The sequence below is a fragment of the Pinus tabuliformis genome, chromosome X (assembly GCF_031772625.1).
Source record: "Pinus tabuliformis cultivar Carrire ecotype Pingquan chromosome X, CPIR1, whole genome shotgun sequence".
NCBI lineage: Eukaryota > Viridiplantae > Streptophyta > Pinopsida > Pinales > Pinaceae > Pinus > Pinus tabuliformis.
Genome location: NC_142308.1, coordinates 464,753,953 through 464,826,041, shown reverse-complemented (window position 1 = coordinate 464,826,041; position 72,089 = coordinate 464,753,953). Strand labels below are relative to the sequence as shown.

Below are 72,089 nucleotides of genomic sequence, written 5' to 3'. Positions count from 1 at the left end.
CACACCCCTTCTCGTAGTAGTGTTTGTAGATATATGAAACTCAATATTTCATTCAATTTTTATGAGCCAAACCATGAGTAAAATACCTACATCTATGGTAAAAAAAATATTACTATTGGGGTTAATACACCTGTGTTTCATGGCTTGGAAAATCCGAACAATTAATCGGTTATTTGGAAAGTTCAAAGCACCCCAGATCTAAACTAGGAGCATGATATAGATAACACCACTAGCATAGAGCTTCAAAATAATACATAATATTCTACTAGTAGGGAGCTTCAAGGTGATACACAAGTTTCTTTAAGGCAAGATGAAGGAGTTGAAAGAGGAGAACCAAATTCAATAACAAAATGTATCCAAAGGGGCAAGTCCAACAGAATGTGTATGAGCATGTAAAGTTTAGAAAAGGAGTAATATCGTCACAAAACAAAGGATGAGTAAGTATCTTATGGAATGCACAAATACAGGGCAAAGGCAGGATCACAACCAGATCTAACACCATATTATAGGGCCTCACAAATTTTGAAGACTACGATATTGACAAAAAAAAACAATTACTTGCATAAATATGAAACTAAGAACTTCATTCAATTTCAATAATCTAAACCACGAAAAAAAGGCCTATATAGGATACAAAGATTAATATTGAATTCAATGCTCCAACAGGATTTTTGCATTTTTCTACCCTCTGTTGTATTCCATTGTCTTCTAATAAACTTCTATCTTCCACATCACTCTTATAATTCTTCCAAATATATCTATTTTAATATGAATTTAACAATTTCTATGGTATTTTAAATAATTAGTCATCAAAAGAAAGTCAATCTTTTCTCTCAATGGGAATAAGTAACTAAAAAAAAATGAGCTTTTTAATCATGTTTTACATTTGGTCCCATACCTTTCAAACTTGAGAAATATATCTAGTTTAAAGATATGAAAACTTCTACACTACTCTACTAAGAATGAGAAAGAGTATATATCAGGACTATTGTAAACAAAAGTAGTACCAAAATGTTTCTTTTGATGTCACTAATTTCTAAACATGCCAAATTGATACAGTGAAAAGACAAGAAACTACCTCAATCAATATTTCCAGAGTTTACTAAAAGGTATTCCTCACAAATATAGATCAAAAGACCTAAATTCACTACCCATTGATATACCAAGATCGTTAATTAGATCTTTATAGTCCAATGATGGCGTCAACTTGTAATTCAAACAACAGTAAAATGATAAATATTAACATAGAATAGATTTTTCCAAAGAATCTAGAGCTAAGAGAATATAGGAGCTTAGTCGTTTATTTTAGGAGAGACAACATAAAAAAACATGGTCTTGTCCTGCATAGAAATTTTTTAGCTGATCACTAGTTGGTGGCCCTATTTGATGCCTATGTTAAACATTCAAAACGAGGAAAACTATAAAGATTTAGTTTTTTTTAATTGAAAATGATGCTTCAATTAATAGGGTATACTAGTATTTTATAGATATATAGTCTAGTTTTCTGAATGTGCATATGTTAAAAATTCAACATTGGAATTGATATTTTAGCTTTGTGAGCATATAGAGGGGATTAATGTGGGATATTTTGGATTGCGGTAGAGAGCCTCTATAAAAAATCTCTGAATTCTCTCAGGACACCATATTTTGTGAGCTCCCACAAAATCTCGTGTCCTGAATAAAATGTTTTGAATCCACCAATTCATTGGCATGTATTGACTCAGAGAATAATAGCTTATTCTTAACATAAAGAAGAAATTCTACAATATATTTTCCATTCTCTAGAATTTTAAATTTAACATGCAAGAAACATGGGAACCAGAATTCCAAATTTGACTGAGATTGTCCAAAGTACCTATGGTGTTTAAATATTTGTCTTCTAATGACAATAATGAGATGGAAAAAATAAATTCTTAAACATAACTCCATAATTATTATATATCCACAATGTCACCATGGTTTTGGATTTTAGTTACTTTTGGGAGTTCCTTTACTTCAGTCTCCCAATATAGTATCACCGTTATGGAAAGAAACTTCTAGAGCATGGCCTCATGTTTAATTCCATTTCAAAGGTAACTTGAAATGATGTTGCTTCACTTGGAAGAAACTAATCTCAGAGTAAACATTCTTCAATAGTAATTCTGATATTTACGGAAGCTATGGAAATATATGAATTTCTGAAGGATTTAGCTGAGCCTTTTAATTAAAAAGATAAACTTTCAAAATGCACTACAATATTAAAATTTGATAACTGATTGGCCTTGCTTGATGAAATATTCCTCTTTAACATAGTAGGGGCTGAAGAAACTGGAAGCATTTTTCTCAACATGAAGCCCATCATTGATTAGACAAAGGGAATTCAAAAGATCAATCACTTGACTAAGATTGTCTAAAGTATGTATGGTGTTTAAATATTTGTCCCCTAATGACAATAATGAGCTGGAAAAATATAGTTCTTAAACATAACTCCATACTTATTAGATATCCACATGGTCACCATGGTTTGGAATTTTCTTTACTTTTGGGAGTTCTTTTATTTCAATCTCCCATACTAGTATCATTGTTATGGCAAGAAACTTGTAGAGTAAGGCTTCCCATTTAATTCCATTCTCATGATGAATCCCATCACTGATTAAACACATGGAAATCAAAATATTAATCACTATAATTATAATCGATATAGAGGCAAATACTCTCATCTTGATCGTAGACATGAGAAAAGCATGGCAGAGCAATTATTTTATCGCTAAATGAAGACTAAGAATTTGAATTGTATAACTTTATCCCAACACTTTCGAGAGACATGGGAAACTAATATGCAGAGAGTTATGTAAAATTTGAGCCTTTCCATTGCGAAATAAATATAATAAGAGGGCAGTGGAAGAATGAAAAAAATCGTAAAAGTGAGATTTGGCTCTATCTCTAAGCAATAGCTACATAAAATCCCCAAATGGTATGAAATGGGAACAATATGCAATCATCTAGAAGCTTAATATGAAGCACTTTATTGGTTTTATAATTAGTATTCCTTATAAGGCACCCATTGACCTCATCCTCATATTCTCACAAAAAACATTCAAGCCTTTAGTGATTATTTACCCAACATTTTTTAAGATGGACTAATGTTTCATACCTAGTCGGAATGTTGGGGTTTGATACAACACCCTGAGACCAGAGGTTTGATCTAGTAGAAAAAATCCTTGGAGTAGCACCTGTATTTTCACAAACAGCAACAAAGCCCATACCCCGCTTAGGTATGGCCTTAACACAGAGCTCCAAGAGGAAAACTCGGGGTAGGAAGTCCAACCTATCAAAAGCTTACGTGAAATCAAAGTTTGATGTGGCAGATGGTAAACAAATGTCTATCCCTAGGGTTATTAGAGTTGTGATACCCTATGAGGAGGTTATAAAATGATTTTTCTTTCATGGAACTGTAGGGGTTTAGCCAGTAAACCCAAAAAAATGGCTCTTAAGGAGATGGTTCGGCGTTTTAACCTTGATGTCCTCATGTTGCAAGAGACATTAGGTAGGAGTCAGGAAGTCTCATCAGCTCTAAGCTCTATTCTCCTAGGCTGGCATTTCCAAGCTTTGGATTCCATAGGACACTCGGGAGTTCTTGCCATGGGCTTCAGTGAAGGAAGATTGAAATTAGTAAACCTGTGGGGGGTGGATCATGCGTTAGGTATGGAAGTTCAATCCCCTGATTTTGGATTTCCTCTGATGATTTTAAACATATATGGGCCTTGCCAAGGGAGAGTCTCCTTTTGGAATGACCTCCTCTCCAAATCGGTGATGGGGAGCCAAAATCTTGTGATAGGCAGAGATCTAAATTTTTCTATTGGAAATGTCGAGACTTGGGGGCCTTCAGCCATAGAAGGCCCACTATCAAATTGTTTTATGAATACACTCATCTCTCATAATCTGATAGATGTAAACCTACTAAAATTAAGACCCACCTGGAGAAACCATCGAATAGGTGAAGCTAGAATCGCTAAAAGATTGGATAATTTTCTCCTCTTTGAAGATTTAGCTTCCAGAATTCCAGTTTTCGGTAAATGGGTGGGAGGGGGAGGAAACTCGAATCACTTTCCTATTCTTCTTGAGCTCTACAAGCCTCCTCTAAAGCCACCATCTCCTTTCAAATTCAACCCCACTTGGTTGCAGGAGGAATCTTTCAATAAGCTCTTTAGAGAAATTTGGAGAACTCCAAGTAGGATCTCCATGGAGGATAAGAGCTTCCTCTTCATGGAAAATCTGAAAAGACCGAAAAAAGCAACAATGGAATGGGCGAAGGTTAGGAAGCAAAAGCATAACGAGGATCTAAATCAAATCGACATAGAACTCCGGATTTTGGAAAGCCCTGAGTCTAATGGCTATGAATCTCAGGAGACAAAGGACAAAATTCTGATGTTGGAAAGACATTGAAGTCAAATCCTACTAGCAAGAGAGGAGGAATGGATGTTGAAAAGTAGGGTGATTTGGCTGAAGGCTGGATATGAAAACACAAAGTTCTTTCACAATTATGCCAAAGGGAGAAAGAACTCAAATACCATCTGGAAGCTAAAGGATGAAGAAGGCAGAGAGGCTAATACCTTTGAATCTCTCTCGCTCATGGGGAGGCGCCATTTTCAGATGCTATTAACAGACCAAGGGGAGGTAACATTAGTAGAGGTTATTAGAATAGCCCAATGCTTTCCTCAGTATGTGGAGGAGGAAGAAGCAGAGGATCTGATGGGAGAGATCATAAAGGAGGAAGTCGAAAGAATTATAAAATCTATAGCCAAAGACACGAGGCCAGGGTTGGATGGATGGACAATAGAACACGTCCAACATTTCTTAGAACAGATTGGATCAGAATTAACGGAGGTGGTCAAAGAATCCAGGAGGAAAGGTGCTATCTACCCTCCTTTAAATTCAACTTTTATAGCTCTTATTCCTAAAAAAGAAGACCCGAGGTCTTTTGAAGACTTTAGGCCCATATCACTCTGCAATTGCATTTATAAAATTATTGCAAAAGTGATAGCAGTCCGAATAAAACCGATTCTGTCAAGGTGCATTTAAAATGAACAATTTGGGTTTTTGGATGGCCGCCAGATCCATGAAGCCATTGGGGTGGCTCAAGAGATAATCCACAACATTAAACAGATGAAAAGGAAAGGCGCAGTGGTGAAAATCGATCTTTCAAAAGCCTATGATAGAATCAGCTGGACCTATATCAGGCTGTTGCTAACTCACCTGGGTTTCAAAATTGACTTTATCAATTGGATTATGGGGTGCATCTCTAGTGTCAGTTTTGAGGTTCAGATTAATGGAGCAGCCTCTTCTTTTTTCAAAGGGCAAAGAGGGCTAAGACAAGGATGCCCTTTGTCACCCTTGCTCTTTCTCCTGGTTGCACAAGGACTGAGCCAATTAGTTTTGAAGGCCAAAAGGGAAGGAACTGTGAGAGGTTTGGAAGTAGTGGTTAATATGTTCATTTCACACTTACTCTTTGTAGATGACATCTTACTATTAAACAATGGGAATATATTTGAAATAAAGGAACTCAAGAGGATTCTTGAGCTTTTCATGAAAGCTACAGGGATGCAAGTGAATTATAGGAAATCACAACTAATTCTGGAAGGTTTCAACAGGCAGGAGAAAAGCCAGATTACATCAGTCCTACCTTTTTATGTGTATGAACTTGAGGATCCTTTTAAGTATCTGGGGTTCTGGCTGAAACCAAATGCTTATAGGAAACAGGACTGGAACTGGTTGCCAGCTAAAATAGAAGCCAGAATAACTCATTGGAGCTTCAAGTGGCTTTCCAGAGCAGGTAGGTTGACCTTAATCAAATTAGTTCTCTTAGCAATTCCGGTTTACTGGGCAGCTTTGACATGGGTACCTAAAGGAATTTTGGAGAAGATAAGAAGGATTTGTAGCAAATTTCTCTGGGCAGGACCAAAGGAGGATTCAGTGCTTCCTTGGGTCGCATGGGAAAAAGTGGCAAGACCTAAAGATTAGGGAGGGTGGGGAATTAAAGACCTCACTGCTTTCGGCCCTTCACTGGCAGCTAAATCAGGGTGGAGAATTATTAAAATGGAAAATCTCTGGATGAAAGTGGTGAAAAGGAAATACATAGACCCTGTCCCTCTAGAAGATTGGATAAGAGATCCCAATAAGAAAGGAGGGAATGTTTCTGTGGTTTCGAAGGCCACCATAGAGGCATTCAAACTTATCAAGCAAGGTCTATCTTGGCAGATTGGGAACGGGGAAAATCTTTGAATAGGGAAAGACCCCTGGGTGGGTTGTAATGAAAATTTTGCTCTATCCCCGGGCTTTATCAGACATCTAGAATCCAAAGGAATTCTTTTCCTTAGCTAGGTAGAGAAACATGGTCACTCAACAATCTGGGGACAAGCATGGCAATTAGGAGAGGAGCTGGATCTCCTACCCCATTGGTGGAACGATTGGAAGGTCTATACCCAAGAACTCTCCAAATCAAATACGAGACTGAAAGACAGATCAGATCAATCGGTGTGGTCCCATGCAGAATCTAGATCCTATTCTCGAAAATTCGGGTATAAATTCCTTATGTCGAAGAAAGGTTCGGGGGATCCCGAATGGTAGGCCAAGCTTTTATGGAAGTTAAAATGCCCTGCAAAAGCCAGACTTTTCTTCTGGTGCATTCTCAAGAAAAAAGTCCCCACATGGGACATCCTTCAATCCAGATATAAGTCAGAACCAGGGAGATGTCCATTATGCAAAAATGAATCTGAAACAATAAGGCATCTCTTTATAGATTTTCCTTTTGTTAAAAAATTATGGTTGGAGGTTGGGAAGCTCATCCAGAAGAATGTAGGCTGGGAAGGGGAAAATTTCTTCGATGTTTGGTATAAATGGTGGCACCTAGATCCAGAGGGGAATTTTCAAAATTTACCTCACATTATTACATGGGGCATCTGGATAGCCAGGAACAGGAGCATCTTCTTGGATAATGAAACCCCTCTCGAGACTGTTACTATTCAATGTACCTCTATTTACACAAACATCCCCGAACCAGAAGAGGAGAGGACTTCTAGGCATGTCAGGGAGGAACAAATCAAGGAAGGTGTTCCTTGGGCATACTTTGACGGGGCTTCCCAGAACAATAAAGCAGGAGCACGGATGGTCATTCATCTAAATGAAAACCAGATTCTAAAAGCATCCGTGGGATTAGGCACTGGCTCAAATAATTTTGTGGAATTGTCTGTTCTAAAGTTGCTTTTATGTTGGCTTATCCACATGAACATCTTCACAGTCCAGATTTTTAGGGATTCTTTGAATGCTATAAAATGGTCCAATGGTCAAGTAGATGTGAAAATTATATCTTGAAACCTTTATTAGAAGAGATTCAGCAGTTAAAGCTTTCATTTAATGTTTTCTCTCTATGTCACATATATAGGGAACATAATGATTCAGCAGACAGGCTTTCTAAAGAGGGTTTGCAACAAGATTTGGGCCGTTGGAGAATAGTGGAGGAGAACCATGGAGAGATCCGTGTTTTGGATCAGCCTCCTTACTCGTAGTCTGTTAACTTTTTGGGACTTCTCAGGCTTCACAAAGCCGTTTCCTTGGTTTTTGTTTACAGCTGTTATGGTGTTTTTATCAAACTGTTTTCAGTTTTGCATGACATTGGTATCTATTTTCTGTTTGGGTTGTTTTCCTCGGTGAGGAGACCCAAGAAATAGATGCACCGTTTTGATCTTTCTATGGAGACTCTTAGTATATGGAAAATGTAAATTTGCTATAACTGATCTTGAGACGAGAGCTGTTTTCCTCAATATGAGGAGGCTCACGGTCTCAGGGGTTCCTATTTCTCTTAGTTTTGGACAGGAAGGGCATTCTCTTCTTGTAGAGCTCTATGATTTTCAAATCATACAGCGAACAGAATGCTTCGGCATATACTATGTAACTTTTTATTCTGATTATAAAAAGTTCCATTTTTTTCTCTGGAAAAAAAAAGTAGATATTTCATGTCAGTGTAACATGAAATGACTTAAAATATAACATTTGTAATTAATTTGCAAAGTGATTTTCTAATTAATATGTAAATTCAAGAGCCTTTAAATATTTATATAATAAAATGATTATTAAAATAATTTATTTATAATCTTCATTAATTTAATACATTTAATATATTTTTTAATTTTTTTTATAAGTTTGGGAGGACTAAATCTTCATCATATCTAATATATCACCCCAATCAAGACAGAGAATTGAATTGTAAACATAATTTTCCAATCTAAAATAATAAATTAAAGTATTAAGTGTATTATATTTTTCAATTAACATTATTATTGTTTAATTTTGTAATATAAGAATAATTAGAATTATTTAAATAACTCATGGAAAAAATTATTTTAATATTTTAAATCTCGGTTGAATCATTATTTGTTCTAAAGCTTATTCCCAATATTAAATTTATATCATTATAATTATATTAAACAATTTTAATAATAAAATTATTAATAAATTAATTATATTTTTTTTGTACACCGTTTTCCGTACTAGTGCGTTAGAACGAGAATTTAGTGAACAAATTTGACTTTCATTCACATAAAATGTGGTGTCCCACGGAAGAGATCCAATTTTGAAAAACATGTGTTGTCATCGTTTTTTATAATTTGCATGAAATAATAAATTTTGGCAAACAAAATTAATTTTCATTTCACATAAACACATGGTATATAAGGAAGGCTATCCAATTTTGGAATGCGTGTGATTTTGGAAACATTGAAAAATTATTCGATTGTTTTCCACAACAATTTATGGAAAAAAGTTATAGTAGGTTGAACCCTTGGCGACTTTTATGTTAATATTAGTGGATGGTGCCATCTTTGGAAAAACAAGATGTCATCTACGTTGAATCTACCTCAATACAACAAACAAACACGATGCAATATAGGTTGAATCTACCTCATCGTCCTAACACTACTGCCCTGACCAAAATATAAAGTAGCTGACACTCGAACAACGCCATGTGCCCTGTCCTCTACAAATTACAAAACATTGTTCATTTTTTTCCTCTCGGTTCCTTTCTCCTAGCCTGAAATTCAACGATGGAATCCCCAATCTCTGCTGAGCTTTTGACTTTCTAGCACTCAGGATTATTACTTCACGCAGTTCATTTGACAACACCAAACGAATAAAACGGTCTATTCTCGAATTATATTGTCCTTTTTCATTCCTATGTACAGACGTTTATACTTTGAATCGTGAGAATAGATTCACATTTTCTTTGCTTCTCACTTCAAGATATCTTGGCTAACTTTACGACTGCTTAGTAACAATTCCCATTCCAACGTAGTATCTTACAAATATGTATCTCCATTCTCTAATTCTGTGCCATTGACCTCACTGACTGATACACCTTCAGTTGCCAGTCATATGGACTGCAAATTTGGAACGGAAATGGTGCTGCTGCATGTTCCCTGATACTATGACACTATTTACACACGTATATATGGTGGTTTGCACATATGTTTATTCTTTCATTTTCTCTCGATTGATTACGATTTGGTCTGCCAGTGCTTCTTCTAATATTTTTTTAGTGGCCCTCGGTTTTAATTTCACAACGTGATTATTCTCATTGTCCAGAAGTTATAAGCTACACAGCACTCTGAACAAATCACCTAACCCTAAAAGTAAACCAAAAAAAATAGAAATAAAATTATGATCGTGTAACATTTTTCTTAATTTTTTAAACACAATATAAAAATAATGATGATCATCTAAATTTTTTTTAAAGGAACAAAACTATGGTGTAATATTTCCTTTAATACTTTTCTAATTGGAAAAAAAATTAAGTATTTATTTTAGTGTTTATATATTTTAATTTAAAATAAAGTTATTATTAAGTAGTGTTATAAATTATTTTATTTTATGTAAAATAATGTACTATGTTCATTCTCTCTTTTTTTTTTTCATCTTCTCAGTGAAATTATAGAATTTAAGATTTATATTATAATAAATATAAAATATATTTAAAAAAAATCATTTAAGTATATTTTTTAATTTGATAATTTTTACTAATTTTTTTATTATTATAAAAATTTAACTAATTAACCAAATTTATAATTATTATTTAAATTATATAAAAATAATATTTTAAATATACTTTGATTATTGTTTAAATATAAATCCATAAAAAACCAACATAACCTAAGTAGTGTTTTTTAAGCTCTATCCAACACAAACTCCATAGTACGGAAATTAAATACAAAATTTGAGGAGAGCATTTAACAAAATACTAGAACCTAACCAATATTCTTTTAAGATTTGCTCTCCCCTTTGGACAAATATATGTTAAAAATTAATAGCCACATGAATATTGTTAAAAATCATTAATATTATTAATAATTATTTAATTAAGTAAAATTTAATTAGATATACATTTAAAAAATAGAGTAAACAAAATATTTTTTATTTTTTAATAATATCAATATTTTTTTTAAAAACGTAAATAAAAAAATATTAAAATAGTATTATATGTAGCACTATTAAATATTAAAAAAAATTATAAAAATAAATCTTAAAAATTATAATATTAAAATATATGTGAAAATTTTAAAAACTGTTTAAAGTATCATTACAAAATAATGATTTCAATGTTTAACTTTTGGATTTTTTTTAACACAAACAAAATATATGTTGTCAGTCACTTACCAAAACCAAACAAAAAAATTCATTTTTTTAAAAAGTATTTTATATTACAAAAATTTAAATAAATAATATTTTAATCTATAAAAAAATTAATTATATAAATAAATTTATGTATTAAAAAATATATTTTAAATGACAAAAAATCACAATCTTTCTTAAAATTGTGTCCTCTAATTCTAGTGAAAAAAATTATTTTATTTATAAATTAGACTAAACCTTAATTTATATAACTCCACTTGTTTTAAAAGATATTTTGAAACAATATTTAATTACTATTATTTTTTAATTTCAAGTAAATAATATATTCATTAAGATTTGATTTAATTTTAAAAATATAATTTTTCCTAAAATATTAACACGCTCACCATTGAAAACTTTTTATTATAATTTTTAATCATTCCTGCAAGTTCGAACTCTCAAAATAATTAGGACGTAAAACTTGACAATTTATTTGGCATTATGTAAAGGAGAACTTGACTATTTATTTAAGTATGATATAAAAGGCATTCATATTATTTTTTGTATTTAATAAAGATTGTTGTTTAGTGGCACTGTTTTGAAAGTGAAAGCATTAGGTTAAGTATTTAACTTTCTATTAAACTTTCACTGTAATGCAGAGAATTTTAATCATAAAATTTTATACTTAAAAGTTTAGATCTATTTTGAAATAACTTACCATCTGTAATAACTCGCCACTCGAGATGTTTTGAAAGTTAAAGCATTAGGTAAAGTATTTAACTTTCCATTAAACTTTCATGGTAATGCATAGAATTTTAATCATAAAATTTTATACTTAATAATTTAGATCTATTTTGAAATAACTTATCATCGGTAATAACTCGCCACTCAAGATAAAACCAAACCACTGGCCAATGTGGTATACATTCAATTGAACATATCGATGAGACCGGATCGGACAGGAAAGGACAGGCCCTTGAAATTCATCGCATATATTGTGCAAGCTTGCGTGGCTACCACAAAATCTAATCTATTCTCATAATTGCGCGAGGTTTGGAAGGGTTCTAAAAATCTTCTCTAATTCACTGGACTCTATATCCAAAGATTGGGACTGAGTTTCCTCTGATTGGCAATTAGTAACAGATACCTCGACGCTATTTTCCGACTTAGAACTCTCTATCCCACTTATTCCAATTTCAACCTTGACCTCAATTTATGGAGCTCGTTCACTGTTGAAACAACACTGATGAGTTCGTTCCCTATTTCCCTGCCTGCCATTTAAGAAGTCGTGCATCTCATCTCACTATCCTCGAAGAAATACTTGGAAAATAAACACTTGCCATTTTGATCTATCCAAGCAATTGATCGTTGAGTTCCTGTTGCCAGATCGATCTGAACCATCTGTAGAAAGTCAAGAAGATTCAAAGAAATGTCCATTGACACCTTTGTCATTGATTTTCTAGAATGAAATACATTCCTCACAGAGGCAACTATATTTTCAACAAAATCATTCCACTCTCCCTGCCATAAATACATGACCCGGGACAACAATGCACTCTTGCTAAAATTGGCATAATTGTGAAAAACAACTTTTCTAGTACAACAATATTTTAAATCATCTCCATATCATTCCAAGGCCTGTGTCTTATGGCTCTTATTTGATGGCGTTGGGTTCGTTACAACACCTTTCGTAGAAGAAGTGAATGCAGTCAAATATGTTGCACATTAAATTGCTCCATGTGGTATATCATGCATTAAAAATTTGCATACTTCCAGGTACAGGGATCTACCCCGACAAGCGTGACGACTTCTAGGTACAGGGATTGATCCTGGCAAGCGCAATGACTTCTAAGTACCAAGATCAATCCCGAAAAGTGCGACGCATACCAAGAATTGGAAAGATGTCAAGGTTATATGGTCGACAGATGTCACGCTTAAATAGAAAAGGTAGAAAAACCCCAAGGTCTATTGATTCATAAGAAAGTCATATCAACCTAAATATATAACAACTGGATGCTTTGCTATGGTGAGGTAGACCATGCTCTCTATGGCTCTTTATAGATAGCTCCCTTTGAATGAACTAATTGATAGATCTATCTTACAGCAAGTGATGTGTAGGAGTAAATCCATTAAAATTCGAACACATGATGTCTTTAAGAATATTTCTTACAACAATTTCTTTGTTAAGACTTGTTAAATATTTACTTATTGTTTTTTAAAAGTTTAATGATCTAGATTTAAAAAAGAACACAACAAATTATAGATATAACCATAAATACAAAGATGTGGTAGAAATAAAACTTCATTTCATTAATATCAAATAATGAAATATGCTTGCAAACAGAATGGGAATAAGACTAGATCGGACAATGGTAGCTTATCTCTGAGAAGAGAAGTGGCAGCTACATGCCTCTGAACTATGCTCCAATGAGGCTTAAAGGCCTATTTATTATTGAGAAATAATGGAAAACCCTAAACATCAAAAACCTAACACTAGGAGATCAAGCGCCAAAACTATGGGCCCCGTTTGGGTAAAATGGTACATCAACTTCTCGGGGTCGTAACTTTGAAACACACAATACCTCATTAGAAATATATATTCGAGGACTACAACTTTCGAATGACCAACATCGGTCAATGACCCATTTTGGTCTCGGTTTTCCCAAAAAATGTCATTTAGGGCCTCAAAACGACTCCGGAAGTTCAGGACCCAAAAAACTGCCAAAAATAGTAAATTGTCATATAAATTAGGAATCTGAAAAGCTATAAGAAACAATAGTGGGGGTTTTAGTGGAATAGGCATGTGGCCACCAATATCCACCTAGATCATTCCCCCCCGCTGAGGAAGCAATGGTCCCCATTACGTTGAGTTCCTCCATGAGATGAGGAAACTTCTACTAAACTTCGTCCCTAGTGAGCCACCTGCCCTGGTGAAGGCATTGGCTTGGTTTGACAACTTGATATAGTTGGATCCTTTGTTGTTGGGTGTTCTTGATCTGTGTGTCCATAATTTGATCAGATGTGGCTTGTTCCATGCAATCTGGATTTAACATTATAGGTGTGAGCTATTTTGCAATGTTTGGTGTGTCTAGCAATGGTGGGAAGTATGGTTGAACGCGGTCCACATTGAACATTGGGTGCAGGCCAAGGAATGGGGAAATGTTGAGCTCAAATGCATTATCTCCCACAACCTTGGTAATGGTGTAAGTACCATATCGGAGTGATCTAAGTTTTGATAGGTTTGGGTAAGGCATTTATTCTGCAAATGCAACCAAACTTTGTCTCCCACTTGAAACTTGTGTGACACTCGATGTTGATCATGTCAATGCTTATACAAGGGCGTTTGATTTCTCCAGAATGTAGTGTACCTGCTCGCGGATATGTAGGATGTGCTCAATGAATTTATTTGCATTATCAGCTTTAGACTGGACATGAGCCGAATTTGGCTGAGCAGTTGCAAATGATATGGCAACATAAATGGGACATAGTGGCCAAAATCCCAAGCCCACCTAAAAAGGGCTATGGCGAGTCGAGCTGTGGAGAGCCCAGTTATATCTGTGTAGGACAAAGGGGAGGCTCTCATCCCATGTGCATGGATGCTTTGAGTTGTACATGCATAAAATGTGTACGATCACCTTGTTGACGACCTTGTTGACTACCATCTTGATTTTTCATTATATTCCTTTCAATGTTATAATACATATTTATACATGTCGAAGCATCCAATACCATGGACCGAAAACCATCACGTCCAATACCATGGATCGAAAACCATCGCGTCCAATACCATGGACGAAAAACCATCGCGTCCAAAAAACATGTGCGAAATTCATGCACAAAACCATAGGTGGGTCCGCCCAACCTAACATAGGGTCCAAAACCAAAATTTTCCGGGGCGCTGCCACGGACCCCATAAAGTGGGGTTACAGGTGCCGCTCAAACCCCCTGTTAACTACGTGGAAAGAATATAACACAACCCAACAGCCTTGCGCTGTCTCTGGACTCCTATACTATAGCTTTTTGTCGCTCCATCTGCATCCATCTGTACTCAACTTAGCCAATCCTATTACTCTTCTTCGAGGTTACTGTAGCGAGGTATAATCCAAGAGGCTGTGTACCTCGAGGATCCTGCCCCTCATCGCCTATAGTTCACCTGACTACAGCTCGATGTCTCCCCACTTTTGCTCAAGTGTGTGTGTCCACTCATGGCACAATCATCGTTTGTCAAAACTTCCTTCTCTGCCCATGTTGGCGCTGCCTTAGTCTCGGAAGACTCTCCCTTACTCTTCTTCCTTGGACATTGGGTTGCATAATGACCCAGCTCCCCACAGTGGAAGCACTTGATCTCGGAGAGATCCTTCTTCTTCCTCTTTTCCTGCTTTCCCTCAGATGTTAGGGCAACATCTTCCTCCTCATATTTGACTTTGATCCCCTTGTTGCTGCTACCCGTCTTTGACTGTCGTCTGATCTCTTCCTAGCGAAGAGCTGCCCACATCACATCCCAAGGTGGGAGAGTCCCTCTGCCCAGTATACTCTGGACAAATACCTCCCAGTCTTCTGAGACAACATTCATGTCCTCACCATAAATTCCTGATCCGGCGTGGCTTCTATAGCAGTCAACTGATCTTGGATCTCATTCACTCCTCTGAGGAAGGTGTCAATTGGTTCTCCCTTCTTCATCTGATACGACCTCAACTGATTCTCAAGTATCATTCTTCTCTGCACAGAAGTATGCTGGTACAATTTCTTGAGAGCCTCCCACATCTCATATGCCATTTCCTTCTCGGCAATATGTGGTACTACATGATCCTTGACCCCATCAAGGATGATGCTCTTGGCCCTCGCCATTGCCTCCTCATACTTGTCATTATCATTGGGGTCGAATAGGATAGCTATTACCTTCAAGGAAAATTTCTTGACATGATTTCTATCAAGTACGAATAAGATTCTGGCCTTCCAGACTGCAAAGTTCGATGCTCCATTTAGTCTATCTTGGTCTCTTACTTTGTGTAGTGCCATGATGCTCCTCTACTTCATTCGTAAAATTTCTCTCTTATATTCCTCTGAGTCTCTACTTCCCGTTTGGAAGTTCTCTTCTGGACTCCCTCTGAGTCCCGATTTCCCTCCTAGAAATCCTTCTATCGCTGTCAAGATGCCCCCTACTCTAATCATCCTCTATAACCGCACCACTGGTCTAGGTTCCTTAGTTAGAAACCTTCGGTAAAAAATCCTCTTGGCCTTGCTCTATTAGGTACTATTCTGACTATAGTACCTCACCAGCTCCACTCTGCAATATTCCCACAACCTTCTAAATCCCAACAACCTGAAGGTGAGAGCTCCTAGGCTCTACGCCATCCCAGCACCAGCAATCCACCCTCCTCAGCCAACTGCATCAGCCCTCCCAGCTTCTGCATGGCTTTCCGTGAGGCTCCCTTTGCCTCCCTTAGCCTCTGCACTGCCTCTTCCCAGCTCACCCTTGATGACGTAGGCACTGCATCACCCTTCCCTTGTTGTTGCTCTACGAGAAACAACTTCTGTCACCTCGAGACAACTATTTCTATTGTTATTTCTTCGCTTGGCTGATGTCCTTAGTCCTCCTATTATCTGCAATCATGCTTTGATACCATGTTGAAGTTTCTAAGTTTACTTAGTTAGAAACCCTCCATGCACGTTATCTGATTTATTCCTACCTACTCATTATTTTACTTAACAAGTTATTTACAATGTAAATACTAAAAATAAACACTAGTGCATGCTCAACATATTACAGGTCAACAACTAAATTAAATAGAAACAATCACACCATATGACATCATTATTTTTGGACCAATGTCCCTGGAAAAATCCAATGTGGGAAAACTGGTGCAACTATCTTAGGGTTTTCTTATTAAGCAATATCAACGTATAATCTGGGTGCCGAAACTAGCCTACCTAATAGAGAATTTCCTTGGCTATAATACCTCTTAGGTTTTGACAAATCTCCTGGCTAAGACCCTGGATTATCCTTCCAGTAGCTCCTCAGCACCAATCTACCCCAGAAACCCCAGCGTCAGCCTCTCTCTAGACTATGTCAGCCCCTCTCTACCCAGCACTGGCCTTGTGTCACCCCGGATGGGTCTGTGTTAGCCTTAGGAGGCCCTGCGTAAACCCTCTATCCCTCTGCATCAGCAACGCTGACCTCTCTGAGGCTCTGCGTAGCTCCCGACTGCCTCTGCATGGCCCTGCGTGAGCCTTGGCTAGCTCTGTGTCACTCTCCCTGGCTACCACACTACTCTCTCAGCACTATCTCTGCCTCTCTATCTCTTTGTACTCAATGCCCCTTAGCTGCAACTACCGATCACTAATTCTATCTCTCTTAGCAAAACCCCACTCTAGAGAATAGAATGACTGACCACTCTGGTGTGTTCTCCAAGTGACCCTCAAGCCTCCTCTTATACTTTTCCTATTGACATATCAACGGCCGAGATTAAGTCCCTAATCAATGGCTAAGATTAGATCTGGCTTGATCCATGTCTTTTGGACCATTCTAACATAGTTTCATATTAATTCCCTTTAATATTTTATTTTCCCCAAGTTTAGACTTAGGACTCCATTAAAAATATTAATTATTTTAATATCTCCTGAACTGTTTAGAATCTTCCCAAACCCTTTCTGGGTATTGGAGATCTTATTTGCCCCAACCTCTCCACCAATTTTCGTGGCTATATCACATCCGACTACCCCAAATCAACAGAAAAGAGGTTTGTGACCTTGCATCAAATCTTTATTGATCCTCAAGAAATATATGACAATATTCAAGCATGTTAGAATCTCTTAGAGAAGGTTTTCACTGAAGATTCAAGTGAAAATGAAAAAGAGAATGAATGTGTTCAAGAGAGACTTGATGTGAATCCTGATCCATTTCATTATGATCAGAAGATTGATAATATCATGCATTTTGTTGAAAATATCAATGATAATTTTTTTGCTAAGAGTAAATATAAGCTTGTTGAAGAGCGAGTCGTTGTATCAAATTTTATTGCTAATGATTTTGAAGAGGTTTTGTATTTACCTATGTATAATGATGAATTTCATGAACAACCAACTATATTTCCTTGATCAAGAAATGTTCATTTTCAATAGTCTAATCGAAACACTCAACCTATATATCACAGTTACAACATTGAATCTAAAGAGAGTGATTAGTTAGGTGAAGATGATTCTTTGCCTATGTGCTTTTCTTCATTCAAGTTTTTGAAAGAGAAATTTGAAATCGTAGATGAAGAAAAGGAAGTTTGGCTGATGCAAATTCATGTGGGCTTTTAGGAACTAAATGACAACACTATATATCAACAAGAATATTTTTATGTTTTTCATGATCTTGTGGCTTTGTATTGGGAAATTTTTGTCAGTTCAGATTTGCAGCCATTGATTTATGAGGATTTTCAAATTGGTGATTGTAAGGACGCAGATTTTCAAAAGAAACTAGATATATTTTCTTTGTCATAAAGTATTCCGTTGCATCGATTTTATGAAAAAATTTAGCCTCTTTATGACAACCATCAGGTTGAGGTGCATGTGAGTGTTATGAAACCAGCTCACAAAAAGATAGAAAAGATAGATCAACTCCTTAGAATTCAGCCTCTTCGAGGGGGCAACCTCCTTTACATTACACAAATGAATGATTCTTTGATGATACAAATGAAAAGACCTCCTTCTATATATAGGAGTCTAAGGGGTCATAATATAATCAAAGCCGACATAACAATAATAATGTAAGGGCACAATAATAACAATATTGGGCTTCTATGGGGCACAATAGTAACAATATGGGCACTACATGGGTACATCAATATAATAAGGGGGTTGTACTAATAACAATAAAGGGTTACACTAGTAGTATAGGGGCCTAACATGCCCCTCTCCTTCAAAAAGTGTTGTCCTCAACGCTTGAGTAGTTCTTGATGCTTCTGTATAAAATTCTTGTCATCCCATGCGGAGTCTTCAGTGGGTAAGTTCTTCCACTTGATGAGATACTATGAAATTGATCGATTATGTAGCTGTCAGGTTCTTGTTTCTGTGATTGCTCTAGGTTCCAATATGATTTTTCCTTCCTCTTCAATTTCTGGCAATATTGTTTGAATTGGGATCTTTTGCAACTTTTGAATAAGTGGCCATACTTCTTTCTTCTATTCATCCCTTGCTTTTTTATCGAATTTGGTTGGATAATAGAAATAGCACCAAACAATGATTCCACATCCTCATCCTTTCTTGAGAGTGCATCTGCAACAAAATTTTGCTTCCATTTTCTATAGATGATGTCAAAGTCATAACCCAACATATTTGTGACACATTTTTTCTGTTCTTCTAAAGATAATAGTTGTTCTAAAAAGTATTTAAGACTATCATGATCCATTTTTACCTTGAAGTGTCTTCCCATTTGGTAAGGTCGCCATTTTTTAAGTGCATGTAGTATTGCCAACATTTCCTTCTCATAAATAGCTTGCTTGAGATGTAGCAGTAAAAATACCCAATCACCTACATCAAAACATTTTTCACTACGATGTTGATATACTTGTTGTTTCATTTGATTTTGCACAAAAGTGGCGTTATCCTTTAAAAGTTGGAGAACTTGTTGTTGATGCTCGATGTGATCTTTCACTGCTTGAACCTTTTTCTTCTTGATATGTCCTTCTATATTTAGAGTTTGAGGAGTGGTAATTTCTTCCAATCCTTTACAAGATATGGTCGGATTCATTTCTTGATGCTCGATGTGATCTTTCACTTCTTGAACATTTTTCTTCTTGACATGTCCTTCTATCTTGATAGTTTGAGGAGTGGTAATTCCGACCAATGAATTACAAGTTATGGTTGGATTCATTTCTTCTTTCTCGATGTGATCTTTCACTTCTTGCAACTTTTTCTTCTTGATATGTCCTTCTATCTTGAGAGTTTGAGGAGAGGTAATTCTTGCCAATGCTTTACAAGATATGGTCTCATTCATTTCTTCTTTCTATGGGGTTGGGTCCTGGCATATATCCTCTTCCTTTGATGTTTCTTGATCCTTTTCTTCCTCCTCTTCATACTCTATGTAAAATAATTTCTTCTCAGCACTCTTATGACCTTTAGTGCATTTGCTATCACAATTGTAACAAAGCCCTTTTTCTCTTTTTTCTTCCAATTGTTGTGGTGTAACGCTTTTAGGTTGTGGAAGGCTGGGAGAAACAACACTTCCATCTTTATAGTTGTGAGGAGTAGAATTCCTTGTTGCCATAATTTTACTTTCCACTATGTCACAAAGCCCTTTTACTCTTTCCAATTGTTGTGGTGTTGCTCTAAAGAAGGTGTTGCTCTTTGTATCCTCATAATGTGCTATCATTTCTTCCATGAGAATTGACCATGTAACAAGTTGTTTACGAGAACAAAGCCCTTTATAGCATAAAAATTGATCTGGTTCTAAATATGAAGATGCAATACATACCTTTTGTAACAGTGGTACACCATGTAGATCAAAATATTGCTCCATCTGAAGTATCCAATTTACCAGATCCTTGCCATCAAACTTCCTCATATCACCTTTTCTTGATTTTAGGATCTCGATCTTGAAATGACTATAACTCTATAATTTCGGTTCTTCCAGTTCTGAAATTGTGACCTGCAGTAGCCTCTGTGTCCTCTTTCCAATGCCACCAGTTTGATCCAAATTGTATTCTCCAAGGAAGAGTTATGCACAATCTCCCAAGATGACCTGATTATAGAACTTTCTAAAGGAGTGAACTTGTATGAAGTGCCACGTGTCACTGTTTCGACCTTTGGCTCTGAAAAATATATACAAGAAACTACAGTCCATCCTCTCTCTATACCTTCTTACAAAATTTCAATCCAATGCTCAGAGAGAAATTTATTACGATTTTCCCCAGGTCACCTGTTTGGAATGTAATTCAGGAGTCTGCAAAAAGACCAACTTCCTCAGATCATATCTCCGCAAATATAGTGCGAAAAGCTCTAAAATTAAGACCCAAGCTTCAGTGCGATCTCGTCTCAAATGGGTTTTTTTTAGCTTTTGAAATGTCGCAGAAAAAAATTTATAGTGAAAATGCCATGATGACCTATTTGTAGCAGCAAAACCCTAGAATCCAAAGCTCTGATACCAAATGTTATGAAACCAGCTCACAAAAAAATAGAAAAGATAGATCAACGCCTTAGAATTCAGCCTCTTCGAGGGGGCAACCTCCCAAATGAATGATTCTTTGATGATACAAATGAAAAGACCTCCTTTCTATATATAGGAGTCTAACGGGTCATAATATAATCAGAGCTGACATAACAATAATAATGTAAGGGCACAATAATAACAATAGTGGGCTTCTATGGGGCACAATAATAACAATATGGGCACTACATGGGTACATCAATATAATAAGGGGGGTGTACTAATAACAATAAAGGGTTACACTAGTAGTATAGGGGCCTAACAGTGAGCAAATATGCAGATGAAAGGATTATACATCAAAGTGGCAGTATTTTACATTTTTGTGAGATTAGTTTGCATTATTTTGAGGATCCTTTTGAGGCATGTCTGAGGTAGTAAGCAGGCCCAAGTTTTTTGATTTTGTCAACATTAAATTTGTTTTCAAGCTTTTATTTGATTTTCCATTAAGTAGGTCTTTCATTTTTCCCATGAACAAGGACATGCAAGAATTTCAACGAGTGAACAAGATGCTTGCATGATTGTGTTGGGTTTTTGACTTCACTTGATTGAACAACTCATGGATTAATTTAGTAGGTAGGAGTGTTTGTTAATAAGATCAAATTGTTGAGTATCCTTTTCAGCATGAGTGATTTTAGATTGCAGTATTGGTTGTTTTTAGCTTTATATTTCAATTTGTAGGAATTTCTAGTTTCAGTTTTTAGTTAGGGATCATTTCACTTTGAGGATTGGAATAGATTGCAAGTTTTGGAGTTGGGAATATCCCAATTGATAAGACCTTGGTACGTGGGTTATTTTCTACCTCACGGGGAGGAGAACATCCCCATTGGAGCTCGATGTTATCAGATGCAAGATTTATTTGAAATTAGTTATCCTTAGTTTGGAATTTCAATTTGAGGCCCTAAACAACACCATTCTACCGGTCTAGATGGCATTTCTATTTAATTTGGTAGCACATGTCATTATGATATAAATAAAAAGTGTTGCCAAAATTAAGTGTATTTTAACCAATCAAGAAAGATTTCAAATCTTGCCAGCAAGGATCAATATACTCTCGATGCTAAATGGCCTTTCCTTTCAGGAAAAATAAAAGGATACTTTGGGGTTTAAAAAATAAAATAAAATTAATGTGCCTATTTGGTTCTCAGGTCCTTGTGAAGGGTAATAGTGGTCTTATTAAAAAATATTGGGTTTAATCTAGACCAAATACCCAAGCATATCCATAAATCAAGAAACCAAGCACCTGACACATAAGGCATTGAGAAAGAGGAGATCATAAGAGGAGTGCACATCATGTCTATAGACATACGGTGCTCCCAACTTAATAAAAAGGTATATGGTTATATTTGGCCAATGTGGGATAAGTCGATGAAAATTGTCAAAGCGTAGTGTTGTAACAGAAGTGAAGACACAAATTCAGTGATGCTAAGAAAAATTAAGTGACAAATGTCAACGATAATGCCAAGTATGAAATGGTCGATCCTACAAGTTAGCACTGGAGCCTACGTAGTACCAAATGAAGTTTAGAGATGTCATTGGAGAAATACTCTACATCCTTAAGAGAACCTATGAACATATTTACTACTCTACATATTGTATTAAGGAAATCATTATGGTCTTTCAATGAAGGTGCCAAAGTCATTGATTAAAATGAATCTTAGTTTATGTGTTTTCAAAAATTATAACCAACCTAATTACATAAAATTAGTCCAAGATTTCCATGTTGATCACCATGTGAACTTGATTTCTATTCTTAGCACAAAGAAGGAGAGTAAATGGACATGGATTTGCAAGATTTACTCAGAGGGTAATGCACAAACATTGATGGATTCTCTTTGTTGATTAAGAATGACTATGGTGAATAGAGAGAGGCATATATTAGGGAATTAAATTGTCAAACTCACTCTTCACATGTGTTTGCTGATTCATTTTTTTATGAGTAGTTGTAGAGATGAATTTGATGGATCATGTTCATCACTAAGATAACATAGATGTATTGTAAAGATATAGTATATTTGGTGATAATTTTAAAACCCTTTTACCCTTGAAAGGTAAACCAGAAATATTGTGAGGTGAAACGTCCCAATTTATCATTTTCTAGGAGGCATATACATAAAATTTAATTGGAGATCAAATTATTCTCTTCCCTTTCTATTGTTGGAAAATAAAATCCATTTTTTAAGGAACCTGTGAGTAGAAGATAAAAATGATAAAGCATAACTAGGCAAAGGACTAGACAAGAGAATCACTTTGAACACATGTGACAACGAATTGATATTTTTCTCCACATTTTGACATAGCATTTAAGCATTTAAAGGTTCATCTCTAAAATTTCAATGATTCATAAACACCTTCGAGGCAGTATTTGGGTAGTAAAGTAAACAAGTAGCAGAGAAATTTCAAGTTTAATATTTTTGAGAAAAGATCAGGTAGGTTCACATTTCAAGGTGTATAGTTGAAGATTACTAAGAAAAAAAACAGTTGCAAAAATTATTGTTTCCAGAACATATGGAAATCAACCCTTATTCCAAAATAGAAGGGATTTTGACCTAACAATATCAGTCCTCTTACAGTCAATCCAATAATGTTTTTTTAATCTTATTATTACATTTTTTTTCTAGAATGATAGGAAACAATTTCATTGTAAAACATATATATTTTATAATTTGTATGGAAAGTAGGTGGAATTCTATGAAAAATGGCAGCTTTGACGATTCCTATTTCAAATGAGATTTGACCAACAACCTTCACAACTCAAGACATTCTGCAATATGATCCAAATTTAGTTTATTTTTAAGAATATTAATTAGTTTTAATTCCTATAAGTTAGTTTTGTTTTCCTAGAAGTTACTAACAACTTGAGCATGTAATTTGTATTTAATAAATGCTTTGTAATTTGAAGAGGGTTCATACTTTGAGAGAAATACCCTTTTTATGTACATGAGATATTTTTAATATATAGATAAGAGTTTCCAAGGCGTAAGTACTTGGAGAAATTTCTCAAAGATTCTCGTGTTGGTTTTCTACAGTCTCTTTCTAAGTGAATGTATTTACCTCTCTGTAATTCATGGACTATTTATTCTTCATATTTGAATGAAAGTAGATAAAAATAGAATTCATATTTGATGCTCTATCTCATTACATACAAATATAATCACTCTATCTTTATAAACTTAAAGTACAATTCATTCTTGTTTAATTTTCTGTCATAATGGATTGTACTTCATGATTCATCCACCATACTACAACTAATCAATGTTTAATAGATTGTTTTCTAACACTCCTTTGAAATTTATTTGTTCATAAACCATTTATTAAAATTCATTTGATTTATATCATATTATTAGGACTCCATGACTAATGGATTTTCTCTTTTTCCAACCACTTTGTAGAACCCTTACCCTACCAAAGATGTGGCCACTGTGTTGATTACAGTAATAGCTATTGAAGTGATGCTAAATAGTTGAGTCATAGAGAGACCCCTCTCTAGATTGGAAGGGCTAGCTTCTGATCTCCAGGAATGGTACAATGTTACCTCAGAATTTACTTTCATAGTCGAGTAAATTACAGAGTGATAACACAATCCACTAGAGAAATGGTTCTACAGGATTGGTGTGGTTAAGTAGATTGGCTTGACATAGATAGATTTTGTCTCAATTTTAATTTTGTATTAAACTAAATTAAATTAAACTCCTTAGTTCTATTGAACAATTGATATGTTTAAATATAGGTTAAATAGGATATAGTGCCAAAAAATGAACAACCAATGCTAAAAATTGGGCTTAAATTTCAAACATGGATGAAGAAATATTAAAAGTATTTTTTAATGTGGATATGTTATGTGGGTTCATAGAGGAATTTCCTCACTTTCGAGGGAGATTGGTTCTAGAAATAACCCAACTAATAATTTTATTTGTCAGAAGTCCTAACTACCCGATTCTTGATACCCTGTTGAACAACCTCAACAAGCTTTTCTTGTGCATCTTTTATATTTTCCTTGCATACATATTTTCTCTTTTCCTTGCATAATTTGAGATACCCCTTTAGGCTTTCCAAATGAAACTCCATATTAGCTACCTATATGGAAGGAAAATAATTGAAATTATTGATGAAAAATGAAATCAAACTAATCTTCAATTCATGATGGAAATTATCTATCACTATCAGAAAGCACTTTTGTTGAAGCAATTTCAAGTTCACCTTGCAATATTTCCATGGTCGATTCATGAGAATAGCCATTAAATATAGATATTTTCATTTCAAAAGGTGTATCAATTTTATCCACACTCATTTTCCCCACAGAAGATGCATCAACTTCAATAGAAGGAAGAGTATTATGATCTGAAGAAGATGTAACAAAGATGGACCAATCTGATATATTTGAGAATCGTTGTTCCTATTGTTCTATTGCAGTTAAGAGCATCTTAACAAATGCATTATTCTCAGTTTCATCTTGAAGAATGGGTATGAAAGTTTCTTCTAAAGCATGGTCCTGCATATTTAGCCACTTACTCCATGCCTGTATATTAAACCGCCTAGATGGGAAAAACATAGAACTCTCCCTTTTAGCCTAAATAAAAAATTACCAGATGAATTTCAATAAAAAAGGAGTAAAGGTCATATATCCTTTACATAATATTATGTCCAAATTAATAATCCATACATATTCAATATTGATAATGTCAAATGAGACACCTTATCAAAATGATGCTCCAATTATAAAGGGGAAATATTTATAGCACATTGAGCTTCTAGCAATAACGCATGCTAGATATTAGACAAGGACATATGTAGATAAGTAATTTGTGTTGAAGCCTTCTCCACATATATTTTAAAGTCACCAAGTACAACACTTGCATTGTAAAAACATAATAATGTTGTCTTGTTTCATATAGTGAATAGTAAAAGTTGTAGAAATTTAACAAGAGGAAATATTTTTTATTCATAAACTTGATCTTTGTTCTATCTCCCTTATTGTGTCTTTCCATGGACATCCAAAACTTCCACTTGTAAAAATCCAAACTCTTTGATGAATTTATTCTAACGTAATTTAGTCTTCGACAGAGAGAAATACTTGTGCATGAGTTAAGGATAATCCCTTTTCACAAAAGCAAACTATTTACGATCATTCAAGAAAGGGAAATGACTATTTCCAAGATAGAAGGAAATGCAACCTTAACATTCAAATCATCCTTCTCGATCATGTGTTCACTTCTCGTTTGTTGTAAGAACATCCCAATGCATGATTAATCTTCATGTTTATATTTGAAATACTAAGTTTTGGAGAGAAGAGCTCAAACAAACTTACCTTCAGTTCAAGAATGACAACAACATAGGTTGCATGAGTAGACTCTAACTATAATAAATCAGTTATACCTAACTAAAAGGTTTGATGCTCCAGGAATCTAAGTTTGAATCTATAATGAAAGAGTGTGTTTTCGGCCATGTTATTCATGGAACACAAAATTAGGGAACAACCACTATTTCTCTTTGAGTTAAGAGAATTTCACGAACAAAGACCTTAGTGAGGGAGACAAATATTGGGTTTTGGTGTCAAATAACCTAAATTACATAGTATAAGACACTATACTAAAATAAAAAACCATAAAGAGACCTAATTGAGGCCTTTTTTGTTTGAAGTGAGTGTTGGAATCAATGCATCGAGGTTTCTCCTTGCTTGGGAAACCTCAGATAGATTAAAAAATCTCATAATAGAAGAAAAAAGAATAAATAAATCAAGTCAAAAACAATATAGTTAAGACCCACTGTACAAAGAACATAGTGTAATAATTCACAGAGTAAAAGGAGTTAACTAAACTTATTGTTATTAGATGGGTTACAGGGGGAAAACATTGGAGTGGGCATGCTCCTAAAATTTCGAACAATAATAGCCTGCATCAGATGATGTCCTTGTAGAAGTGATTAACATCATCATCTTACTGGTAAGGAAAATTTAGGAGACTTTGATAATCAAGCTATGAATAATGATAAGAGTAAACATCAGTTGTAAGAAATAAGTAGGGTTCACAATCATATGAAATTTAAATACCATAAAAGGAAAATAAATTTGGGGATCATGTTGTGTCTCTCAGCCACAACCAAGGAATCTTGAACAACATCCTATTTCTCTACTAACACAAACACCCTCATCCATTTTGAGACTAACCCTAGTTGAAAGATGCAAAATTTCTAGACTTTGGAGGAAGAATAGCTCAAAATGACAGCTTGTAAGGGTAGTCATTCCCTATAAGGCTCTAGGATCCCACAGTTCTTAGTCGTTCAATGTGAACAATGCCAATATTTTAGGTGAAATACTATATTTTTTTGGTGATGTGACAATAGTGGAGTTATAGAATCTATGACTAGCACAAATTAATGAGTTAGTTAATTAAGGTTTCATAAATGAAGGAGTCAAGTAATATTTCACAAGCGATGGATCCAATGGGAGAAGATGTTTCAATTGTCTAACATAAGATTAAAAAGGCATAAGGAAGACAACTAAGAAAGGAGGGGAGGTGATTCCAAAGGAATGCCTTATGGTGTAATTATAAACCCTTGCAATTAATATTATAAATGTAGTGGATTAATAAACCCAATGGATTATTAATATTAAAACCCAAGGGATTAATATTATAGCCCTAAGGGATAAATGTGTTTGACTATGTTAGGGTTTATAATATTTATAGATTAATACATGTTAGTTATGGTTGACTAAGTTGACATGGTCAACTATTGTCAACATGAATACCATGGTGAACCATACTTACCTCAGGAATCATGGTTTATCTATAAGTGGCCTATAATGAACCATAGTGGATGGCCATGGCTGACCATGGAGGCTTATTGTGGAGGGTTAATAATACTAATCTTGGGGTTTATAATATTAATCCTAGGGTTTATAATCTTAGGGTTTAATATATTAAACTTATGGTTTATAATCTTAGGGTTTATATTAATAATATTAGGGTTTATTATATTGGGTTTTATAATGTTAAGGTTTTGTATTAGTGTTTAATATTATGACATAGGAATGGTACAAAAATCTATCCAACATCGCATTGTCACAAACATTGTCTCAATACAACAATCATTCTAACAATCATTGTAGCATTGTTACAATTACATTGCAATTTATTAAACACCGCATTGTGCCATTACAAAATTGGTGTTTAATATTAGGATTTATAATATTCAGGTCTTTAATATTTGGTTTATAATATTAGGGTTTAATATTGGATTTATAATTTATAACACTCATATTTAATATCAGGGTTTATAATATTAAGCTTAAGGTTTATTATTTTGGGATTATATGCCTATGGTTTAATATTAATCCTAGGGTTTATAATATTAATCCCTTGGGTTTATTAATCCCTTAGGTCTATAATATTAATATTAGGGTTTATAATCTAAAGGTTCATAATAATAGGGTATATAATATTAATCCTAGGGTTTATAGTATTAATCCTAAGGTTTATAATCCTTGGGTTTTATAATGTCAGTGTTTTTTATTAGGGTTTAATATTGTGACATTTGAATGTAAAATTATATATCCAACACTGCATTGAGACAATCATTGTATCAATGCCGCAATCATTCTAACAATCATTGTCGCAATGTTACATTACATTGCAATTTATTCAATGTTGTATTGCAGCATTACAAAATTTGAGTTTAATAATAAAGTTTATAATGTTCAAGTTTTTAAAAATGGGTTTATAATATTTAATATTGGGTTTATAGTTTATAGTAGCGATGTTTAATAATATGATTTATAATATTAATAATAAGGTTTATTATATTCTGTTTATATTCCTAGAGTTTAATATTAATCCTAGGCTTTACAATATTAATTTGATGGTTTAGTATGGACCCCTTAGGTTTACAATCCCTTGAGTTTATCAATCCCTTGGGTTTATTAATCCTTTGGGTTTGTAATCCCTTATGTTTATAATATCAATAACCTCTAGAGTTTATACTATTATTACATTTGGGTTTATTAATCCTTTGGATTTATAATATAAATAATACTTTGGTTTATTAATCCCTTGAGTTTAGAATATTAAACACTAATATGTATAATAATATATTAGGGTTTATATTCTTAGTATTTATAATATTAATGTTATATTTGATAAATTAATATTAGGGTTTATAATATTAATCGGTTAGGTCTATAATCCCTTGGGATTATAATATTAATCTTAGGGTTTATATTAATAGGGTTTAATATTAATATTATGGTTTATAATATTAATAATCCATTGGGTTTACTAATCACTTGGGTTTATAATATTAACAATCCCTTGGGTTTACCAATCCCTTAGGTTTATAATATTAATCCCTTGAGTTTATAATAGGGTTTATTAATCCATAGGTTTTATAATTTAATTCCTTTTGTGTTTTACTCCATTTGGATTTATAATATTAATAATCCATTAGGTTTATTAATCTCTTGGGTTATGGTTTAAAATATTTATATTATAATGTTAGATTACATTGGAATTTATTCAACGTCGCATTATGACATTGCGAAATTGGGGTTTAATATTAGGGTTTATGATATTTGGGTTTTTAATATTGGATTTATAATATTAAGTTTTCCCATTGGTTTTATAATGTATAATAGTGAGGCTTAATAATATTATTTATAGTATTAATCTTAGGGTTTATTATATTGAGTTTATATTCCTAGGGTTTAATATTGATCCCTTAGGTTTATTAATTCTTTGGGTTTATAATATTAATATTAGGGTTTAATAATATTCTCTTGGGTTTAGAATCCCTTGGGTTTATAATATTAATCCCTAATATATATAATAATATTTCAGGGTTTACTTTCTTAGTGTTTATAACATTAATGTTTGTTTTCATGTATTAATCATAGGGTTTATAATATTAATACAAGGGTTTGTTATTAATCCTATGATTTATAATCCCTTGGGCTTATAATATTAATCCTAAGATTTAATTTTAAACATGTTAGGTGTAAAATCCATTGGGATTATAATATTATTCTTAGGGTTTATATTCCTATAGTTTAATATTAATCATAGGGTTTATAATATTAATATTTTAGGATTAATATTAAACCTTTCAGCTTATAATCCGCATGGTTTATAATATTAGTTCCATCGTTTTATAATATTAATAATCCATTGGGTTTATTAATCACTTGGGTTTATGATTTTAACAATCCCTTAGGTTTTTAATATTAATCCCTTGGGTTTATAATAGGATTTATAATATTAGTCCCTTGGGTTTATAATATTTGTTTTTTGTAATATTGGTAGGACCTTTCTTTTCATTATCATTCAAAAAAATAGGTAGGTTACATCCATGTGTTGAATGGTTAGGTGGCCTCAACCTGCCCGAAGGGAAACTAGGTCTGTTGGCCACCTAATGACATGATAAGACATCCAAAACCAAAATAGATTAAGCATTAAATTATGCCTCATTGTTGGTTGAAAAACCATAATTCGCTACATAAATGAATCTCGTCCTTTTCATTGAATCCTGGAAGATCCATCCATAACCGACTAGACCCAGATTTCCCTTGGATGCACCATCAAAACTTAATTTAATAAAATCATCTGGAGGAGTAGAGAAGTGTTGAGGAGATGCTACAGGGGAAACTAGAAGTTTCCACGAGCTTGAGGCAATCATAGAAGGGGACATATTCAGAAAAGTTAGAATTATAGCTTCATTAAGAGCTACTAGCTAATCATTCAGATGTCATTTCACTGCTAATATTTTGGACTATTCCTTGCCAGACAAACACCAGGGGTTTATGGTGATCTTTAAAAATCTTGTTGCTTATTTCCTTCCAAATAGCCCAAAAGAGGAATCCCAAAGCCAGTGCCCAAGCTTGGTTGAGCACCAAGCTCAAAAATATACCTTTCCTCCATAAGAGCATGGTTTCCTTGATGGTTTGGGATTCTCTATCCATGTGGCCAAACAAGGTTCCTAGTTGTCTCCATTGATGATTAGCAAAAGAAAAAGAGTTCAAGAGGTGTTTCAGGTCCTCATTTTGTTGACCATATAAAAAACAAAATGATGGACCATGCATAACATGTTTTTGAAGTTAATCCTGAGTGAGGATTCTCCCTCTACAAACCAACCATAAGAAGTAAGTTATTTTGGACCAGAGCCATCCAGACCATATCTTCTTCCATAGTTGGTTGTGTTGATTTTGAATATCCTCCGATCAAAGTTTGTATGCTTCCTTAATATTAAAGATACCCCGGGTAGAGTAACCCCATCTAAGAATGTCTGGTCCATCCAGGATGGTGATTTTTGCGTGATTGTAATTATTTGTCCAATTGTTGCCATTGATCTGATGTGGGTGAATTAGGTCAATCTTGATGTGTCTTCCATTTCCTCCATCTTGAGGCACTAGCAAGGGTTTCCATAATTGTTCCACCTGCTAATAATTATGACTAGTTGTGTAAAGAAATATCTCCCTATGGTCTTGCCAATTGAACAACTTCTCTCTCTATTTCCATGAATCTTGCCAAAATAGTGTCGTTTTTTCATTTTTGACTTCCCAAAAATACATTTTAGGTGATTAGGTCTCTATTTCTAGCTGTTAGGTTCCATATTGAAGAGCCCTTAGGAGGATCGTGGTATTGAAGAATGTCCTTTGTCTGTAGCGGTATGCTGTATTTTCTGGTCCATATTTTTTTTCCATAGATCTTGTCCTCCCTTGATCCAACGCCACCATAATTTAGCACCCATGGCTTTATTCAGAATGAATGGATTCGTGAGGCATAAACCCCTACCCATCTTAGATTTTCTGAGATGGGGCCATGAAACCAGAGCTTGTTTATTCAATTGTTCTCCACCACATAAGAACCTTCCAAAAATATCTATCATAGAATTGGAAAAAGATTTAGGGGCAGCCATCCTAGAGAGCTGGTAGATAGAGATTGACTTAGGATAACTGCTTTAGGGAGTGCAATCCTGCCTACTATATTGTGCACTCGAAAATCCCAATGCTCAGCTTTATTTGAATCTTTTGGAGCATGTCTTGCCAACACAAAGTTTTTAAGGAGGTAGACACCAGAGGAATTCCCATATATTTGATAGGTAACGAATTGATCCCAAAGCCAATCACCTAAGCAAGGAAGGTTTTGATTTTCACAGGGGTATTGAAGAAAAATATATTTTAATTTTCATTATTGATCCAGGTACCTGAAGTTGACATGAAATCCTACTGAATAACTTGACCCTCCTCACTTCCCGCAACGACACTTGATAGAATAACATAATGTGCGTAAATCCATAATTAAATTGAGTCAAGGGTCTAGAATGGTTCATGAGGCACAATACTTGCTAATTGCAAATGGGTAGCAAGCTAAGTGGGCTTGATTGTGGGGAAAATCAGTTAGCTTGAGCCAGAGAGGATGGGACCTCCTGAAGTTGCAAGGAAGTGATGATTGATGCTATGTGATTCGACATCACTAGACTTCTTCAGAGCATCACCCGATGCAATGAGTGCTAATGAACTATTAATCATGAGAAATTAGAGTTACGACTACCTCTCATGGAAATGGTCATACGTTGAATGTTACTTAACGCAGTTGAAAATGATATCTAACATAATGTGTTGGTAATGGGAAGATCATTAGCCAAAGGATGAAGACCCTTGATTTGGGATAATTGAGCTGATGATACTAGATATCTACCAAGACCCTCGACTACTATAATAAAGAGAAAAGGGGAGATCCGGTCATCTTGTCTCAGGCTACGGGAAGGTTTGAAGGTTTAGGAGGGAGAACCATTTTGCAGGATTGAAACAATAGGACACGAGATAAGAGACAAAATATAATTCAACCAACACTACTGAAAGCCAAAATACTTAAGAATACTGATAAGTTAGGTCCAACTTAGTTGATCATAGGCCTTAGATAGGTCCATCTTGATCATCATGCTAGGATTTTTTGTTGCTTCAAGGAATGGGAAAGTTCTTGTGAAGTAATAATATCATCTAGGATTTGACAGCCTTCCACAAAACCGGTTTTTTCAGGGGAGATAAGACTAGGTAGGAGAGGCTTGAGATGCTTAACAATAACCATGGAAATGATCTTGTAAATGAAATTGCACAAGGTGATTGGTCTAAAGCCCTTAGGGTCTTCAGATTTGGTTGTTTTAGGAATTAAAGTAGTAAATGTGGAATTGAATCCCAAACATACATTCTGGTTATGACGAGATTCCTTAACCACCTGCAGAATATCTCTATCGATGAATCTCCAAGAAACCTGATAGAATTCTCCACTGAACCCATCTGACACTGGAGCTTTTTTTAGCCATCCCTTTGACAACATCATTTGTCTCCTCCAGGGTAACCACTCGCATGAGATCCAAATTCTGGTCATGAGAGATGAGTTGTGGAACATGTCAAGTTATTCTTCAAATAACTTTTGATCTATCCTTGGGAGGTTTCGACAGAAGAGACTAGAAGTGGTTTACCACCAGTCTTTCCATATCTTCATGTTGAATGGTTTTGTTCCCTGAACCGTCATTCAGGGAGAATATTCTATTATGTTTTTGATGTTGGATCATAGCTTTGTGGAGAAACCAAGTATTCTTCTCCCCTTCACAAAGTTGTTGTATTTTAGATTTATGCTTCCACATAATTTCTTCTTGTTTCCTTCTTTCCTCCATTTTGTTTACTAGTTGTCCTTCCTCCACTAAGGGGCTCCCAGATCGGCCTTTGCTAATGATTTTTTGTTATATTTCTTGCATTTTATTATGAAGTTGATTTTGATTTTTCATAACGTTACCGAAATCTTCTTGATTCCACTCCTTGATCTGGGTGTTCAGGTCCTTTAATTTTAGCTAAAAAGTGTGCATGTGCTTCCTCCCTTGGGCTGAACTCCCCTTCCACCTGTTTTCCACTTTTTGCATAAACAAGGAGTCCCTCAACCAGAAATATTCAAATCTAAAAGGACAGTTTTATGTGTTGTTTTTAGGTCAATCTCCAACCTGATCAGCCATTAGTACAAACCCATGCATGGGAGAATGGAGGTTTCGAGGAAAATATCCCTACTAATAACCTGCTCCGGCAGTATAAATATATCAACTCGTGAAGTTACTTGATGTGTGCCTCTACATTGATTGTTCCAAGTATACACCCCATTATTTATTGGTAGATCCACTAAATGCATCTCCTCAATTTTTTCCTAGAATGGTTCCATTTCGGCATCCATATGGCACAGGTCGCCCTTATTTTCTTCCAGCGATGTGATCAAGTTAAGTTTCCTCCTAAAATCCACATCTCCTTTGGGAATAGTCTTCTGAGTTTTCTGATATCCTAAAGGAAAACCCCTTTTTGTCCTCGAATGTGAGGCCCATATATGCCTGACAATAGAGTCCAATCCGAGTACCAATGTGTTAGAATTTTCTTGAGATAATTTGAGGCATGCTAACCCAGTCTTCAAATTTAATTTCAGTAGGATTCCATAAGATAGCGAGCCCTCCTGCACTCCCTTTGGAATCTTGAGCTACCACCTCATATTGGGGTTTGAAATACCTAACCATTTCTTTTAGTCTAGTCTCCGAGATTTTAATTTCTTGGAGAATCGTGATACTCAGTTTGTCTCTTTTAAGTCAGTCTTTCAAGTACTGTTGCTTCCTTCTACTATTGAGGCCTCACACATTATAGGATGTAATAATCATTTGTAAGGCTTATTAATTTGGTGGAAGAATGTGGATAGCGGCACCACTCTACCCGAGTTCACTAGCAAATCACCCATCATCTATATGGATGCTCGCAGATTATTTCAGCTGTTGTTCTTACCTCCTTTTCCAGATACACTTGGCTATGCGACTTGGCTTGGGTGAGAAACCAAGTGATGTAGTTGATCCAAAGACACTGAGCCTTGCTTAGCTTGATATTGTTGAGATTTTTCCTTTTATAATTGCTTTTGGTCTTCAGGGATCAATCTTTCATCTAGATTCCTCCATTCATTCAATAGATGTATCATGATGTTCTTTTACACTGAGATCCTCCTACATTCCAATTATTTCCATATTGATTTGATATTTATTTTTCCCATGTCCTTCTTTTTCCCATGATTCCTCCTTAACTTTCCTCTTAGCTTTCTCGTCACCCTTTGGAGGAGCGTTAGGGTTTTATTTACTAGCTGGATCTCGCACATCACTAGGATTTTCATCTTCCTACATCAAGGTATCGTAGTGATTATGGTTTTTAGGAGCCTTGCGAGGCTGCTATTTGTCTAACGTGACGTATTTTGTGTATTGCGCTTCTTTTTTTGGACTTCCTAGAATCCATCTAAATCTTCTTGTGGTTTTGCTACAACTTTATCCTTCTGAGACTCCACAAGTTCATATTGAGGGGAAATTCTTTGTACAAGTGTTCGTATTCATGACATCTTCTGAAACGAAATGGAATGTGCTCCTAGTCCAATGGTTGTTGCCATACCTCATCCTCGTACTCGAGCTCGATAAATTTCAGGAGGGGATCAGTTATATTCATCTACACAGATCCGAGCGTATGAGGTATACTTTCCTCATCTTGGTTAATCTCCAACCTTAACAAAACTTCTAATGGAGATTCCAATTCCATCCAATATATCTGGATCCAATAAATCCACAAGGAGGGAAAATAATTTGACCCATACTAGGGCTTCCATAAATTTTTCTTGATTTGGGTTATAGCATTCCTCCAAATGTCACATGAAGAGACTAGCATTGTAGTAGAAGTAGGGTCTATTTTCGAAAACCCTCTCCTTATCTTCAAGGCTCGTAAAAATCACTATAAAGAAACTCAGAGCCCTAAAATTTAGATCTATATGCCCTTTTGGTTTCCATTTCAGTTGGATCCATTTAACCAGATCTCTTTCAAAGGGTTAAATTCTTATAACCTTGCATATCAGTGCATGATCTTTCATAAAATTTTTGGTAATTCTCCAATTTATTAATGGGAATCACAAATCGAGGTTTCTTCATTCTGCTTGGCAAACATTTCCCCAGATCCTTTCTTGTCATTGGGATCCCAAGGTCGGGCTACCTTTTCCTCTTCCTTCAGCTCTCTTTACGGTCATGGCCTCTTTTTGGCTGCTCGTTTCTCTAAATGATATGCTTCGATATGAGGGGATTTGTCACGCCCCTATCCCAATGGTAGTATTCTAAAAACACATAGGTGGGTGTGGCACTGCCACATTTTTCCTTTCACCAATACTTAAGTGTACAGGCTACACCTAACGAAACACTTAACCAATTATTTACTTCAAGTGTTATTATCGGAGTGCAAATAAACTCTTCAATTAACCATTCATCAATATAAATGCACAATAGAAATCATCAACACACCATCATAAGTGGGAGCGGAAACTCCTAGAAGTTAGGGTCTTCTTGATATCTATATATATATATATATATATATATATATATATATATATATATATATATATATATATATATATATATATATATATATATTGTAATTCAATTATACATAAAATTATACAATTCGGTGCTACCAACAACCCTTGACTTGCACACGTTTATTTTACAAAATCATGCCTGCAAAATGTTGAAGTCATGCCTCATGCATGCTCACCCGAACTGTTGAACTACCTATAGAACTATTGTGCCCATCCTTCGTCGTTTCGGTTCACTCGTGCCCTCGACAATCCTTTTTGCAGTCTGCCCACACTACCCAAAACATTGACACACTATTGTGCCTCCTCGTGCAGCCCTGAATGTCCCCATTCACTCTATTGCAACTCTGCTCAAACCATCATTCACTCAGTGTTGTCGCAACCAGGGTCACTACCCGCACCTGCCTTTTGGTATGCAATGTCGTGTCTCTCTACCTGCAACTCGTTGTAGCATCTCAAGTCACTTGACTATTTGGCGCCCAACTCTCGGCCAGTTGGGCGCTAAATAGTCAGGTGACACGAGATGCTACAACGAGCTGTTGTCGAACTATTTAACTTGACACTATCATTCTATAATAGTTTCGACCTGCTTTTCTATTTTCCAGAAACCCAAACTTCTACCTTGTTGACTTTGGTCTTACACCTGCACTCTGCGTGTGGCTTCATCCCTTATCACTCTACAAATTTTTTGTTTTTAGTCGAGTTTGATGATGGATGAATGACAACCATTCTCCTCTAATATGTATGTGTGCTACCATTTGGCAACACCAAGGGTCGTGACCTTTCATGGTCAGTCCATCCTCCATGTACACATCAGCCTGCCCATATATGTATGTGAGCCCAACTTGTATAAATATATATCATTGCCCCATCACATGTTTAGCACTGCCACCCACGTTGGCCTAGCCACCTACTCACCCGATCTCGATACTTTGTTCCACACACTCCATATCTCACCCATGGGTGCCTTGCCAAGTCGTGCGCCCAGTCGAATTCCCATCTCGTTTCGCCCGACGCGCTCGCCCATCACACGCTCGCATCGCACATCCGAAATTCCACCTCCAAATCACCTTTAACTGAATGCGGGTGCTCGTCAACTCGAGGTGCTGGCATCCTCCACCACTCCGAAAATTTTGTCGTCCCCAGCAACACCATCTTAGTAACCTCCATCGCTAAGACATATCCGTATATGTGGTCACCCAAATAGCTCCACCCATGACCTACTCCATGCTCTAATCGCGTCAAACTATGCAAGAAAATCATTTGTTGGATCCCCCTGTGATGGTGATTAGTTGGGAAGCTAATCAAACCGTAACATCACCTCCACAAGAACACATTCTCCTCACATCATCGTGACCATCTTCACATCCTTCTGCCAATCATGTGCATCTCACCCCATGTTCCTTATCATAAAATATAAAGGACTCACTGCCATGAGGAAAAGACAATGAGCCTCATCCTCATGTCAGTCTAAGAAGAGGTAGGGGATGGGAAAGTTGATGGTTCGCCATCCTCCTTTTCTAACAACTCAATCCATCTATTTAGATCTTCCTCCTCCAATCTATGCATGTATGCTTCCCAACTCTCCTCCTGAGTCTCTGGTCTAGCATCCCCATTTCCTTCCATTGCCTCTAGCATGCTTGTCAAATCTAGGATACTATCAGAGAATGATCTAATAACCTGTGACTGCTCCGTGAGTTTTTCCTCTACAGTAGACAACCTCCCATTGAGCTTTCCGTCTCGCTTTATGTCCTCTGCATTCATCATTGTAAATTTTCATCCAGCTATCATAACTGCCATGGTTGGTACCCCCAAAGGTTCATCATCTCATCCGTCATAAATGTACAACTTAATCATAAGTGGCATAATCATAGCCTCATGTTTTTTCAAAAATTCCATACCCAATACTGCCTCATAGTCATCCATCTACACAATTGTGAAGTCGATCTTTCCAGACCACTCACCAATTTTCAGATCCACATTTTTTGCGATACCAATGACTTTATCGGGTGGAAAGTTCAATGTTTTAAGATGAGCTTGGATTGGTGAGAACTTCAATCATACTTTTCTCGCAACTTCCTCCCTGATGAAGTTGTAGGTCGCACCACTCTCCACCATACTGAGTAAAGTGCCTTGCCCAACCTTCATGCTAACATACTCTAATATTTTCCTCTCATGATCCTGCCTTGGAACAACCTCCATGGTTAATCCAGATCCTAAAATCAACATCACCCCAACTATTAGTTCCTCTTTTTTCTTCCTTCCATCAGTTTTTACTACTACAACCACCATCAGTTTAGAAGGAAATTTCTTCACCGTGTGGTTCTCTCTGCACAACCAACATTTCAGAGGCTTCTTCGTCTTCGACTTGTCATTTGATCTTGAATGCTCCTTCTTTGTAGTTTTCTCCTTCGGTTTATCGAACTTCGTCTTTCTCTCTTCGGTCCCTTCATCATAATGTTATACCAGTCAATCAGCTGCAGAAAATGATTCTTCTAGAGTTTTGATCTTTTGCCTCTTCAGCTCATTGCATGCCCAAGGATTCAATCTTATAATGAAGTTGAATACCTTGTCTTTCTCCGCCATATCAGGTAGTTCCAATATCACACTAGAGAATTCTCGTTGATATGCTTGTAGACTCCCTACTTTCTTAATGTATTTAATATTCGTCCTTGCATCCCAAGTCTCATCTTGTGGGCTAAAATGAGTCTGCAAAGCCTTCTTCATATTATCCCAAGTAGTGATGTCATCAACATCACCACTGTCAATCTAATCCAACTTCTGTTTCCACCACATATAAGCATCCTTAGTAAGGAATTGAGTAGCTACTTTGACCTTGGCTTCATCATTAGGAATCTCGAAGAACTCCAAGTATTGCTCCATATCCCATAAGAAATTTCCATGTGCTTTGGCAATCCTCATCCCATCATAAGAATCAGGTTCCTTGAATTTCACATGAGCAGTCCCTCCAATCAGTCCCTGCCCAACTACTTTATTGAAAACAACTATTTCATTCTGAGCATCGTCAAGAGATTTCTGCAACTTCAATATTTCACCCAAACATTGATCTCATGCAGCCCCAATTTGCTTGACTTCCTTCTCTGTTTGTATAAACTTCCATTCAGTATAATCGTATCGGGCGTTTTCGTTATCATGTGCCTCTTCCAATTTCATGAACTTATCTCGAAGTTCAGCATTCTCGGCTTCCAATGAAGTCATCTTCGAAGAAAATTCCTCCATTCTGTCCAGTAACATGTCCATAAAAATTGTTCCAACACCCTTGCTAGATTCACCTGTTACCTGAGATTCGTCTGCATTGTCTGCCATCAGTTTTGCTTGTGATCTTGTCAAGACGATACACTAATTTGTTCAACTTCAATCCTGCAACTTGTCCCTATTGAGCTTCTTCAACTTCAATCAAAGCCTTGCGAAAAGTGGGGCTCTAATACTAACTGTCACAAAGTGGAAGATGTATCTGTACTTCAAATTTTCAATCAAGCTAGACTCACCTTGAATCAAGCTCTGATACCAACTGTCACACCCGTATCCCGGTTGTAGTCTTTTAACCATGCATAGGAGGTTGCAGCACCTCCACACTTTTTCTTTTCACCAATACTTAAATGTACGAGCTACACCTAACCAAACACTTAACTATTTACTTAAAGTGTTATTATCGCAGTGGAAATAAACTCTTCAATTAACCATTCATCAGTATAAATGCACAACGGAAATAATGAACACATCATCATAAGTGGGGTGGGGGGGGGAACTCCCAGAAGTTAGAGTTTGCTTGATATAAATATAAATATAAATATAAATATATATATATATATATATATATATATATATATATATATATATATATATATATATATATATATATAAGTTATGTAATTCAATTGTACATAAAATTATACAATTCGGTGTTTCCAACAAGCCACACACTTTTACTTTACAAAACCGTGACATATGCGTGCTATCATGTGGCAACACCAAGGGCCACAACCTTTCATGCTTGGCCCATCCTCCATGTACACGTTGCCCTGCCCATATATGTATGTCGTCCCAACTTATATAATTATATATCATTTCCTTGTCGCATGTGTATCATTTTCACTCAGGTCACCCTAGTCACTCGCTCGCTCAATCTCCATACTTCGGTTCCACACACTCCATCGCTCACCCACAGGTGCCTCGTGCGGGTGTGCGCCCGCCTAAACTCCCAACTTAGGTTGTCTGACAAGCCAGCCCGTCGCATGCTCCCATCGCACATCTGAATGTCCACCCCCGAGTTTCCTTTAACCGAATGTGACCACTCGTCATCTCAAGGCCCTGACATGATCTCTCCCCTCCCGCGTGACGGGCTCATGCCCCTATCAGAGATGCAGAAGAGGACGACATCACAGGGTTTCGAAAGAGACACTTGTGCGAATAATTCAGATTTTGTAGGTTAAAACTCTACTTTTGTAGACATCACAGTATTTTTACTCGAACGATATCCCTTCGGTTTATAATATTAATCCCTTGTGCTTTTAATATAAATTGTTTGAGTTTATATTATTAATCCCTTGGGTGTATAGGGTTTTTAATATTACTATCATAGGTTTGTAGTATTAATCTGTTGAGTTTATAGTATTAATTATTTAGGTTTATTAATACCTTTGGTTTATAATATTACTCTTTTGGGTTTTAAATATTAATTGCTTGGGTCTATTAATCATTTTGGCTTATGATATTAATCTTTTGGATTTAGAATATTAATTATCCCTTTGCTTTATTAATCCCTTTGATTTCTAATATCAATAATCCCTTGTGTTTATCCTACTATTTATAATAAGAATAATATTAGCATATTATTATAAATTATTGTTATAATATTAACAATAGTAGTGTTAAATATTTGGGTTTTTGTATAGGGTTAAAATATTAAGTTTTAGTAGATGCTTAAAATATTAAATTTAATATTAGGGTTTATATTATTAAGTTTAATATTAGGTTTTATAATATTGAGATTTAATATTAGAGTTTATGATATTGGTGTTTATAATATTAGATTTATAAAAATTAGTATTAATAGTATTTATTTTTTAAGTTGAGTACAACTTAAGTGGGTGTAATGGTTAAAAGCAGTCTTTCTTTTATAAAATATGTATCCCTTCACTGTAACCTTAAAATGAGATAAAAATAATATTAAATTGTAATTTTAGAGTTTATAATATTAAAGTTTAATATGAATTTTAGTATAAGTTTAAAATTCAAATATTGGTTTTAAAATATGATTTTAATATTAGATTTAATATTAATATTACATTTAACATTAATATAAATTATATTAATAATATTTTAAATCTAATTTTAAAATTTAATATTTTTACTAAAATTATAAAACCTAATTATGACTTATATAATATATAACAAACTTTCTAATTTTAAAATTTAATATTTTTACTAAAATTATAAAACCTAATTATGACTTATATAATATATAACAAACTTCGTGTGGATGTTCTGGTTTATATTATTATGATTTATTTAGTTTAACTTAGTCAAAGGCAGGTAATAGGCCATAGAGTATTTGTGATCACGTAATCTTTATGAGAATGATGGTTAGTGTATTAAAATGAATATAGTTTATCACATGTAAGGAATGTTAGATCTAAGATTTTTGTGATTCATAATGTACAGAACATTCTTTTGAATTAATCACATTATAAAGATTGAATTCAATCCTTACAATGTGATTAATCAGAAAATTTATTAATATCTGAAATATTTTTTTAATGTATATAATAAAAAAGGAATAGTCGTTATGTATCGGCAAATGATTATGGTTGATGGGATGTTAGGAAATTACTTGATGTTCAGAAATTACTAAAAGAAGCATTACACGACGCTCATTGAAAAAATGATCATCATTATTTTTATCGTCGTAATCTTCATTAGCAACGAGAATAATCATGTCGACATTATAATCGAGGACCACTCAAACATTCATAGAAGAAGCACTCGTGAACCAAATTGGCATCGACAACCGAATATGAAAATTGGCATCGACAACAGAATATGAAAGAACAAACTTATGGGCGTTCGTTTAACCAGGAGTCAACTTTGGCCGGAACGCAAATGTCTGGTGACAATTTTTTTAAGAAATTTTATTATGGGAGTGTTTTAATTGCTTTTGTGGAAATAGATTCAGTCTTATTAAAAAAATTTAAAACATCTAAATTCTTGAAAATTTTCCTAAACTCCCCAAAATTTTGAAACAACTATAACCCAAATTTTTAATTTCCAAAATTTCCCATCAAATTTTATCGAAAATTATACTGAAATTAGGAAACTTCGACTCTCAAGCTACTCTCAAACTTTTGTGCAGACCCCCATATATAAGTGTGTAAATAGTGTCATAGCGTCAGGGAATATGCAGCATCACCATGTCCATACAAAATTTCCTGTCCATATGAGTGGCCAGTCAAGGTGTAGCAGTCACGGAGGTCAATGGCACAGAATTGGAGAACTTATTTACATATTTGTAAGAATGTAAAATGGAAAGGGATCTGTTACTAAGCAGTGGTAAAGTTAGCGCAGATATCTTCAAGTGAGAAGCAAAGAAAATGTCAATCTATTCTCACGAATCAAAGTCTAAACGTCTGTACATATGAATGAAAAAAGGCAATATAATTCGAGCATAAAATAATTTTAGTAGTTAAAATTGACAGAACTAAGAAATATGAGCTTCGACGACACCGAAACATATAGTTGAAATTGAAATGCATCTCCCTAATACAACCCTAAAACTGACTTCCCTAAAGATTTTTGAGTCTATCTCCACAAGGAGAGTAGACTCAATTTTTGGGTAATATTTAGATATTACTTAACCTTATAAAACTGAACGCGCAGTAGAGTTTTTGTCCACTTCTAGCAATGTTCACCACGACACAATTTTTCACAAGTTATTCAGACTATAAGCTCCGTACAATGAGACTCTTAGTCGTAATTGACAAATGACCTGTACGTAGCACTGGGTTGCCAATTTTGTGGAATAACTGTTGGGTATTTTTCGGTGGGAAAATACCAAAACCAAACAAACATTAACACCATAGAGGCAATGCTCTGTTCCACTGTTCAAGGATCTTTTGCACAGGGAAGCTTTAAAACAAATATACTCATAACAGCCACTGTTCCAGGATCTTTTGCACAGGGAAGCTTTAAAACAAATATACTCATAACAGCCCATTACACAGCCATAAAAATATTTCTATTGATTAAAATATAAAGCCTGAAACAACATTCATCCTCTTTGCTGAGAGGGATCATCCTCTTTGCTGAGAGGGATTTACCAAAACTTACATTCACCCATCAAAAACAAAAACTCTGTAAAAACAAAAACTCTGTCTTTTCTCTCCACCTGAGATTTCACTGTGCTGGGTTTACTGCTGTAAAACCCTTTTTACATTCACTGCTGTGAAAGACATTTTACACATACTTCTGTAAAATAAATTTACATTTACATCTGAGTGAAATCCCCCTTTTTACATTCCTGGGTTTTCACATTACAAAAAAAGCTTATGCATTCTTTTCTTTTGCATTTCAATGCAAATCCACTTCATTAATAAAATCTATGCACTACTGTGCAATGTCTTCACCTGCTTCATGTGCTGGTCTTCATTCTGAGCACTCCCTGCTCTTTCGCTGCTGCGCGTTACACAACTCTCGTGTGTAACAATAACATTCTGCTATTTCCTTCATGCACTACTGTGCACTCTCTCTCTTTTTTTTTTTTTAAACGCTCCCCCAAGCTCTCATATTACAAAATGCTCAACGCATATTACAACCCACGGAGCATATTTCTTCTTGGCTCGTTCATCTTTTTTTTTAACTTGTGTCTATGTTCTTTTTACATACCATTACCCAATAAAAATGGTCAACGCATAAACAAAACTTATTACATACGATTTATGTTTTTAATACATGCCGTATAAAAAACATATATAAAAGAACATATGATAAAACGTGCCCATAACCATTTAAAAGGGCCACCAAAAATTACGTACAACCACCAACTCCATTAATTCTTCCATTCTCGGCGGTCAACAAAAATACTTCCACTCCACGCAAAATTAATTCGCTGCAGGCCCGTATGCAGCTTCAGAGATCGACGGCAGAGGACGCGCGAGGAGATCGGACGGCGGAGATTGATATCGGAAGCCAGTTTGCTGCAGGACTTTAGCACCCGAGAAAATTACGTCGGCTGATGTCAGACGAATGACACGCAGCGCCACCATAGTTTATCGGAGTCGCATATACGGAAACAGCTTTTCGCTGGAAGACGGTCCGAGAAATAAGACGGTTTTGCTGCGGTGGTTTTGGGTGACTGGTACGGCTGCGTGCTTGCTGATTTGATGGCGGATTTGGCTGATCACTGCCCTGCCATCGCTGTCACAGTCCATGTCCGAACACTCTGCTGCAGTTGGAATTAACATTCCAACACTCCCCTTTAATTTCAACTGTTGGGCATTCAATCTTACCCAAACACTTCCTCACATAGAGGGATTCACTAACTGCTGTTACAAGAATATCTTCCTCACATAGAGGGATTCACCATAACAATGTGCTGAAGAGCACCTTTCTCTTGACAGAGGGATTCACCTGTGACTATGCTGAAAAGCATCATCCTCTTGATAGAGGGATTTACCACACTATGCTGAAAAGCGTCTTCCTCTTGACTGAGGGATTCACCATGACACTGTGCTTAAAAGCACCTTCCTCTTTAATAGAGGGATTCACTAAATGACTGTGCTGAAAAGCACCTTCCTCATTAACAGAGGGATTACAAACAGACACTGCTTTACATGTAGTTTCAAAAAACAAACAATCATTGCATTGTTCTTTTATGCTGCTGCATATTCTCTGCTGCACTGTTGTGCCATCTTCTTTGCTGCGTCTACCCCACACTGCTGTGTCTACACTTGCACTGCTTGTGCACTTTTCAAAGACAAAATACTCTGTCTTTTCTGGAACAATTACACTGTCCCAATTTACAAATTTACACTGCTGTGTGTAAACATTTCTTACACTCACTGCTGTTGCATATATTGCATTTCAATTCAATGAACAACAAATTCATTACATTTACCTTTACTGCTGTAAGGAAAATTTCTTTTGCATGTGCTGCTGTTCAAAACTTCTTGCTGCTGCATTTTTCATATTCACTGCTGTCCATACCCATAACCATAGACTGTCATCCCTGGGTTTTTATTTGCTGCTGCGTTGCCTCTGCAATTTGCACTGTGGCTGTCTTTTATTTCATCATACTGCTGTGCCCATACTCTTGGCACTTCATTCTCCACACAAAAAAAATAACGCGGGCTGTTACTTTTTACACCCTTGCTTCACACAATCTTCAATTTCATTTTTTTTAATTACACAATGCACTGCTGTGCAATTTCTTTCATTTTTTTTGCTGCCACACATTATCATTCACCCATGTGCATTAAAAATCTGTTGTCCCTGTTTTTCTTTATGCGTTTCTTTGCATGCTGCATTGCATATGAAAAAAAATTACATTTTTTTTTACTGCTGTATAACAAAAATTTCATTGCATTCTCAGCCACTAGGCATTTACGCTCTCCTGCGTTTTGCCTTCTTCTCATTTTCTTCTCACTGCTTTGCATTTTCATTCCCAATACAAAACATTTCATTCGCTGTGCATTACACTCATTCTGCTGTGAGTATATTCTCTCACATTACATAGAAGGAAACTACCTTCCATTGCCATGCAAAAATTCGAAACTGCTGTTCATTCTAATCCATGTGCTCCAAAAAAATTTTCCAAACTGTTGTTTTATGTTCTGTCTTCCCACTGCTGTGAGGGTTTCCATGCTTTGCATTTTTCTCTTATCTCGCTGCTGCTCTTTACATTTCAGCGCTGCCATCTTTTCTTCTTTATGCATTTCTGTGCATATTGCATAAAAACAAAGCAAAAACATTGCTGATTTCATCACTGCTGCATATTACCTTTCAGAGGGATTAACAAAGATTTCATTTGCAACTGCTGTGCTGCAATACATCCTCCATCAACAAATGACTGTTAATACAGTTCAGAAAACAAAAAATTACAAGCTCCCCTTTAATGTATGCTTGTCTTCTTTTGGCAGACTCTTCTCAAAACAAATTTAGATCCACTGGGGAGTTCAAGGGGTTTTCAGATTGTATTACCTTCCTTCTCCATACTTGTGTAACTTTCTTCTTTTGCATGGGTCTAGCTTGTGTAAGAGCCCATGTTAAGTTACAGTCACGTGCCATATGCCCAATGTTATGACACTTGAAGCATTCAACTTTATTCATGAATAAGAATTCATGATTTCTTCTTGTGAAATTATTTCTTGGAGATTGTCGGGGACCACAACATCTATCTCCATGAAATGCTCTACAGTCTTTTGCCATATGACCAAAGTTTGAGCAAGCATAACAATAACCATAAAATGAACTTTGGTACCTGGGAGATGGAGGTTTCCTTGATGTACTTCTGAAGCCTTGCTGCCTTGAGATCCTTTGATGATAACCATTGCATCTTGCCTCTTTGACATCAGCTACATTTCTTCTTGGAGCTGGTTTTCTACTTGGAGGAGGATTCCCTCTATTGCAGCCTTCATTTTTCCCTTTGCCTTTGCTGGAACTAGGAGCATCACCATCTCTTTCTGGCTTCTTCACATCTCCTTTGCTTAAAGCATCTTCATCCTTGTTTGAGGGTTCACCTACATACCCAAGTCCTGATTTATTAGATGGAGATCTGTGATAGCTGAGCATGTCATCCAAAGCTTGAGAGCTTTTCATGATCTTTTTCATCCCTTCAACCTTCTTCCTGAGGAGGACAATCTCTTCTTCCAACTTTTCACATTCATTATTTTTCTTTGCTAGTTGTCCCTCAGTTTCTTCCTTGCTGCGAGTAGCTTCAGCTGCTACTATTTTGAAGGAGATAATGTCAGTCTTCATTTTGGAGATTTCTTCATCTTTTGCTTGACTGCTCTTCACTTTCTTTTCAGCTCCTTGTGCCTGCTTCTTGGCTTCTTGTAGTTCGGACTTAAGGGAGGAGACCTCTACCTTGTACTGTCCAATCTCTTCCACAAGCTTATTCACTTTCTTGTGTCTTTGTTCAAGTTGACTTGTCAAGGCGTCTTCCTACTTCTTTGCTTCATTCAGTTGATTTGTCATGGATATGAATTCTTCATGATGTTTCCTCTTGCATTGATCAAGCTCCTTCTTGAGCTTGGCAAGCTCTTCATTCCTTTCTTTTACTTGAAGCTTGATGAGGTCAAGCTTCTCATTCTCAGCTTCTATGATGGGTTCTTCTTGACTCATTGTCATGGTCAGTGCTCCCTTTGCAGGAAGGTCATGCAGTCTGTCCCATATATCCTTTGCTGATGTATATTTTCCTAGATTCTTCTTTACTAAATCAGGGAGTCCATCCAAGATAGTCTTTGTTGCTTGTGCATCATACTCCATGGATTCTTTATCCATCTTGCTGTCATCAATCACTGACTCCCAGACTTCAATCCCCTCAGACATTAGGAAAGCCCTCATCATTATTTCCCATACATCAAAGTTTCCATCAAACTTTGGGGTTTCAAATAGAATGTATTCTAATGGATTGCCTTCTAGTTTAGTAGAGGGGGGAGACACGTTTTTAACAGCCCTGGAGGCTTTCTTCTTTGACCTTGCCATTCTTATCTAGGCTTTAAATACTTGACTGTTTTTTTGAATCACTGACTATTCCTTTAACAGTAACAGAAAGGAAAGCTTTGAGAAATACCTTAATCCTTTTGGCTGTGGCTTCACATTGCTGGAGAAGTTTGACTGCTGCAACCACACCTTCCTTCAGCCTCTTTGAGTCTTCAAAGAGCCTGGACTAGCTCTGATACCACTGTTGGGTATTTTTCGGTGGGAAAATACCAAAACCAAACAAACATTAACACCACAGAGGCAATGCTCTGTTTCCACTGTTCCAGGATCTTTTGCACAGGGAAGCTTTAAAACAAATATACTCATAACAGCCCATTACACAGCCATAAAAATATTTCTATTGATTAAAATATAAAGCCTGAAACAACATTCATCCTCTTTGCTGAGAGGGATTTACCAAAACTTACATTCACCCATCAAAAACAAAAACTCTGTCTTTTCTCTCCACCTGAGATTTCACTGTGCTGGGTTTACTGCTGTAAAACCCTTTTTACATTCACTGCTGTGAAAAACATTTTACACATACTTCTGTAAAATAAATTTACATTTACATCTAAGTGAAATCCCCCTTTTTACATTCCTGGGTTTTCACATTACAAAAAAACTTATGCATTCTTTTCTTTTGCATTTCAATGCAAATCCACTTCATTAATAAAATCTATGCACTACTGTGCAATGCCTTCACCTGCTTCATGTGCTGGTCTTCATTCTGAGCACTCCCTGCTCTTTCGCTGCTGCGCGTTACACAACTCTCATGTGCAACAATAACATTCTGCTATTTCCTTCATGCACTGCTGTGCACTCTCTCTTTTTTTTTAAACGCTCCCCCAAGCTCTCATATTACAAAATGCTCAACGCATATTACAACCCATGGAGCATATTTCTTCTTGGCTCGTTCATCTTTTTTTTAACTTGTGTCTATGTTCTTTTTACATACCATTACCCAAAAAAATGGTCAACGCATAAACAAAACTTATTACATACGATTTATGTTTTTAATACATGCCGTATAAAAAACATATATAAAAGAACATATGATAAAACGTGCCCATAACCATTTAAAAGGGCCACCAAAAATTACGTACAACCACCAACTCCATTAATTCTTCCATTCTCGGCGGTCAACAAAAAGACTTCCACTCCACGCAAAATTAATTCGCTGCAGGCCCGTATGCAGCTTCAGAGATCGACGGCAGAGGACGCGCGAGGAGATCGGACGGCGGAGATTGATATCGGAAGCCATTTTGCTGCAGGACTTTAGCACCCGAGAAAATTACTTCGGCTGATGCCAGGCGAATGACACGCGGCGCCACCATAATTTATCGGAGTCGCATATACGGAAACAGCTTTTCGCTGGAAGGCGGTCCGAGAAATAAGACGGTTTTGCTGCGGTGGTTTTGGGTGACTGGTACGGCTGCGTGCTTGCTGATTTGATGGCGGATTTGGCTGATTACTGCCTTGCCATCGCTGTCACGGTCCACGTCCGCACACTCTGCTGCAGTTGGAATTAACATTCCAACAATAACGTTATTTTCAGTAAGCGTTTTTCCAGTTGAAAGAGATTGCAAGCGAATAGAGAATGGAGCTTGTAAAGGGCCGCTATTCAAACACCAATTTGCACCCCACGTCTGTTGCATTCCTTGCCATGTATCAGAGTTTGCCTGCATACATGAGCATATAAACATTAATTTATTTTCAACGATATATTGCTACACAGGAGTACAATCGAAGTAATATTTATAATAACAAACCTACTTTAGATCAACTGCTCTAAGATCGCCATCGCCATCTTCGTATTCGATAAGTACAGCGAACCAGTAAGTAGTTGCCCCTTCGTTGACGTGGAATGCAATATTCTTCCCCGGATACTCGCAAGGCACACTATACAATAGCATCAGAAAGGAAAGGTGGACTAATTAAATAAAAATGATACAAACATCGTAAAGGAGTTCAACTCGGCAAGTCCTGTAATCTACGACCGAGTACGGGTAGATGAGTACCGTTGGAAAAAAATAGAGACGACTCCAGCATTAAGCAGATCCGAAGATGTACCAGGAGATTCCATGTCGCTGAACGCAGTACCACTGAGATCAAAGTGTATTTTGCCAGAACCTGAGCAGATTCCACCAGGACATTCATCTGTAATAACCACCGTCACCGCGCTTTGAGAGCACAATCCATTCCCCGTGCACTTTACCTGGTTACATGAAACATACAATAAGCTAACTTTTCATCAAGAAGTCATGAAACTTTATAAATACCGTAACAGACCTGATAGCATGCTCCGCATCCTTTGCCGTCTTTGAAGAGGGCAGGACTTCCTGCAGCTATTTTTGATTGGAAAGGGATCTGTTTCACCAGGCTACCATATCCACATGCCCCACCTGTTACAATGGATTAATTTTATTTTTTCACTCGCACGTTCATATCCTTGAATGACTCTGAAAGCTCAGTAGATAAATAATATATAAAATAGCACAAACAACCTTTGCGTGTTCGAATATGCTGGTGTGGTTTAGTAGATTGAATACTAGAAACTTCAATATTTAAAAATTAATTTAGAAATAATATAATAAAAAACTATCGGCCTAAATAAAGAACTTAACGTTGCCCTTACCCTCGCTTCCATCTCCGTTTGGACTGCCATACCATGTAGCGGTGGCTGGCTGCCAGTCACCTTCTTCTTCTACTAACTTATATTGATTGAGATTTGCATCAAGAGCGATTACAGAGCATATAAACATTAGGCAAGCTACCTCATAACCCAAACAGAGCGTCATCTTCCTCATTTCTGAAGCGAAGGTAGAAAGCATAAAAGCCTATACTACGCTGGGCTCAAAGGCTCTGCAATGCAATGCCCGTTAACAAAATGGAAAAATAGCGCATATTTATAAGACCTTTAGAACTGTAGTGAGTTGGTCAGTTTTCAATTTAAATCAATTGTCAACTAATTTGTTTTTGCAGCTGCATATTTGTCACTCATTAAAATTATTTCCGTCATGCAAGGCCCACCCGTCCTTTTATATTTAGGGAACACCATGTGAATACGGATGCGACGATGACTAAAATTAAAATCCTAAAAGAATAGACCGTTTTATTCGTTGGGTGTTGTCAAATGAACCGTGTGTAGTAATAATCCTGAGTGCTGGGAAGTCAAAAGCTCAGCATAGATTAGGGAGATTTGAGCAGCAATTGTAATTGATGAACTTAAAGCGTGAGAGGAGGCGATGATAAGGGATGCCCCCGTTGAATTCGAGGCTACGAGAAAGGAACTAAGAGGGAAAAAATGAACAAATGCTTGTTATTTTTATGGGACAAGGCACATGGTACGTTGTTCCAGTGTCGACTTCTTTATCTTGGCCCAGTACAGGAGTGTTAGAAATTAGAAGAATTTGGTAGATTCAACATAGATGGCATCTTGTTTGTCTTGTATTGAAAATAGCTTATCGACATTTTCCAAAGATGGCAACATCCACAAATATTTCCTTAAAAGTCACTAATATTTACTTGAATACGCGTCGCGAGTTCAACGCACTATGACAAAACTTAATAAATTTTCCGTAAAATGTTATTAAAAATAATTACACCGATAGGTGAATTTATGTTTTGTTTGAGTGGATTGTTAAGATTTCATAATCAGGGAATATTCTTTCTCCCATATTTTTTTTTCTTCAGGAAGAAAGAAAGAAGGATTTTATATTATCAGATAAAATTATATATGACAGTTTATGTTTATATCAACATTCTTAGAATGTATGTGATCAGAGATCTTCCAATTTCAATATTAAGGGTATGTGGTGTAATCTAAATCACATGCTAAATGCTCAGACAAGATGATCATAGTTAATGAAAGACATAATATTTTAAAAGTTCTGAGCTATTTGTAAAAAACGATATTATCAAATCATGCAGTCCAGGCCGTACGCCCCATTTCCTCAACGGACAACAGTGTACCTTATGTCCCATGTTCTCAATGGACAATAGTATAACTAGATAAAAGACATACACAAAATTTTACAGAAAAGAGTGAGGACAGATCTAGAGATTTAACTAGGAAATAGGAAATCCCCCATATCAAAAATATTTTTTTCCCAAGTGATCTCCAAGTACCATTTGCCGATCAACCCCAGTAATCCATTTTTGGACAGTCTATCAGCTTTCTTGTTCAGGTTCATGCCAATATGCTGGATCGTGGAGCTGCCGTGGAGCTGCCATAGAAGTTCAATCCGCTCCAGCGATTCCTGTAGCATGGGATTATTTATGGAGGCCTTCGCCAAAACCTGATCAATGATGATCTTCGAATCTCCATAAATATGTAAATAGGGATTATCAAGGAATTTGTTGAACCATAAGAGTCCCCATAGAGCTAAAGATTCTGGCTTTGTGTTGGTGCCACAACCTCCATTCCAATAGACCTTGTAGGACAAATCAGCACACATAGCAATCCAAAAACCACATGCACATGAATTCCTTTGCGCTGCCCCATCAAAAAACCCCATTGGATATAAGAACTGTATATTTATTTTCTTGTGTGGTCTATTATTAGTGCATGGGGATTGAGTAGAATATATAGAGAGATTAGTGATGATTCTTTCAACAACCGAATAGAAATCCTCTAGAGAGTTCTCGAAAATGTACCTATTTTGCGAGTTCCAAATTGCCCAAAAGAGGAAAAGTGGGATGGCTCTCCAGGAATATTTCTGAGCACTCCACCATTTTAGAGAGTCCCTGATGCAATTATGGTGAATATACAGGAAACTAATGAGGGAAGATAGCTTTTTCCATACCTGAACAGTACAATGGTAATGAAGAAAAATATGATTGTTGTTTTCGGCATCACTTTTGCAAATAGTGCACATCCTTGGACCGTGCCATTGCCTTTTCTGCAGATTCTCCCATACAAGATTCCTATTGTGGTAGACCAACCATGTGAAGATGATAATTTTAATTGGATTTTTTTTTTTCAAAATTCATATAAAATTTGGTGCTCTCCTTGTCTAGCGGCCAAATTGGAAAGGGTAGAGTATGTGTCAGCCACAATGATATTATCAGATACCATCTTTCCTGACCATATGATTCTATCCTAAGTTCATGTATGGCAGTTGTCGAGGTGCTTCATAGCAGAAATTGACTGATTCCACTCCAATTCCATTTGTCCAAAAAACTCGAGCTCCTATGCCTTTTTCCATATGGGGAGCGGTCCTTGCCAACCATTTATGACTTGTCCCCAGAAATATATGCCACGTCCATTAAGGTGGTGAATAATCCTCTTAGAGATAGAGCATTCATTTCCAGCACCCAACATTGGGTCAATACCGATAAGGATGCGGTTGCCCAATTGAAACTTCCATGGAAGATGGTGGATAAATATTTTTTCAGTTTTTGGAAAACTAAGCCAGATAGCCGATCTCGGTTTGATGCCAATGGTTTCATCCCTGTACCAGAAACTGAAATCTTTATCCTTAAGATACTTGTGTTGTATGATCTTACTCCATGTGCCAGATACAAATAAGCCCCTCCAAATGGATTTTATCAGCAGTGATCCGCCAAAACGACGTAGATCCATGATTCCCCATCCTCCCATACCCTTAGGGAAAGTGATGTTGAACAATTTGGTCAAGTGGTATTTTTTCCTTTCGTGGCTTCCTCCCAGATGAAGTTAGCCATCAAGCAGTTTAGACAGTTTATGATGGATGCATGAATGTAAATTAGGTGAGCACAATAAACCCCCATCTGAGACAAGACTACTTAAGTGAGAATAACCTGCCACCTCAGTGAGACGCATCTAAACTCCCACCGAAAAATATTTTTGAAGAAATGATCAGCAAGCCATTGCCAATGAGTGATTTGTAGCAAGAGGGTTTGATATGATATTCAAGGTATTTCAAACCATTTTGTATTGGAATTGCCTCAACGCCAAATAAACCTTTGATATATGAAATAGACTCCAAGTCAGATTGTCAATGATATAAGACAGATTTGTTAACATTTATATGCAAGCCAAAAGTATTAGCAAATCTACTGAAAATGTGAAAGAGACATAACCAAGAAAAATGACAGAGCATACCCATGATGAGAATATCTTCGACAAAGAGATTATGAGAAATGCTGATGTTATTTCCCATCTTCAGTGGCTCAAATTGGTCCTCCAGAACTGATTTTTTAATATGAGAACTTAAACTATCCATTGTTAGGATGAATAGTAGTGGGAAGAGGGAGCATCCTTATCAAAGACCCCGGCCAGCATGGAATTTTTTTTTGGATACCCATTTATGATAACAACGTAGTTGACACTAACCACACAAGCCATAATCCAATCAACACATCTGGGTCGCAATCTGATTTTGTTGAGGACAAGCCGGAGAAAGCCCCAATCTGGGCGGTCATATTACTTCTGGAGGTCAATCTGTAAGATAACAACATTTTTTTAGGATATTCCGACACATAGGAAATAGTTAAGTATAACTTGGTCTAGTGTAGAGTTAGGTAAAGTGTGTTTCTTTACTATATACTTTTGTAACTTACAATCTGATGGTTCATTCTTTCCTCGGTATTACCGACACTTGATCCATGGCTTAACACCCGATTGGTCCATGATCTCTATTTAAAGAGCATGGAGGGTCATTTGTAGGGTAACCATTCATGAAATAAGCTTATGTAAATTTTCATTCTTTTATTAATAAATTACATGAAGTGGCCACGTTGGCTCAGGCCATGGATTGTTTCCCTCTTTGAGGGTTTTAACCGTGTCAAGAATGCTGGTGTATTGATATGTGATCTATTTGTGAGTGGTGTCCTTTGGTGTTTTGTCTGAGGAACTTATCCTGTAAATTCCTACATGGTATCAGAGCCAAGTTGAGGGTTGCATTCGTTGGTGATCCAAATCTGAAGCCGGTAGAATTGCATCCGACTGTCATTTCCTAGATCAATTGTTTCTGGTTGCCTTCGGTCTGAGAGGGCTACTCTATTGTGTTAGGAGCATCTGTTCTAGTGAGGAACCCCTTTCGTTTCATGTGAAAAGGTTTCCGGTAGCCCTAGCTACATCATTTTTAAGATATGGAGGTATACAATGTTTATTTGCAATTTCTAGTTATTTTCTCTCTGTTTATTTCGGTTTATTTATCTCTTTGTTTTTATTACCGGATCTACACCTTTCATTTATGCGTATGCTCTTTGCCCTGCGACTCTGTGTGATCTTGGCAAATCAAAAATAGAAAGGAATTTTTTTTTGCATGCATATGTTTTTTTTCGCTGCGCCTTAGTGTGATCCCGGAAAATCAGAAACATTGAGGAAAATTGTTAGCTTCCAGGTAAAGCTAACTTCAAATCATAAGGCTTGTTTTTTTGTATGTCCGTTTTGGGTTTTGTGGTTTTTGTTTTGTAGGCAAAAAAGAGCTTTCTCAAGTAAGCACGCATCGTGAAGGTTCAGTGACTTAAAAAAAAAAACTCACTTCCTCTTTTCTAAAAATTACTAACATTTTAAACTAGCTCACTTGGTCCAAAGTTACTTTATGAGAATAGAGGTCTTGAGTTCAAGTCTTTCTTTTTGTTGAGTTACTTTTCAAAAAACACATGTAACTTATGTTTTAAAGTTACTTTATGTAAAAGTGTTCTCACCCATTATAAAAGGTGAGTCACTTATAATTCTAAAGTCTCTTTATCTTTTATTTAAGCTACAATTTAGTGGGTAGCTCATAAAGTACCATTGTAAAAGTGACTTTCACATATTTATAAAAGTGAGTGATATAATTTTTTTTTAAAAGTGAGTTAATTAGATTAAGCTTGGAAAGGGGGCTGTTTTTTTTTTAAATATAACATTATCGTTCATTTTCACACATTCTCGCACTTCGTCGGCATCTGCAACTTTTCTTCAAAAAGCCATAACTTCTTCATCAGAAGCCGTTTTCAGAGCCATTTTTTTTAATCAGCCTAATTTTTCGAGATCTTTCCATTGGAACACTTACTTTCGGCATCTATAACTTCAATTTCTATTAAAATGGAAACTCCATGCCAAGTTATTCTTGACAGCACCAACCACTTCCAATGGTGGTCCTACATTGTGGATTTACTTAAATGTAAAGGTCTTTACAGAATAGCCTCAGGCCAATGAAACCAAAAGATGAATATAAGGCAACCAAATGGGAAAACAGGCAAGATCAAGCACGTGGGTTTATAGGGATGTCTATTTCTCCAGACCTTAGATTCCATATTGCAGAACTTGATACTCTTAATGAAGCAATGAAACAGATAACTAAAGTTTTTGGAATTAAAAATGAATTTAGAGCCCATCAACTCGAAAATGAGTTGCTTACATTGGACCCCAATAATTTTTTTTCCATTGAAGATTTTTTGTCCATGTTCAAGACCCTTAGACTTCTCTTGGAAGGTGTTAAGGTTAAGAAAGAAGATGGTAACGTTATCTATTCTATTCTTACTAAGATGGAACTAGCCCACTCTGTGTTTGTTTCCACCTTCCATTCTACAAGAGAAGCCTTCATTTCTCAAGGACAAGACTACAAGTCCCCTTCCTTTGATGCCTTTTGTGATTCTTTAATAAGAGAACAAGAAAAACTCTTACACCTTGGTCTTCTTAATCTTAGAAACTCTTCTACAAAATCCTTAGCCGCCCAGCAACAACCAAATTCAAAGAATCCGAAGAAGTTGTATCCTAAAAAGAATGGTCCTAAACCAAACAAGGGTACTAAGCAATTTCAGTCTCAAAATGAAAAATCATTTCAACAAAATGATAAGGAAAATAAAAACAAAGGCAAGAAGACTGATAGACATTGCCACTTTTGTAATCGAGATGGCCACTTAGAATCCAAATGCTTTAAGAATATGGAAGCCTTGGAAGCAGTAATGAAGAAGAATAACATCCATTTGGAGCACTCTTCAACTTCAACTTCATCTTTAGGAATAACACTTTCTTCATGTGGTTGTCAAACATATCAGTTTAGATATGCACCAAATGTATCTTGTTCTTCTAATTCTCATGAGTGGCTCATTGATTTTGGAGCTTCTTATCGCATGGCCAAAAACAAAGCGATGTTTTCTTCTTTAAATGATTGTAACACCAAAAATATATATGTTGGTGATGATAGATCTCTTAGTGTTGTAGGGACTGGAACTGTTCATATAGACAATGGTCAATTTAATGATGTACTATTTGTTCCAACCTTATCTTGCAACCTTCTATCTGTATATTAGATAAATCATTTAGGTAAAGGTAAAATTGTTGAATTTTCACCTCACGATGTTGTAATTAAGGACCTAAAAGATCCTAGAGAGATTTTAACTACTGGCATTGATGATGATTCTACAAGGTTGTATAAGCTTAACAAATTTGGGTCATTAAATCTTTCCTCGGTATTTGTTGCTCATAATGATGAAGTGAACGAACTTTGGCATGAACGATTTGGTCACTTAAGCTATCGCTCCCTTCAGAATCTATGTAAAGAAGATATGGTGATAGGTCTTCCAATGGTATCTTGCAGAGATGTTGTTTGTTCTGGATGTGTACTCAGAAAAAATCATCGGGATAGTTTTGAAAAATGCACCTCTTGGCACACCTCAACCCCTTTACAGCTTGTACATAGTGATTTATGTGGTCCACTTCCAGTTATTTCATTCTCTGGCTATAAGTATTTCTTAAATTTCATTGATGATTTCTCCAAACTCACTTGGGTATACTTCTCAAAATTCAAGAGTGAAGTATTTAACATGTTCTTAGCCTTTAAGGCCTTTCTTGAAAAACAATCTGGACATCAAATTCTTAAGCTAAGATCTGATAATGGCAGAGAATATGTTAAGAAACAATTCCTCAAAATTTTCACTGAGAATGGAATTCAAATGCAACATACTATTCCATATACTCCACAACAAAATGGTGTAGCTGAAAGGAAGAATCACACCTTAAAGGAAATAGCTAATTGTATCCTTCAATCTAAAGGACTTAGTCTTAATTTTTGGGCAGAATAAATTAACTGTGCAAATTAAATAATAAACCACACTCCTACTAAGGTTTTAAAGAATATCACTCCAGAAGAAGCATGGAGCTCAATTAAACCAGATGTATGTCTTTTTTATGTTTTTGAAGTGAAGCATGAGCTCATATTCCACATGAGAAACATAAAGCTTTAGAACCTAAGAGTGAAAAATGTATTTTTTTTTTATATTCTGAAGATGTCAAAGGATACAAACTTATTCCACTTAAGTCCAAAAATGTTATCACTAGAAGAGATGTAAAGTTTGCTGAAAATATCTCGGCCTACGAGCCTAGTTCGATAGATGTGCCACCTCTTTCTATCCCTTCTACTTCTGAAAATATTTCTTCTTCAGATGATGACAACGAGGATGACAATCCTTCCCCACCTTCTCAAGATCCTCCTTCAACTCCTCAGCTTCCAAAATGGGTCTGTGCTATTTGGGATGTAGTAGGTGCTCTTGCCGGTGATACTACAGATCAATGATGTACACGTTCTTAGTTCGATAGAACCTCTTCTTTACTAGCTCAAGCTTCAGCTAATTATGATCCTGACACCTTTGCATAAGCTTCAGGCCATCCAAATTGGGATGCAGCAACGAATGAAGAATATCATTCATTATTGGAAAATGATACATGGGATCTTGTTCCCCTTCTAAAGGGACGAAAACTTGTTAGATGCAAATGGGTTTACATAACCAAGTATGGACGAGATGGATGATCCAAGTGGATATTGGTGGCCACCTGCCAAGTCCACTGGACCCCCACCATTGTCTTTCTCAGCATTTTCAGTTTCCTTAATTGTAGCACAACTTACTATTTTTAGCAGTTTTTCGGGTCCTGAACTTCCGGAGCCGTTTTGAGGCCCTAAACGACGTTTTTTGGGGAATCCAGGGGCAACATGGGTCCATGGAATGGACCGAGGTTGCCTGTTCCAACAATGGTAGTGCTCGGATAGATCTTTCTAACGAGCTATTGTATGCGTCAAATGGAGATCATATGCCAAAGTTACGACCCCGGGAAGTTGATGTACCAACTTACCCCAAACGGGGCCCACAGTTTGACGTTTCTTCTCCTAGGGTTAGGTTTTGGAATGTTAAGGGTTTTCCATTGTTTCTCAACAATAAATAGGCCTTCGAGCCTCATTGTAACACAGTTCAGAGGCATGTAGCCATCACATCTCTTCTCAGAGATAAGCTACCATCGCCCTAGCTGGTTTATTTCCATTTCTGGTTGTAAGCATATTTCAGTATTTTCCATTAATGAAATGAAGTATTATTCCGCTGCATCTTTGTGTATATGGTTATCTCTGTAATTTGTTGCGTTCCTGTTTAAATCCGGATCAGTGGTATCAGAGTGGTCTGCTTTTTCTCTGTTTTTCTTTGCATGTCCCCAACAAGGTCGGGATATAAGGAGTTAGGGCTTGAACTGGTTGAACCTTTGCAAGACCAGCCTTGCAAATCTCGACGGCCTCCCATGGCGGATGAGAAGAAAGACGAGGGGGCAGGAGATCCCATCAAAATCTTGCTCGAAGAAGCCCTCGAGCGACAACGGAACGCGATGATGGAAAACTTTGCCCAGATCCTTCAACAGCTACCCAGAAGCAACGCATCGGCTTCCAGCAGCTACTCTGGAAATGCCACACCCTTTAAGGTAGAAGTTAATTTTGAAATCCCCATATTCGAGGGTCAGATAGACGCAGATGCCGTAGATAAATGGTTAAATATGCTAGAGGGTTATTTTTCTGTTCATGAATTTTCGAGTCGGGAAAAGATTGTTTTTGCTCTTCTCAAAGCAGCCCCCCACGTCAAGGACTGGTGGGAAACCTACTGCGAGCAGAAGGATGAAAGTACTGGCTCACTATTTTCAGCCGCACCCACCTGGGATTCGTTCTGGGATGCCATCAAAGAGAAGTACTACCCTGTTGGAAGCTATGAGGATGAATACATAAAGTGGACCACGCTGCGGCAGGGAAGGGACGAAGACGTGCCGGAGTTCACCAATCTTTTCCATACCCTTCGCACAAAGTTGGGTATCAAGGATTCGGAGCAACATTTGATACTCAAATACCGTGGCTGCCTGCACAAGTACATCCAGGAAGAAATACAATTCCTAAACATCCCCTCGCTCGGCGCAGCATACCGATATGCCGTCAAGGTCGAGCAGAAGTTTAAACAAAAGAATCGAGACTTTGGATCTGCGAATCCAAAGCAGGGGAAAGGTGCCCCTAAACCACAGAACAAAGGACAAAGCCAAGGCAGGACAACCCAAGACAACCAGCCGAAGCTGCAAGCAAAGAACAGCGCCGCGAAGCCGAGAAAGGACACTGGAAAATGGTGCGAGTTCCATAAGAGCTCCACTCACAACACAAGTGAGTGTTGGGCCAAGCAGTCACTGGTGGCCGAGCTAAAGGTTTCAGAATCAGATGCATGTTCCGACTCTGAGTCAAAACCCGATAAGGGGTATGAAAAAAGGGAAGCAGATCATTGATGCGGATCCCAGCGCCACTGTTGCTACCGCAAAAATCTAGAAAAATGAACCCGAAGATCCAGAGGAGGAGGAGTGTCTCTTCCACTCCCAGATGTGGGTAAAGGGCTCCCCGATACAGTTCATTGTTGATAGCGGGAGTCAAAAGAACCTCATTTCGGCAGAGGTCATGAAGCGGTTGGGCTTACCGACCACAACACATCCACAACCATACACCATTGGGTGGCTTCACCAATGACGATATCTTCGCGTGAGCCCACAGTGTCGCCTTCCATACAACATCAAGCCCTTCACGGATGAAGTATTGTGTGACATTGCTCCCCTTGAAGTTTGTGATGTATTACTAGGACAACCATACTTGTGGAAGCGACATGCTGTGTATGAATCAAGGCCCCGTGCTGTTATTATTACATTGGGAAATAAGTTGTTCAGGATACCAGAGGTAGCACCACCTACCGCCATCTCTTTGATTACTGCAAAACAATGCAGTAAGATCATTTCCAAAACCAGGAAATTTGTTTTCCTGATGATACGCCCTCAAGGAAAGAAGAAGACAGTGGCTGCGGCCTCCAGACGGGGTCCCTCTGCACGACAACTACAGATGGACAAGATTGTGGAGGAGTACGAGGACATCTTCACCTCCCCGGCAGGGGTTCCTCTGCACTGTCAAGTCAAGCACTCCATCGATCTGACCCCAGGTGCACCGCTACCCAATGGACCAATTTATTGGCGCTCCATTCTGGAGAACAATGAAATCAAGAGGCAGATTCAGGAGCTCCTGCAGAAAGGTCACATCCGTCCGAGTTCATCGCCCTGTGGGAGCCCGATCGTGTTGGTACAGAAGAAGGATGGGACGTGGAGACTCTGTATTGACTATTGGGCGCTGAAAAGATCACTGTCCGTAATAGGTACCCGATCCCGCGGATTGATGACCTCCTAGACCAACTAAAGGGGGCGAAATATTTCAGCAAGATCGATCTGAAGTCAGGATATCACCAGGTACCAATCGAACCCTCGCATGTGTGGAAGACTGCCTTCAAATCCAAGGAGGGCCTCTTCGAATGGTTGGTTATGCCTTTCGGATTGACGAATGCTCCGAAACCTTTATGAGGCTAATGGATGACATCTTGCGGCCATTCACCAACTCCTTTGTAGTAGTATACTTGGATGACATTCTGATCTTCAGCCAGAGTTGGGAAGAGCACCTCCACCACATCCGACAGGTTCTCCAAACACTGCGGCAACACAAGCTATGTGCCAATTTGGAGAAATGCACTTTTGGCATGACCCAGGTTCAGTATCTGGGATACATCATTGATGAACAGGGGGTGCATGTCGATCCAGCCAAGATCCAAGTCATTCGGGATTGGCCCTCTCCAACCACTCTAACAGAGCTCCGCAACTTTCTGGGTCTTGCCAACTTCTACCGCAGGTTTGTGTTGGGGTTTTCTCATATTTCTTGGCCCTTGAGTCAAGTCACCAAGGGAGGGGCGAAAGAAAAATTCTTTTGGTCTGAATCTCAACAGAAGGCATTCATGGAGTTGAGGGATCGCCTCTGCACGGCACCAGTGCTCGCGTTACCAGATTTACAACAACCATTTGAGGTCGAGACAGATGCCTCTGACTATGCTATTGGGGCAGTCCTTACTCAACATGGACATCCAGTGGCATATCACAGTGAAACACTTTCAGACACAGTTCAGAAGTACCCCACTTATGATAAAGAGATGTATTCAATTGTACAGGTCTGCCGACAATGGAAGCATTACATTTTGGGGAAGGAAATGGTCATCCACATAGACCACCGACCCCTGCAGTTCATACAGACCCAAGGGAAATTGCAGAATGATCGCCATCAGAAGTGGTCTACATACCTGCAACAGTTCCACTTGAATATCAAGTATAAGAAGGGCAGCACCAATAATGTTGCAGATTGCCTCAGTCGACCACCGATCATGGCGTTAACCACCGTGCTCAACTCTTGTGGGCACGAGACTTCTGATTGGCCACTTCTCTACAAAAACGACCCAGAATTCGGCCACACATACCAGACACTCTTGGAGGGTCGGCATGTTGCAGATTTTCACCTCCAGGATGCCCTATTATGCCACCTCGGTCACCTTTGTGTTCCTTCAAGCGAGCGTGCCAAGATGATTTGGGAAGCACACTACAGTCAGGCTATTGGGCATTTCGGGGTCGAGAAAATAGTGGCAGTACTGCAAAATTATTTCTATTGGCCGAATCTTCGACAGGATGTTGGGAAGTACATCAGATCATGTACTGCCTGTGCCATTGCCAAACCGACCATTAAGAAGCACGACCTCTATACCCCGTTGCCTACCCCTAGTCGACCTTGGGAATCCATCTCCATGGATTACATGTCAGGCCTTCCTTCCACTAAGCATGGAAATGACTGTGTTTTTGTGGTCGTCGACAGGTTCTCGAAGATGGCCATTATGGTGGCCTGCAAGAAGAATATCACAGCAGAAGCCACTGCTAAACTCTTCTTTGAACGAGTGTGGGTGCACTTTGGGATCCCATAGTCTATCATCTCAGATCGGGATAGTCAGTTTCTCAGCACATTTTGGTCCAGTCTCTGGTCAATGCTGGACACCAAACTCACGAAGTCCACAGCCTTCCATCCTCAAACTGATGGCCAGACAGAGGTTGTCAATAGGATGATTGTGCACATTCTGCGCATGTATAACTCAAAGCATCCACGCACATGGGACGAGAGCCTCCCCTATGTTCAGCACAGCTACAACCGAGCTCTTCACAGCTCCATTGGCCATAGCCCTTTTCAGGTGGGTTTGGGATTCCAGCCACTATGCCCCATTGATGTGGCCATGCCACTTGCAGCTACTCACATAAATTCAGCTCATGTCCAGTCCGAAACAGATAAGGCCACCAGCTTCATTGAGCGCATCCAACATATTCTCCAGCAGGTCCATGACATTCTTGAGAAATCAAATGCCAAGTACAAGATGAGACATGATCAACATCGGGTGCCACACAAGTTTCAGGTGGGCGACAAAGTCTGGTTGCATTTTCAAAAGGAACGCCTTATTGGAGCCTATCGGAAATTGAGACCACTCTGATATGGTCCTTACATCATTACTAAGGCTGTGGGAGACAATGCATTTGAGCTCAGCATTCCCCCATTCCTTGGCCTGCACCCAGTGTTCAATGTGGACCGCCTTCGGCCATATTTTCCACCATTGCTAGACACATCCGACATTGCAGAACAGCTCAAACCCACAGAATTAAATCCAGATTGCATGGAACAAGCTGCAACTGATCGGATCATGGACACACAGATCAAGAACACTCGCCAACAGAATATCCAACTGTATCGAGTTGTCAAAGCAGGCCAACTCCTTCAGCAGGGCAAGTGGCTCACCAGGGAACAAGTTCAGCAAAAGTTTCCTCATCTCATGGAGGAGCTCAACGCAATGGGGACCATTGCTTCCTAAGGGGGGAGGAATGATCCAGGTGGATATTGGTGGCCACCTGCCAAGTCCACCTGGACCCCCACCATTGTCTTTCTCAGCATTTTCAGTTTCCTTAATTGTAGCACAACTTACTATTTTTAGCAGTTTTTCGGGTCCTGAACTTCCGGAGTCGTTTTGAGGCCCTAAACGATGTTTTTTGGGGAATCCAGGGGCAACATGGGTCCATGGAATGGACTGATGTTTTCCATTCCAACAATGGTAGTGCTCGGATAGATCTTTCTAACGAGCTATTGTATGCGTCAAACGGAGATCATATGCCAAAGTTACAACCCTGGGAAGTTGATGTACCAACTTACCCCAAACGGGGCCCACAGTTTGGCGTTTCTTCTCCTAGGGTTAGGTTTTGGAATGTTAAGGGTTTTCCATTGTTTCTCAACAATAAATAGGCCTTCGAGCCTCATTGTAACACAGTTCAAAGGCATGTAGCCATCACATCTCTTCTTAGAGATAAGCTACCATCGCCCTAGCTGGTTTATTTCCATTTCTAGTTGTAAGCATATTTCAGTATTTTCCATTAATGAAATGAAGTATTATTCCGCTGCATCTTTGTGTATATGGTTATCTCTGTAATTTGTTGCGTTCCTGTTTAAATCCAGATCAATGGAAAAGTTGATAAACATAAAGCTTGTCTTGTTGCTAAGTGTTTTTCACAAGTTGAAGGCATTGACTATACTGAAACCTTCTCCCCTGTTGCCAAAATGAACTCTATCTGCCTTTTTCTTTCCCTTGCTGCCTATTTCAAATGGGAAGTCCATCAGATGGATGTTAAATCTACCTTCTTGCATGGGGACTTGCATGAAGAAATCTATATGAAACAACCTACTAGCTTTATACAAACAGACTCCATCCTTGTATGTCGGCTTAAGAAATCCTTTTATGGTCTCAAGCAAGCCCCTCGGGTTCGGTATGACAAAATGGATAGCTTTCTTTTAGAAACTGGATTCTCTAGGTGTCATTTTGACAATACTGTCTACACCAAGAAAGTGGGCAAGTCTCTTATCATTCTTATTCTTTATGTTGATGATCTTATCCTTATTGGTAATGATCCCAACCTTATAAACCATGTGAAGTCCAGCATTAAAAATAAGTTTGAAATGACAGACTTAGGACACTTGCATTATTTTCTTGGTCTTCAAGTCTTGCAATGCAAGGAAGGTATTTCCATTTCCCAGTCCAAGTATGCATGTGATCTTCTATGCCATTTTCACATGGAAGACTGTAAGCCAACCCCTTCTCCCTTTCAGTTTGGAGCCAAAATTTCAGTCACTTGTACTTCCCCTGAAGTTGATGCTACCTTATACCGTCAACTTGTAGGAAAAATTTTATATCTGACCCATACTCGTCCTGACCTTTCCTTTGTTGTTGGCCTTATTTCTTGGTTTATGCAAAACCCACATGAAAGTCATTGGAAAGCAACTAAAAGAATACTTCATTATGTTCGAGGTACAGTTCAATTTGGGATTCATTACAGTGCAGAAGCATCTCCTCTATTGGTTGGTTTCACTGATTCTAATTGGGCTGGTGACCCTGATGATTGGAAGTCTACTGCAGGTTATGTGTTCACTCTTGGTTCAAGAGTTATTACATGGGCTTGCAAGAAACAAAGTGCCATTTGTCTTTCTTCAACAGAAGCAGAGTATCGTGGTGTCGTAGAAGCTAGTAAGGAAGCCTTGTGGCTTCATCAGATCCTATCAGAGTTTGGCTTTCAGCAGCAGCATCCAACTACACTTTGGTGTGATAATCAAAGTGTCATTCAACTATGCAAAGATCCAGTCCAACATCAGTGCAACAAACACATTGAATAGCACATGCACTTTATCAGAAAGCTCATTCATGACCATGTTCTTGAAGTGCAATATTTTTCGATAGATGATCAAGTTACAAACATCTTTACAAAGGCTCTCACAAAGGCGAAGTTTACTAAACTTCAATTTATGGTTGGAGTTCAGGAAGTTGTCACTAAGGGGGGAGAGGCTCTAATGCCTCCTTCCTTCACCTATTGTGTCATATTTGTACATCCTTCAATCCTATCCCAAGTTGTTCTTAAGGGGGGATGTTAGGATATTCCGACACATAGGAAATAGTTAAGTATAACTTGGTCTAGTGTAGAGTTAGGTAAAGTGTGTTTATTTACTATGTACTTTTGTCACTTACAATCCGATGGTCATGATATGTAGTGATCTGATGGTTCATTCTCTCCTCGATATTACCGACACTTGATCTGTGGCTTAACACCCGATTGGTCCATGATCTCTATTTAAAGAGCATGGAGGGTCATTTGTAGGGTAACCGTTCATGAGAGAATATTATGTAAATTTTCATTCTTTTATTAATAAATTGCCTGAAGTGGCTCCGTTGGGTCAAGCTGTGGACTATTTCCCTCTTTGAGGGTTTTAACCACGTCAAGAATACTGGTGTATTGATCTATGATCTGATTGTGAGCAGTGTCCTTTAGTGTTCTGTCTAAGGAATTTACCCTATAAATTCCTACACATTTAGATGCCTCGTGTGAATCGCGTGCATGCCTTCCTGTGCATTTACAACAGTGTCATGGATAAGCCTACCAAGGAGAAATCCATGCTATTCAGGAGTGATATAGCGAGAAAGAGTATTGCGCATGCAACCGACAATGGTCTTAGATATAACTTTGTATATGACGTTGCAGAGAGAAATAGGCCTATAGTTAGAGAAGCCCTTTGTAGAGTTGTTTTTAGGAATGACGGCGATATATGTAGAGGTGATATGGTGATCTATAAAGATCGAGGTCCTTGATTCCTCTACTATGCCAAAAGATATCCTTTGAAGAGTCCAAAAAAGTGGGTGAAAAGTTCAATCGTCCATCCATCAGGACCAGGGATTTTGTCACCCTTAAATGATTTGAAAACATCCAATAATTCATCTTCAGTGACTTCCTTAAAGAAATCATCATTTTTCTCTATATCATACATAATCGGATAAGGATCAGTTCCCCAAACTAGGTCCTTAGTAGTGATATTTTCATTATTTTCATATGCCTTTTGAAAATATTGTACAGCAACATTACTGATCCCTTCTTGTGACCAATGAATATGAACATCAACATCATTAATCTCTCAGATGAAGTTTATATTGGAACAATGATTTGCATAACGGTGGAAAAATCTGGTGTTGCAATCGCCTTCTCTTATCCATATCTCCCTACTCTTCAATCTCCATGAGGATTCCTCAATAGAAAGGAGATTCTTCTTCCTAAGTTCCAGGGAATGAATACGGGATTGAATATCAGTAGAAAGACTGTGGGTGGACATAAAGGGTAGAATGGAATCCAGCTCACATTGTATGTCAATGAGTTCCTTTCTATTTTCCCTGATCTTTTGTTTCTGCCAGTGTTTGACATTCCCACGGAGGGAGTCAAGTTTATCAAGAATGTTAACCATGGGGGAAATGTCAGTTACACAAAGTCGATCCCAAGTTTCCATCACTCGTTTGTTAAAATTAGGATCCTCCAACACGGATCTATTGAATTTGAAAGGGATGCCCGTGCGAATATCCATTTTCCTCCATTGTAGAGTGATAGGTTCATGGATCAGAAAATGATCTAGTCTCTTAGAAACATATGCCGTGCCAGTACAACCATTGTCCCATTTGGGGTAAATTTTTGTAAGGAAAGTATCCACAAAGTTATGAAAAATAATAATATCTTATATCTTCCCATCTAGGGGGTCTATTTTACTGCAGCATCCCAAAAATTCATCCAGAATGATAGTACAATTTATGTCCCCAGCGATAATGAGAGAATCCAGATCCATCATCGTAGAAGATAAAAAATGATCCTAGAAGATGCATCTATCTCTGTATGGTGCATATATGTTGAGGATGTGCACACGGCCAGGAAGGCCGCGAATGCTACCTTCTAGCAATATACCTGCAAAACACTTATAGGCCTTTATATTTATCCAACTAGGGTCCCATAAGGCCACCAATCCACCAGAGAGACCCGTAGCAGCAATAGCAGATATGTATCAATTCAGAAACATTTTCCGAAAATATTGAACAGTATGTGGAATATTATGCATGGTTTCTTGAATGAGAATGATGTAAGGATGTGGAGAGGATAAAATATGTTTGAGAGCCAATTATTTAGGGGCAATAGCGAGAACCCGAATATTAAGGGAGATAATGCACGTCATGGAAGGTCTTTTTAGGGAAACCGTGCTCTAAGGGCACATGAGGGGGAGATGTCAGCAATAGGAACATCAACTAGAAAATGATCCATGGGGGAGGAAAATGGGTTTGTCTTGGGGCATCCCCAAAAATGATGGCTACCACGGTTTTGTTTCTGTTGGACAGTAATATAACTCACCGAGGTAGGGCTGATGTGGGGAGAGGTAGAACCCCCAGGTTTATGGATAGTGAGAGTACGAAGATCTAATGTCTTTCTTTGTAATAAGAAGTCCAAGTCACTCCCAAAAAAATTCGTAGGCATGGCAGTAGGCGAATTTGGGTGAGTAATGCTAACACAAGGACCTTTGTCCTTGAACTGTCGACAGAGTAGTATCGGGGGGCTACATATGCGATATTTGAGGGGGATGGAATGTCATGATAGGGGTGTGGAGCCGAAAAAGGGGCAGGAATATCCTGATAGGGAGTCAGTTCTGGTGGTGGTTGACATATGAAGGGGGAGGACTGTCAGATAGTGGAAAATCTGATTTTGGAGAGGTACTCAGGAAAGACGAAATAGAGATAGGTGATGAAACAATAGAGCCATATGCATGTGGATGATTAGTGTTTTTGTCCTGTGGCATACCTGGATACTGCGAATATTGCTTATGTGGCATAGCCCAATGACCATTATGGATCAGTCAACCCATGTCATAACAGGACACCGTGGCACCATTATAACATCTCCTACCATGAAGGCGACCCCCTGGTCGAAGAGGACACTAAACCCACAAATGACCCATCCTATGATAGATCGGAAGGGAACCCCCCAATATTCCATCCTTCGTTGAAGATAGGTGTCACCCCAGTGAAGTTCAATGTGGTCAGGAAACCCTCCACGAAATTTTTTCAATTAGAAATCCAGATGACTCTCTTATCCTGTGCCCCTAGACAACGTTGGTCAACATATATAAATTTTCCATGCAGTGGTTGATCACCAATAAGTTAGAGATGTGACCATCCCTGTGGGATGAAGGTAACCGTACTGACCAATCATAGGAAATGGATTGGTTGTGGGCAATAGTTAGTTCTCTACCTCACCTTTCTCTAGATAACTCTTCTTGCTGGGACCAAGTTCCGTCAACTATGAAGTCTTTTGGAAGGTCATCTAAAACAATAGATTTAGAACTTGGTTGAGGATTTAGATCACCTATAGGCTAGAGGTTATTTTTCTTGATAGGATCCATTTTCTTGAATTAGAGTAACATATTAATATAGTTAGTTTACACTTGGCACCATTGCACTAGGTGTTTGCTTGTTGTTTGTTGATATTCTTCTCCTATCATCCATTTTTAGTCTATTGAGTTATCTTTGTCTTGACATCATTGATCCCCTTAGGAATTTTTTATGGAGACTTCGTGGCATTTTCCCCCAGTTTCCTTTAGGACATCTTACTCCTCCCCGTCGAGTTAGAGTTCATTCTCCTAGTCCTCCATTGAGTCCTCATTCTGACACTAGTCCTTCCTATTCTTCGAGTTCTTCTGATTCCTTCAATGTGGGTGCGAAAAACCAAGGTGGTAACCAAGGTAACCCCAGAAGCGGAACCTCTACCTGTATGGTTTTTAATCATCAATTTCTTCCCTTTATGGTTGGTTTGAGCCTCCTTGATTTTAGCCAGCTCAATAACGATCCTCTTCTCCATGACCCGAGTTGGCCTCCTATGCCTACCAAACTTCCTTCTAACATCCCAAATTTCGAAGGAAATCTTGAAGAAGATCCCACAAATCATGTTCGATATTTTCATATGTGTTGTTCATCCAATTCCATCACTGAAGACGACATTCGTCTTCGTCTATTCCAATTCACCTTTACAAGAGATGCTCCAAAGTGGTATGTGGACCAACTGCATGCCACCCATTCCACCTTCCCAGCTCTAGCCAAATATTTTTTGTCATACTTCTAGTTACCCCTATGATATCACACTGGTAATGAACTCATGACCTCTTTCCATCAATCTTCTGCAACACGCCTATCTAACCATGAATGGCGTAGAAGGAGGAGCATATGTAGGGCTCCTGAATTTGGAGATCATGTTTATATGGATTGGTTCCATAGATCACTTTTGGCCCGCATAGGTAAAGATGTTGCCTCCCACTTCCCCGAGTTTGAGGAAGAAGTGCTCAAGTAGCTTTGAAATGTGATTTGATCTATGCACAATAATGATATGTTTATATTGTCCTTCCCGGTCTGCCTTGGCATGGTGCTGCTAATGCATTGTGGGAATCCCATTCTTGGATCTATGTCACACCTTCAACCTCCACCATATCCTTAGCCTCATATGGGTGATAGTCAACCCAACAGGGACCAGTTCCACTTACACCTATCCCCTTCCTACTCCTTCCCATGGAAACCCTTACCAAGGTTCAAGCATGCCATATGCATATCCCCATCCGCATGAGTCGATGCCAGGGCCCGTTGTAGCTTCACCTAGTTATCCCAGTTATCCCAATGTTGTCACCAATTCCTTCTATCCTTATGCACTTCCTAGAACTCCAGCCTCTCAGAACCAGTGCCCCAACCTCCCATGCCACAACAACAACCACCTCTTCAAGGTCAATTGTATGCTAAGCCCAATGAAACCCATCCCCCAACCCGAAACAAAAGAATAAGGGTATGCTAAGCCCAATGAAACCCATCCCCCAACCCGAAGCAAAAGAATAAGGGTATGCTAAGCCCAATGAAACCCATCCCCCAACCCGAAGCAAAAGAATAAGGGGATGGGTAGTTAACATTGCAAGAAGTTGAAATAACATTCCAGGAAGTTCAAGTTGATTTTATCAAATTTTCACTCTATTATATCCAATGGCTTTGTGGTGAGTGTAATGGCAGTGATGATCCTTCATATGAAGGCAATTTTTTTTATCTAAATGATGATGTATGTATATTTAGAAACCCTTTATAAATTCGAAGTTGCTGTAATTATGTGAGTCCTGTTTTGAAATGTACATAGCAAAGGAATTGAAAGAAATAGTGAAATCTCCACCATGTGGATATAATTAAACGTAAGTTCATAGAAACTTTGCAAATATGATACCAAATATAAGTGTGAGATGGAATTGAAAGAAATACTGAAATCTCCACCATGTGTATATAATTAAACGTAAGTTCATAGAAACTTTGCAAATATGACTGCAAATATAAGTGTGAGATTACGTGAAACTGACGGACTGTAAATTGGATCCACCGACTTGTAGGTCAAACCATTTTTTACTACAACTAATAGGTGAAGGTAAAGATGGAGATCACCTTCATCCTGCCAGAAGAAAGCAAAGGAAAAACAGGTGCAAAGAGCGGAAAATTTTATATGTGCAGAAGCACATAGAGAAATTACGACCTTATAGGAGGATATTGTTACTGAGCAGTGGAACAATATGGCAATATGACGGGAGTATAAAATTCTGTAGCTAATAAAACGAAGATCCGAACTGTGCCAAATAGGCGAGGCAACCGACGAATGGAGCATTGATATAAGTGGTGGGTTCAGAGTGCGCATAGTCGTTGCGCTCGTCGGAAAAGCGGTCATTGTTATCGGGTCCTCCAACTACAGCACCAACAAGAATGTTTGGGTTGGGACCGTTGCTATACAACGACTGGAAGCCATCGTTGCAGGAAATCTTTTGGGGATGGTTGTATATGGAAGGCAACGACGAACCCCTGTGATGTATACGTTCTGGAAACTTGGCGCCGTAGCCCACCATGTATGACATTCCCAGAGGGTTGTCTCCCAGTATATAGTCCACCTGTAAAGAAATATAATTTAGAAGATAACGATCACGGGTACGCCTAAAAGCACCGTCTGCGCCCCAAAGGCATAAAAAAGCAGTAGTCAGTTTTTGTACCTGTCTTTTCGCAAGAGTTCGTATCCGGGTTGGAGTAGCTATGATGTTCCCGCATCTCACCACTTGGTTGGAAACGGTTAAGTATTTTGCATAAGT

General features: G+C 37.4%; 1 protein-coding gene and 1 pseudogene across 1 annotated transcript in view; both read right to left on the bottom strand.

Annotated features, from left to right (window-relative positions):
• Positions 1 to 43,218: 43,218 nt before the first annotated feature.
• LOC149140660 (expansin-B16-like) lies at positions 43,219 to 50,796 on the bottom strand (annotated as a pseudogene).
• A 20,507-nt stretch (positions 50,797 to 71,303) lies between these two features.
• Positions 71,304 to 72,089, bottom strand: part of LOC149140659 (endoglucanase 1-like) — a 2,671-nt gene continuing 1,885 nt past the window's right edge. Inside the window, exons 7-8 of the mRNA XM_089453225.1 lie at positions 71,994 to 72,089; positions 71,304 to 71,894 (exon numbers count right to left, since the gene is read on the bottom strand). The exon at positions 71,994 to 72,089 is cut by the window's right edge and continues 68 nt beyond it. Coding sequence (XP_089309351.1) covers positions 71,559 to 71,894; positions 71,994 to 72,089 — 432 coding nt within the window. The 3' untranslated portion in view covers positions 71,304 to 71,558. The remainder of the gene's footprint in view (positions 71,895 to 71,993) is intronic.